Genomic DNA, 72,089 nt, shown 5'->3' with positions numbered 1-72,089 from the left:
TTTATCTCCTTCAACCATTGCCTCCCTTCAACGCGCTGTGCTTTTGCTCAGGGGCGAGCTCTATTCTTCTCGAGGCACCAATACACCTGCAGATGAACAAAATGTCCCTGGGCACAGCTCCAACCCTTGTTGTGCCAGAATTGATGCTTCTGTTCAAGTTCCATCTACTGCTGAGAAGGCCTGTCAGACTGACGTCGCTACGAGGTAATGTTGAGCACAACCATAAGAATTCTGCTCATTATCATAAGTGGAGAGTTTCTGTCCACTGTGATAAGACAAGGAATCACCTGCAGATGGAAACATTTTTTATGACACACATTTTATGACACACATATTTGAAATTAAACCTCATCCACAATTATTTGCACACAAACATGTGCCCGTTAGCATGTAACCGTTCTCTTCGCTGCTCACAAAGAAAACTGTGTAGAGAGCAAATGCTTTAACTCCATCATGGTCCTCCAGATCCACTTTCAGCTCATACAGCTTGTTGTGGGTCATTGTGTAGAGGTTCTCCAAACCTGCAGATATGAGTACACAGGGCTATGTACAAATGTAAAAGCCAGTTCACTTTGGAAGAGATGAGTCACAAGTCATGTTAAGCCCTAATTTAATCGAATCTTGCACTGGATGTTTCTGTTGACCTCAACAATCTAACCAAGTAGCTCTCAAACTAGAAAAACTAGGCTTATTCCATTAATTATTAAGAGAAAAAAAGTAAGCATCTCTATTAAAACACATCCAGTGTGGACTAACACAACACTGTTTCACAAATACAAGTGAACCACAGTGCAATAAACACAGGTAAGTACACATAGCAGCAGGAGCAACATCAGGAGGAACTAGACTGTAGAAGTGAACAAAGATAAGCCATAAAAATAGATCTCACCCAGCCAGTATTCTCCACTCTCATTCCCAAAGCCATTCTTGTACTGATCCCAGCATCTATAGAAATTCACACTTCCATCCATTCTGCTCTGAATCACCTGAGAGAGAGAGAGAGAGAGAGAGAGAGAGAGAGAGTCATCCCATGATGATGGATGGATAACTGTGCTGTCAATTAAATGTTCTGATTGTTTGGTTTTTATGTGAGTAGCCAATCCACATATGACTCGAGAGTGATTGATAGATGTATAGGTGTTTTGAGCACTCTAATATTAACTGAACTCGTCCTCTTTTGCTTCATCCCACATACATCATGTTTCATTCAGGGCTTTCATGTTCAATCAGTGAACAGTTAAAAACTCATTCTCTATCAGAATCTATCACATATAGCATCCTGTAAACCAAAGTATAGCTGAAAGAAAATAGTAACATTTCATTTGAAAGTATTTAAATGTGTATTTTGCTTTCTTTACTCTTTAGTCAGTGAGTTCAAGTATTAAATTGATCAGTCTCCTACTGTCCATCCTTGGGATGAATCCTCAGAGCAGCCCATGTCACAGTACACATTTACAGGGGTGGAGACTGAGGGGTAGATGGTGTAAATTCCGTTACGCTGAACACCACTCCTGTAGATTTCATGACAGTCCTGAAGTAGGAGATGAACATACGCAGAAGCAGCAGGAACACCAGCAACAAGAACAGCGAGAGAGAGAGCTAACAAGCAAGATGTCTGAGAGAGAGAGAGAGAATGAGTGAGAGAGAGATTTAAGATAATATACACATTTATGCCATCATAAAATATCCTCTATCCTCTATCCCCCCCCCAGGATTTATTCATTCCTTTGTTCCTTGAATTGAATTGAATTGAACTGAGAGAGAGAGAGAGAGAAAATGACAGAGTGGGGGGGAGGTGTTACGCTCCTTTATCAGAATCATCTTTATTAAGTTTACTTTATATTTACTTTATAAATATTGACAGTTTCACGAAAGGAATTTATCTTGGTGTACAGGTGACTTACTGAACTATTGATGTCATTATTTTGATTATTCTGTTAATGCACTTCTATCCTGCTGCCAAATTACATTTTATGTGTTCTTAATTAAGTCATTAATGTAAAAACATTCTTAATGTAATAATAAAACAAAGAAAAGAACTGATCAGAAAGATTACAGTACAAAACTTCTCACCATTATAGTCAAGGCCCTCATTTCTTTTCACTGCAAAATCAAATGCAGCAATAATCAAAAGGATTTCACAGATTTCTTAAGTCTTTTGTCAAAGCAAGGAGTTTTTTTTTAATGAAAATTAAATATAAATTATTCTGCTGATGTGGAGTTGATGCTTTGCTTCTCTGTGGATGTGTGTGTATGTGTGTCTGTGTCTTTTATACAGTAGCTATTGTCCTGAAGTTCTTCTATGTAAGATCATAACTATACAGAAAACCAGAATGCATACAAGGTATTGTGTCTAAAATATGCAAGTTTGCATTTATTCTATAATTAACATATTTACAAGAAATGTGAACATGTTGCTCATCTACATTCCACTTCATATCAGAAACATCACAAGTATTCTTTTGATTTTAAATGGCAGTACATTTAATTCTATTCACCCATAAATCTGATAGTAGATAGACAAAAGGGACAAGAAGTACCACTTTAACACAGCATATTGTGGTTATCAGCATACTGTCAAATCCTTCTAGAACAAATTCTTTGAATTCTGAAGAAATAAAAAAAAGGACATTGTAAATACTTCTATCTTGTCTGTATTTAAATTGTCACTATATGTTTTGGGGATTTTGTTCGATGTAATTCTGATTATTTGCTTTTAAACATGATCTTGATGACTACGGATGTCCTCTACTTTGGTGTTAAACCAGTTAACCTACTGCCACTGTGTTTTCCCATAACTCACTCTATGAGAGGGTGGAATCAATCAGCATATGAACAAAAGATTCTATATCTGCAATTTACATGTATATGGTCTACTTAAATTTAATTATGTTTACAGTCCTCTCCAAAAGTACTGGAATAACATGAGCAGTTTTTTTATTTGCTGCACACCCAGCCTCCAAAGTTGAGATAGGCAAAGAAAATTTTTTACTGTGCTGTAATGTATATGTGACAGTAATAAAGTCTTCTTCTTCTTCTTCTTCTTCTTCTTCTACTTCTTCTTCTCCTAAAGCCAGAAAAAGTGAGATATATCAGAGTTTTAGCTATAATTTCCCGATATTCACATCTAGATGCCTTGAGCAACTTAGAACATGCCACCTTTTGGAGGCAGTCAACTAATCTTTAAGTGACCAAAAGAAAATAGTCTTAAAATAAATAGCACCTAATATTTGGTTGCATTTCTCTTGCTTGCAATAACTGCATCAAGCCTGTGACCCACAGACTCCAGCAAACTGTTGCATTCTTCTTCTGTGATGTTTTTCCAGGTTTGTAGCACAGCTTCTTTTCAGTTGTTGTTTGTTTTCAGCAAGTTTTTCCCTTCAGTTTCCTTTTCAAGATTCAAATACTCAATGTAACAGCACACATCTGGGCAACAAGAAATGCCTGTCAGTCACATCTTCAAATACTTTTGGATATTTAATAATTTATTAAATTGGACATTTAATATTTAAATATCATGTAACATTTACATTTAATATTTATACTGAAATATAAAGCTATTATTTGATGCCAATCTAAATATACTGTATCAGAATGGCCTCAAATGTCAGAGTCATTTTTTTTTTCATTTGGTGTGCCATTATTATTTTCTAAGTAGTTTTTTGTTACATACTTTTAATTATGACACAGTGCTTTTTATTAAACTAGAGCACAGTTTCCTCTGTGTATTTTACACCTCTTTATTTCAGTTGGGATGAAAGAGACAGACCGAGAGAGAGAGAGAGAGAGAGAGAGAGAATATCAGTGGGGGAGGGGGGTAGCCTTGTAAGCTCCAGGTATGTTGGTATAAACATGGTCCATTGTTTTATTTCCTCTGGTGTGGAAGGAAACGTGCTGGTGAAATCTAGGGAGCATTGTTTTTAAGCTGGAGTGGTTAAAGTCACCAGCAACAATAAAAGCAGCATCTGGATGAGTTGACTGTTGTGTGCTAATGGCTGCATGCAGTTCTTTCATTGAAAGCTTGGCATTAGCATCTGGTAGAATGTACACAGCAGTAACAATGGTTGATGTGAATTCTCTGGGCAGATAAAAGGGTCTACACTTAACCATAATAAATTCCAGGTTAGGTGAGCAGTGTCTCCTAGTGATAACAGAGTCTGTACACCAAGCTTTGTTTATATAAATGCACAGTCCTCCACCTCTGGTCTTACCAGTGTCCTCTGCCATCCTGTCTGCCCAGAAAACGTAGCATTTGGCTAGCTCAATAGCGCTATCATATATAATGCATAATAGCACAGCAACATGGCATCAAAAATATTGTGGACACAACATTCATTTTAATAAATTAACATTTATTTAGAGTGAGACTACTGCCAATGTCCATTTTCAAAACAAACCTCTACCAAAAGTCTTGCGTCATTTCCGGATCCACCTGTCACGTGTGTTTTCTTGACAAAACGTGGTTTGGGGATGGCGTCGAGGCGTTGAGTGACAAGAGTTGTTGTCAGATGGTGTGGTGTGCGACGCCCTCTTGTGGATCATTTACGAAGCGTCGCATACTGTGAATACCACAAGGACAAAAAGACATACAGTGAAGTCATGTAGTCTGAACAGCAAAGCGATCTGCCGATGGTTATAGTCTTGTAGTGTGGGTAAAGAGAGCCGATGCGGCATAAGCTTTAGCTTAGCCCTTAGCCCGCCGCACTTCCGCCACCTTTGTTTATGGTCTTGACGCCACCTGTGAGCACTTCCGCCTGGCCGGGCAGCCTCCAGTGCTCTGGAGATCTCTGGGATGAGTCGAAGATCGGTGATAGAAGTAACAGAATGGCGTAATCCAATGTCTAAAAGATCTTGCTTGTTGTAGGATGTTAAAGCAAGGCTGTTATTAGTGAACAAACTGGCAAGGAATACGGGCCTCGTGTTGTGCACGCCCCACCATCTTGGTCATATGGACACCAGATACAATGGTGTTCATGTGTACGACCTCCAGACACTTCTAAGATATGGAAATCATGCTTGCTGCGGAGGCCAGGCCCCAGTTCTCTGTGTTGCCCGATGCCGGTGGCCGGGAGAGGAGTCGATGGAAGCAGTGTGCAAGAAAGTGGAAGAGCAACAAAAGGGTGGGTGTCCATGCTAGGCTAAAAACAAACCCTAACTGGCTGGCACTCCCCTCCATACTTTTACCCAACATCTGCTCCCTGGACAATAAACTGGACTACACAGCATGAGTACAGAGACTGCTGTGTTTTTGTTTTTATGGAGATGCCATTCAGCTAGCCGGGCTAACGTGCTAACAGAAATGCAGCTCTGTGCGGTAAGACTCGCGGTGGCGGCGTGTGTTTCCAACACGGAACGGTGCAAGGACTCTCTGCTTGTTTCTAGTTACTGTTCATCGCTAGTGGAATTTGTGACTGTTAGATGCAGACTAGGGGTCCCACAATACTCAATATAACATTGAACTGTTTGGTACGACCTCCACGACCTCCATTTTTTCGGTTTTTCATTGAAATAATAATAACAATGCGGTTTATTACTCTCTGAACTGCCTGTTTTTGTTTGCCTGTACTGTATGGCTATGCACTGAGACAGACACGCCTCTCTGCGAGTAAATATCCAATCAGTTGGTGCTAAAGTTAGGGAAGCTTAAACATGCTTGCAATACTGGTGTCAGATTTCACAGTCTAATCCTAGCGAGCGGTGAAGCGAGACAGAAATACAAGAAAGCAGTGCCATCTTTCAGATCTGTGGTGCGGGGATATTTCAGATTTGTTGTTGACTATGATGCCAATGAAAGAAAAACGGTAAACAAAAAAATTACTGTGTTTAAGCACTGTTACACATGAGTTACCTACTCAAATGGAAATACTTTCAACGGGCACTGCACATCTGCAGTGCCATCATCCTGTGATATCACTCTCTGGAAGCAGGATGGCAGAGCAGGTAACACAGGCATCCAAAAAGCAACAGTCCCCTACCTGATTCCTTCCAGCATTCATACCCAATTGGTTCCAAGAGAAAGATTTGCAGCCGTTTTTGGTGATTGGTGATGTGGGTTTTCGACACCTTATAAAAGCGCTTGACCCACGTTACACACTATCATCACGTCCTCTTTTTTTTTAGCACCAAGGTAATTCCCAACCTCTACAAAAAGTAGCGTAAAACCTCGGGGGCAACAGAGAGTTATCTCATGGTGACTGTTCATTACATAGCGGATTGAAAATAAAGAGCACTGTACTCCAAACCTGTCCCCTGTGTGAAAGTCATACAAGTGCTAATTCAGCAGAAGAGTTGATAAATGCAGTGAATATTGTGCATGCAGTTCATGAAGCTGACGTGCTGTGAGCTGCCAGTGTTAATTTTTTATATATCTTTATTTTTTATATTTCACTATTTTCAGTACTCTATGAATGTGTACAAGTTGATTTTTGCTTTTGAGGCTTCTGGTTGGATCATGTGGTGATGGTCTTGGAGACAGTCACGTCATCTCTGGTGATAATAAACAGACCATCAGGGTGAACTTTCTGCAGATCGCTAATAGCCCCATAGAGTTCTCATAGAGCCTCCTCAGAATTAGTGTTAGGGGGAATGTACACTCCAAAAATGAAAGTGGTGGTGAATTCACGTGGTAAATAAAATGGAATAAAACTCCACAAGCGATGAACAGTAACTACACTGAACAAAATTATAAATGCAACACTTTTGTTTTTGCCCCCATTTTTCATGAGCTGAACTCAAAGATCTAAGACTTTTTCTATGTACACAAAAGGCCTATTTCTCTCAAATATTGTTCACAAATCTGTCTAAATCTGTTAGTGAGCACTTTTCCTTTGCCGAGGTAATCCACCTCACAGGTGTGGCATATCAAGATGCTGATTAGACAGCATGATTATTGCACAGGTGTGCCTTAGGCTGGCCACAATAAAAGGCCACTCTAAAATGTGCAGTTTTATCACACAGCACAATGCCACAGATGTCGCAAGTTTTGAGGGAGCATGCAATTGGCATGATGACTGCAGGAATGTCCACCAGAGCTGTTGCCTGTGAATTTCTCTAACATAAGCCGTCTCCAAAGGCGTTTCAGAGAATTTGGCAGTACATCCAACCAGCCTCACAACCGCAGACCACGTGTAACCACACCAGCCCAGGACCTCCACATCCAGCATCTTCACCTCCAAGGTCAACTGAGACCAGCCACCCGGAAAGCTGCTGCAACAATTGTTTTGCATAAGTAAAGATTTTCTGTCAGAAACCATCTCAGGGAAGCTCATCTGCAGGCTCATCATCCTCATCGGGGTTTCGACCTGACTGAAGTTTGTCATCGTAACCGACTTGAGTGGGCAAATGCTCACATTCGATGGTGTCTGGCACTTTGGAGAGGTGTTCTCTTCACGGATGAATCCCGGTTTACACTGTACAGGGCAGATGGCAGACAGCGTGTTTGGCGTCATGTGGGTGAGCGGTTTGCTGATGTCAACGTTGTGGATAGAGTGGCCCATGGTGGCAGTGGGGTTATGGTATGGGCAGGCGTATGTTATGAACAACGAACACAGGTGTATTTTATTGATGGCATTTTGAATGCACAGAGATACCATGATGAGATCCTGAGGCCCATTGTTGTGCCATTCATCCACGACCATCACCTCATGTTGCAGCAAGATAATGCACGGCCCCATGTTGCAAGGATCTGTACACAATTCCTGGAAGCTGAAAACTCAGCTGTACTCACCGGACATGTCACCCATTGAGCATGTTTGGGATGCTCTAGATCGGCGTATACGACAGTGTGTTCCAGTTCCTGCCAATATCCAGCAACTTCGCACAGCCATTGAAAAGGAGTGGACCAACATTCCACAGGCCACAATCAACAACCTGATCAACTCTACGCGAAGGAGATGTGTTGCACTGCGTGAGGCAAATGGTGGTCACACCAGATACTGACTAGTTTTCTACTAACCCCCAGATACTGAGACCATACAGTAATACAGTAAAACTGCACATTTTAGAGTGGCCTTTTATTGTGGCCAGCCTAAGGCACACCTGTGCAATGCTGTCTAATCAGCATCTTGATATGCCACACCTGTGAGGTGGATGAATTATCTCAGCAAAGGAGAAATGCTCACTAACACAGATTTAGACAGATTTGTGAACAATATTTGAGAGAAATAGGCCTTTTGTGTACATAGAAAAAGTCTTAGATCTTTGAGTTCAGGTCATGAAAAATGGGGGAAAAACAAAAGTGTTGCATTTATAATTTTGTTCAGTGTAGAAATAAGCACTGAGTTCTTGTGCCATTCCTTGATGTCAACACACACACTGCCACCGCAAGTCTTACCATCCAGAGCTGCACTTCTGTCGGCACGAAACGTGATGAGCCCGGCTAGCTAAATGGCATGTGCCATGTGTTTTGCTGGAGTTGGATGTAGATTGTTTTAGCCTAGCATGGACACCCACCCCTTTTCGCTTCCGCTTACTCAAGCACTGCTTGTGACTTCCTCTCTCCTGGCCACCGGCATCAGGCAATGCCGAGGAGTGAAGGCCTGGTCTTCACAGCAAGCAGAGGTCGCAAAGTTTTCTAAGTACTTCATCACGTAGGTTGGTAATTGCATGATTTCTGTACTTTATTAGCATCTGGTGGTTGTATACATGAACACCACTGTCTTCGGTGTCCATGCACTTTGATAATTTGTAGTAAAACACACAATAGCACCATTTTGGATCCAGAGTGGTGTTAAGTACAGGAGATGTGTACTTTGCCCACCACTGCTGTTTTCATAGTTTGTGTGAACATTCCCCCATCGCAAATGCTAAGGAGGCACTTTGTAAGAACAGCTGGGGCCATACAGTCCAAGGAAAAGTGGCAACACATAGCACATGTGGCAGGGCATCCTTGAGATAACTAACAACAAGACATTACCTGCCTGTGACAGTGATGCCTCCCTTCCAGATGCAATGAAATACTTCTATGCTCAGTGTGAGGCACAGAACAATGAGGAGTCAAGGAAAACCATCCCTCCTCCCAATGACCAGGTTCTTTGCGTTCGGTACATGGGTATAGAGTGTTTGGTGAACTGGAATGTTTGGATGGTGACCCCATACCACTGTCTCATGTTCAGTCAAGTTTGCAGACTTTGGAGTGGTTGGATGCTTTATGTCCCAGGAAGCCCATATATATGGCTGCTCAGTTTTAGTTTATATACAGTAGTCTTTTCTTCCTACATTTCTACACAAGGAATTACTATTACTAGGATTTGCTATTACTCCACTATATTCTGTGTGTGTAAAGGAGCGACACTGATGTGCTCCAAGACCAAACTCAATGATGAATTCAAACACATTCAATCCTACATAAAAAATGAAATGTCCACCTACTGGCCCACTAAATTCACCATGACTTCTGCCAAATGGAGGACAAGGATGTCACACAAAGTCTGGAGAAAAGTCTGGATCAAAGTCTGGAGAAATCCACCACTCACGATCTGGAGTTATACCACACCTGGCAACCAGTGAACAAACAACAAGAAGCAACAAAACAATAAAACAGAATAAATGTAAAGAAGATACGAGAAGGGTGGGGGACTGCGTCCAATTTTAGACCTGCATGCTCTGAACCATACACTAAAGTCATACAGATTCAAGATGCTAATGCTCAAGCTTATTGTGTCTCGGATCAGATCCGAAAACTGGTTTGTGATGATAGATCTGAAGGACATGTATTTTTACATAAACATCCAGCCAGAACACAGCAGATTTCTGAGGTTTGCTTCTGAGGGCAAAGCGTACCAATATTGCATTCTCCCTTTTGGCCTAGATTTGTCTCCATACACTTTAATGAAGTGCATGGATGCTGCTCTGGCTACACTGCATCTCCAGGGCATCTGTGTACAATTCTTCCGGGCCCTTCCCCCAGAGGGGTGGAAGGCTGTGAGGCTCCTTACCTCTCCCCAGGGGTTCCTGAATATGTTGGTGAGCTCCATGGAAATGGAGATTGGCCGACAGGTCAGGAGACAATTTGTCCACTGCCCTGCTGTCCCTAGTCCCAACAGCAGCCCAAGGGAGAGTGGAAAGCGGAAAGCTGGAAACACTGTACCTACTGTGAAACATGGAGAAGGCGCTGTTATGTTCTGGGGCTGCTTTGCTGCATCTGGAACAAAGTGGCCTTCTATAAACCCTGATATAAATCCTACTGAACATCTGTGGAAAGAGCTGAAAATATCCAGTCTGGAGAAGGCACCCTTCAAACCTGAGACAGCTGGAGCAGTTTGCTATGAGGAGTGGGCCAAAATACCTGTCAACAGGTGCAGAAGTCTCAGTGAGTTACAGAAATTGCTTCATTGCAGTGATTGCCTCAAAAGGATGTGCAACAAAATATTAAGTTAAGGGTATCATCATTTTTGTCTAGGCTACTTTCATTAGTTTGCTTTTTTATGGTTCTGTTGAACCACAATTTAAAAGCAATGTCTGATTTGTGTCTAATATTGACATATTATGCCATTGGTAATGTGTGATTGAGGACTTAAGATCATTGCTATCAAATCAGACCAGGGTCTTAAACCTTATATCATCCTAAAACAGCAGGGTCTGCTCTTATTTTCTAGTTTACCAAAGTGGTTCTGTTGGAACCAATTATGTAATTCCATCCTTTATATATGTTATCTAGTATTTTTATAATATTAACCGACATATCAGGGAAAAGGGAAATAGAAAAAGGTGCCACAGAGCTGATCTCTAGCTGATTTTTTTTGTTGGTTTTTCATTGCAAACTTACTGAATATTAAAATTCAGTTTTAATTTAAATACAGTTGTTTGTGTGTGTACATCTTCGTATGCCTTCTGATCAGCAAAAAGATGGAGTTGGGTGGAATATACACTATGCCTCAGGCTGAGAGAGTTTGAGAGATTTTTGTCAAACACCATAATTTTTAAGAACAGCCATTATTAACCTGTAATTGATGTACATGTATTTGTCTGGAGTTTAACATACATGTAAGCTGTGCTAAATGTTACATGGGGTTACTGGCTTGTCCATCAACAAGAAAACATAATACACATGACACTTAGTTCAGCTCAAGGTCAATATAAACTCATCCAAATTTGAGGGTGTCATGAATTCCCCCTCTCATTTCCCCAGTGCAGAAAACACTGAAGTTCCTATTATTGATGGTCTTCTGTTTTGGTTCCTGGTTCTGTCTTTGCCACGGTCCGTTTCTTTGCCTGGATAATGGACACTATATTGCTTACATTAAAGATAGAATGTAGTGATATTTAAAAAATGTAAATAAAGACAAACAAAAAATACTGAAGTAAGCTTGCTGTATAATACCTATATACACTCACACTGTTATCTGATCATCCAATCATGTGGCAGGCGCCCAATACATTCTTGCACACCACAGTTTTAAGAGTGTTTGTGTTACTATATCCTTCCTGGAAGCTCAAGCCAATCTGACAATTTTCCTTTGATCTCTCTAGTTAAGGTGTTTCTATCCACAGCATCTTTGCTTAATGTTTTTGTTTGTTTGTTTCACACACTTTCTGTAAAAACATCTAGTGTGAAAATGCCAGCAGGAAATCAACAGTGGTTTTACTCAACATAAACATTATTGCATTCTGTATAGCTGGAATTAAAAAAAAAATTAAAGCAGAACATGGACAATAAAATACAATACCAAGTGTAACAGACATTGACTGAAAAAAAATTTGGGTACTTATTCAACAGAAAAAGGGAAACGTATGTATAGAAATGAATACACATTCAAGCACAAATATAACCTTGCAGACATTGCAGAAGTGGCAAAAGAAAAAAAAATGTTCCAGCATATCAATGCAATCATGTGTGATCAGCACAAAGCACTGGTTCATGCGGGCAAAGATAAAGAGCCCAACCCAGTGACCCACCAAACACCAGAAAGGGGACGGGTAATTCTGTAGACACACACAGCATGAACCAAAAAAGCCCAAAAATTCCATTTTTTGTCAAGAAGTTGACACAGTGGTCACATATATATATACACTACACACAAAAAGTTAAGGATATTTAGCTTTTGGGTGAAATTTATGGAAAATGTAAAAAGTTCACACTACAGTGATATTATATCATGAAAGTAGGGCATTTAAGTAGAAGCTGCAATGGTGATTTCCTCATCTCAAACAATTTATTGAAACAAAAGTCAACAAAAAATGTCAATGTCTCAGTAATTTGTCATGTGTCCTTGACCATCAGTTACAGCTTGACCACGACATCTCATGCTGTTCACGAGTCGACTTATTGTCTGCTGAGGCATGGCATTCCACTCTTCTTGAAGGGCGGCCCTCAGGTCATTGAGGTTCTGGGGTGCAGGGTTACGAGCCTCTACACGGCCACTCGGCTGATCCCACAGGTTTTCTATGGGATTCGGGTCTGGAGAAAGTGCAGGCCACTCCATTTGAGGTACCCCAGCCTCCAGCAGCCGTTCCCTAATGATGCTCCTCGATGAGCTGGAGCATTGTCGTCCATGAAGATGAAATTAGGCCTGTGTTGTTCATGCAGGGGCACAATGACTGGATTAATGATGTTATTCAGGTAGTATTGGCTTGTCACTGTACCATTCACAAGATGTAGGGCAGTTCTGTATTGATTGGACACACCTGCCCAGACTGTAACACCACCACAACAGTGGCTGATGCATAGCGCTCTCCTTGACGTCTCCAACATCGTTGGCGGCCATCATTTCTGCTCAACGTGAATCGACTTTCATCAGAGAACAGCACTGAGGCCCACCGGTCCCTCGTCCAGCATAAATGCTCCCTGGCCCGACGCCTGTGCCTGGGGGTGTGGTCAGGTACCCTTGCAGGTCGTCTAGCACGCAGACCACGCTGATGTAAACAGTTTCGAATGGTCTGACGTGACACTTGGGTTCCTCTCACCTCCCTTAAATGTGCCTGGATTTGAGTGGCATTCATCATCCGGTTCTGCAGGGCACTGTTCACAATGAAGCAGTCATCAATGTGGTATGTGTCCACTTCTATGCCTTTCTGTGACTCTTCCAGTCTCTCTGTATCTCTGTTACAACCTGCTGATGACACTCTGTGACACTCTAAGCTCAGTGGACACTTCCCTCTGAGAACATCCTGTTTGAAGCCTCACAATGGTGAGGTTCTGTTGATCAGTTGTTAGGTGTGGTCTTGGTCTCATGATGTCAAAATGTGAACAGCATGATGAAGAGGACTGTTTAAATACCAATTCTAATGGAACCAGAAAATTTATTGGTGGATTCATGGATCAAACACCAGTTGTGAATTTTGCCGTTAAGCACCTTGTTAGAGAACAGCAAGTTCTGCAGAAAGTACTGAAACACTGAACAGTTGGACATGTGCATTCAAAAGTGTAGAGAAGGTCAAATTAAGTTCCCCTGGAAAGGTTATAGTGCATTTTAGGTGCATCCTGAAATTTCACCCGAAAGACGAATATCCTTAACTTTTTGTGAGTAGTGTATGTATATGTATATATATATACACATACACTACCAGTCAAAAGTGGACACACCTTTTAATTCAATGTTTTTGTTTAGAGATTTATTTTCTACATTCTAGAACAATCCTGGAGATTTCAAAACTATGAAATAACACACATGGACTTCAGTAATCCATATGTAATGACAACAAAAACCAGTCAGTTGCTATTTTAAGACACGAAGGTCAGGTGTTCTGGAATAGTTCTTCCAAGAACAGTATTGTCAAGTGCATTTGCAAAACCCATCAAGCACCATGATGAAACTGTCTCACATGAAGACCATCCCAGTAAAGCAAGACCAAAACTGACCTCTGCTGCAGAGGAGAAGTTCATTTAGAGTTACCAGTCTCAGAAATCACCAATTAACATCACCTCAGATTAGAGGCGTTATGAAGGCTTTACAGAGCATCAGTAGCAGACATATCTCAATATCAACTGTTCAAAGGACATTATTGTGGATTTTGGCCGCCTTCAGCATTGTTTTACGATGTAGAAAGAAATAAACATCAGGAAACACCATGGAATTAGAAGGTGTGTCCAAACTTTTGACTGGTAGTGTATACATATATATATATATAAATATTTAACATCTACAAAGATTTGTACAACAATTTTATCTGAGTTGAGATGAGTAATCTATGTGTGTGGTAAAAAGTGTAAATGATTCATTTGAATTGTTTGATCTTGAAATATGTGTGGTTAGAGAGATAAGGAGTGGGTTTCTGTATTTAACTAGGAGAGAATCAGCTTCTGTAGTATATACCAAGCTGACAGAGTGATGTAATAGGGGATTCTACAGCTCAAAATAATAGATAGTTTCTCTTTCACTGCAATCAAAAGTGAATAAACTGATTGGCAAGCTGAAATGGAGTGATTGTAATCATCAGTGCTGCTTAAGATGCATAGTGAACAGGTTTTAATATCTGTTCAACACATTTTTAATGATTTGCTTTAAATAATATGAGTCCGGTGAATGATTTTGTACTGTGTAATTTGCACATTTGTATTATTAATTTGCGAGTGGTGTGCAAGAGCTTTGAAGTCTCTATCAATGAACACATTAACTCTGGTTCACTAGATCACAGACTTAGTATACCATCAGCCTAAAACTGTGTTGAGAGGATTTTTTTGTTTTTTTAAAAAAAAAACATACATACAACATTTATTAATACATAAAACAAACAGGGAAAATAAGAGCAGGTTTAAGTGTTTTAGGAAGAGGTAGATCTTCATCCGGCGTTTGAAGACAGTCAGTGACTCGGCTGTACAGACATCTAGGGGAAATTCCACCACCTCGGTGCCAGAACAGAGAAGAGTCTAGATGTATACCTACCTCTTAACCTGAGAAATGGTGGACCAGTTGAGCAGTGCTAGTGGATCTGAGGGAGTGAGGTGCAGTGTGAGAAGTAATAAGAGCTTTGAAGAAAGAGGGAGCTGCTCCGTTCATGGCTTTGTAGGGCAAGCATCAGGGTTTTGAATCTGATGCAGCTACCGGACGCCAGTGGAGGGGCAGCAGTGGGGTGGTGTGTGAGAACACAGGCAGGTTGAAAAGCTGCCTAAAAGTTGAAAGTTGCAGAGCTTCATTTAGAATCATTTGCCGAGGATGCACTGCATTCAGAGGTAGATCTGCCAGTAGAGAGCTGCAAAAGTCAAGTCTCAAAATGACCAGAGACTGAACAAGCACATGAGTAGCTTGTGTGGATAGAAATGGCTGAATCCTTCTGATGTTGTATAGAAGAAACTGACATGAGCATGTAACATTAGTAAAATAAGAGGACAACGACAGTTGATTGTCCATGGTTACCCCAGGATTGTGAGCAGTGGCCAAATGGGAGATCAGAGAGTTGTTCAGATGTATCACAAGATTTAGTTTTGCTGGGATTGAGTTTCATCTGTCATTCATGATGATATGTACGCCAGACACCCTCAAATTCAAGCAGAAGCCGTGGTACATGAGGGAGGGAAGTCCTTATGGTTTATGGTTATTTGTTACATATATGTTACAGCACCGTGAAATTCTTTCTTACCTTTCCCACCTTTGAAAGTTGTGGCCAGAGCACAGGGTCAGCCATGATACAGTGCCTCTAGAGCAGGTTAAGGGCCTTTTTCAAGGGCAGTGCTGGGGCTTGAACTCTGATCAACAGCCCAGAGCGTCCCCTAGATGAGACAGCTGAGATGCCTTCAAACAATTGGTGAAGACCTACCTCGTTCTGAAGTACTTAAACTTTGTCTTATTTTCCATGTTTGTTTCATGTAATTAAAAAACTGCTTGTGCCTAATTTACAGCCAGCACAGTTTTTAGGTTGATGGTATCTTAAGTCTGTAACCTAGTAAATCAGTATTGATGTATTTATTGATAGACACTTCAAAGCACTTTTCTACGTCACTATGGATTAGAGTGTCTGCCGAATGCCAGAAATGCAGATGTAAATAATATAAATATTCCATATTTTTGACAGTTAATTGCATCCATCATAAATCACTTTTCATGAACATTTTTAGTTGGTGTCTTTAATAGTGCACTAAACATGAATTGTTCTCCTTTTGCTTAAATAGCAGAGATAAAACAAAACAACACATTAGCACCTGCTGGCCATGTGTTTTCTTCATGGTACACCTGAATCTGATAACAAGCATCTGAAAAACTGACATAATGACAGATTAAGCAGTTTGTTCACATTTTGTTTTGTTCTGAGAGAAAATACTCTCATTCTCTCTCTGTCTCTCTTGCTCTCTCTCACTGAAATAAAGAAGTGTAAAATGGACAGAGAAACTGTGCTCTAGTTTAATGAAAACTGTCATAATTAAAAGTATGAAACAATCAACTACTTAGAAAATATTAATGGCACACCAAATGTAAAAAAAAATTGACTGTTACATTTGAGGCCATTCTGATACATTTAGATTGACGTCAAATAATAGTTTTATGTTTCAGTGTAAATATTAAATGTAAATGTTAAATGTCCAAAAGTATTTGAAGATGTGATTGACAGGTGTGTCTTGTTGCCCAGATGTGTCCTGTTAGATTGAAGGTTTAAATGAATAAAAACATCACAGAAGAAGAATGCAAGAGTTTTCAGTGTGCAGCAAATAAAAAAAGTCTGCCCTTGCTGTTCCAATACTTTTTGGAGGGGACTGTAAATGTAATTAAATTTAATTAGAACATATAAATGATCATATGCTGAATGATTCCACCCTCTCAGTGTGTGAGTTACGGAAAACCCAGTGCCAGTAGGTTAAATGGTTTGACAACATACTATGGTCATTTTGGAATGTCCGTAGTAATCAAGATTTTGTTCAAAAGCAAATAATCAGAATTAAATCAAACAAAATCCCCAAAACATACACTATATTGCCAAAAGTATTCGCTCACCCATCCAAATAATCAGAATCAGGTGTTCCAATCACTTCCATGGCCACAGGTGTATAAAATCAAGCACCTAGGCATGCAGACTGTTTTTACAAACAGTTGTGAAAGAATGGGTCGCTCTCAGGAGCTCAGTGAATTCCAGCGTGGAACTGTGATAGGATGCCACCTGTGCAACAAATCCAGTCGTGAAATTTCCTCGCTCCTAAATATTCCACAGTCAACTGTCAGCTGTATTATAAGAACGTGGAAGTGTTTGGGAACGACAGCAACTCAGCCACGAAGTGGTAGGCCACGTAAACTGACGGAGCGGGGTCAGCGGATGCTGAGGCGCATAGTGCGAAGAGGTCACCAACTTTCTGCAGAGTCAATCGCTACAGACCTCCAAACTTCATGTGGCCTTCAGATTAGCTCAAGAACAGTGCGCAGAGAGCTTCATGGAATGGGTTTCCATGGCCGAGCAGCTGCATCCAAGCCATACATCACCAAGTGCAATGCAAAGCGTCGGATGCAGTGGTGTAAAGCACGCCGCCACTGGACTCTAGAGCAGTGGAGACGCGTTCTCTGGAGTGACGAATCGCGCTTCTCCATCTGGCAATCTGATGGACGAGTCTGGGTTTGGTGGTTGCCAGGAGAACGGTACTTGTCTGACTGCATTGTGCCAAGTGTAAAGTTTGGTGGAGGGGGGATTATGGTGTGGGGTTGTTTTTCAGGAGCTGGGCTCGGCCCCTTAGTTCCAGTGAAAGGAACTCTGAATGCTTCAGCATACCAAGACATTTTGGACAATTCCATGCTCCCAACTTTGTGGGAACAGTTTGGAGCTGGCCCCTTCCTCTTCCAACATGACTGTGCACCAGTGACCAAAGCAAGGTCCATAAAGACATGGATGACAGAGTCTGGTGTGGATGAACTTGACTGGCCTGCACAGAGTCCTGACCTCAACCCGATAGAACACCTTTGGGATGAATTAGAGCGGAGACTGAGAGCCAGGCCTTCTCGTCCAACATCAGTGTGTGACCTCACAAATGTGCTTCTGGAAGAATGGTCAAAATTTCCCATAAACACACTCCTAAACCTTGTGGACAGCCTTCCCAGAAGAGTTGAAGCTGTTATAGCTGCAAAGGGTGGACCGACATCATATTGAACCCTATGGATTAGGAATGGGATGTCACTTAAGTTCATATGCGAGTCAAGGCAGGTGAGCGAATACTTTTGGCAATATAGTGTATTTTGAAATTTGCTGACAAGATAGAACTATTTACAATTTACAATATTTGCTTGCTTTTTTGGAAAGGATTTGAAAGTGTGCTGAAATCACAATATGTGGTATTTCTTACCCCTTTTGTCTATCTTCTGTCATGGGTAAATAGAATTAAATGTATATCATTTTGTTTGAATTTTCGGGTTCACTTAGAGAAAAATCCTGAGTCTGCCATCACTGCCTCCAAGGCTGAATTCAAGAAAAAGATGCTAAAGAACCATGCAGAGATGTGGTTAAAACATGCATTGATTGAATATATAGATAAACAAAAGATCATCAGAAACAGACCTGGTGGTTGACGTGTTCACTGGCAGTTTTGTGAGTTTATTACGAAGTGTCTTATCTAAGATATGAAAGATGGGACTGTCACTGGGTGTCTGTTCAGCACATTTTCAAAACAGGACAGAAGGAATTTCTAGGACAAAACAAAGAATATCATGGTAATAAGTTAAGTCAAGTTAAGTTGTCTTTATTTGTCACATATACATTAATGCACAGTAAAATTCCTTCTTCGCATATCCCATCCTTGGGGGTTGGGGTCAGAATGCATGGTCAGGCATGATGCAGTGCCCCTGGAGCAGGGTGGGTTGGGCGCCTTGCTCAAGGGCTTCTTTGAAATCAAAGAATACTTGTGATGTTTGTGATGTGAAGTGGAATGTAGACGAGCAACGTGTTCACGTTTCTTGTAAATATGTTAATTATAGAATAAATGTAAACCTGCATACATTAGCTACAGTATAAAAGACACACAGATATACACCGAGAAAGAAAGCATCAACTCCTCATCAGCAGAATCAGATACAGACAGACTCCTGCACAGGAAAGTTACTGTCTGAGAATAATTTATATTTAATTTTCATGAATAAAACATCCTTGCTTTGACAAATGACTTAAGAAATCTGACAAATCCTTTTGATTATTGCTGCATTTTATTTTGCAGAGAAAAGAAATGAGGGCCTTGACTGTAATGGTGAGAAGTTTTGTATTATATTCTTTCTTTTTTTAATTACAGTTAGAATGTTTTTAAATTAACAACTTAATTAATAAAATCTAAAATGTACTTTGCCAGCAGTATAGAAGTGCATTAAGAGAATAATCAAAATAATGACATCAATAGTTCAGTAAGTCACCTGTACACCAAGACAAATTCCTTTTGCATGCAAAACCCACAGTTTTTATAAAGTAAGTATAAAGTAATAAAAGTGATTTTGATTCTGATAAAGGTTAAGCTCTCTCTCTCTCTCTCTCTCTCTCTTAATTCAACATTTAATTCAATTCAAGGAACGAAGACCTGAGAACAAATTTACTTTTACTTTAACAACACTGGCCAGACACACTTTTCCATGCTTTTGCAGGTTTTGGGTGGTGGTTTAGAGGATATTTTATGATGGCATAAAATATGTGAACATAGTATATATTATCTTAAATCTCTCTCTCTCTCTCTCTCAGACATATTGCTTGTTAGCTCCCTCTCTCGCTGTTCTTGTTGCTGGTGTTCCTGCTGCTTCTGCGTATGTTCATCTCCTGCCTCAGCACTGTCATGAATTCTACAGGAGTGGTGTTCAGCGTAGCGGAATTTACACCATCTACCCCTCAGTCTCCACCCCTGTAAATGTGTCCTGTGACATGGGCTGCTCTGAGGATTCATCCCGAGGATGGACGGTAGGAGACTGATCAGTTATGACTTGATGAAGTAACTGACCATCACAGGAAAGTAAAGAAAACAAATGTGTTTTTAAATACTTTCTAATTAAATGTTGCTATTTTCTTGCAGCTAAAAACAAAAATACCATTTTTTAATACTTTGGATTACAGGATGCTATATGTGATAGATTCTGATAGAGAATGTGTTTTTAACTGTTAGCTACGTGAAGATGAGAGCCCTGAATGAAACATGATGTATGTGGTATGAAGCAAAAGGGGGCGTGGTCAAAACACCAATCCATCAATCCTATGTTGACTGGGTCATCTGGTGTTTTTAATGGGGGAAAAGTAGTAAACTGCTCTTTTGGGTTATTTCTGAGTGAACTAAGCAGCATACTCTGGTAATGTGGAACTGATGCACCTGAGAGGAGTGTACCATCAGTTTGTGGTTTAAAATGTCAGTAGAATTTGTCTAGTTTATGTCAGTAGCAAATGTCTACTGATATAAAAACCAAACTTTCAAAACATTTGATTGACAGCACAGGATAACATCCATCATCATGAGATGACACTCTCTCTCTCTCTCTCTCTCTCTCTTTCCTTCTCTCTCAGGTGATTCAGAGGAGAATGGATGGCAGTGTGAGTTTCTACAGGCCTTGGGTGTAGTACAAGAATGGCTTTGGGAATGAGAGTGGAGAATACTGGCTGGGTGAGATCTATTTTTATGGCTTATCTTTGTTCACTTCTACAGTCTAGTTCCTCCTGATGTTGCTCCTGCTGCTCTGTGTACTTACCTGTGTTTATTGCACTGTGGTTCACTTGTATTTGTGAAACAGTGTTGTGTTAGTCCACACTGGATGTGTTTTAATAGAGATGCTGACTTTTTTTCTCTTAATAATTAATGGAATAAGCCTAGTTTTTCTAGTTTGAGAGCTGCTTGGTTAGATTGTTGAGGTCAACAGAAACCTTCACTGCAAGATTAAATTAGGTCAACATGACTCGTAACTCAGCTCTTCCAAAGTGAACTGGCTTTTACACTTCTACATAGCCCTGTGTACTCATTTCTGCAGGTTTGGGGAACCTCTACACGATGACCCACAGCAAGTTGTATGAGCCTAAAGTGGACACGGAGGACCGTGATGGAAATAAAGCATCTGCTACCTACACAGTTTTCTCTGTGAGCAATGAAGAGAATGGCTACATGCTAGAAGTCGGAGGCTTTATAGATGGTGGAGCAGGTGAGAGATCTGATGATGGTCAATGTTTGTGTGCAAATAATTGTGGATTAGGTTTTATTTCAAATATGTGTATAATGTATGAAGTAAAAAAATGTTTTTTTCTGCAGGTGATTCCCTGTCTGGTCACAGTGGACTGAAATTCTCCACTTATGATAATGAGCAGAATCCTAATGGCTGTGCTAGACAACACCTCGGGGCATTTTGGTACTACGCATGCTATGGTACAAACCCCAACGGTATATACCTGGGAGGACAAGATGGCACACATTATGGCATTGGTAATGTGTGGACCACTTGGAGAGGACTAGATTATGGCCTTAAGACCGTTACTAGGAAAATCAGACCTCGGCCTTAAACATGACAAGAAAATTAGGATTAAGTTAGAAACAAAAATACTTATATTATAATTCAATCCTATATAAAGCTGGACATATGGGTACTTAACTTTAGATCTTGAATTTTCTGTCTTTATTCACTTCATCCAGAAAAATATATATTTTTTTCATTTCATTGTCTGTACTGCTTATCTGATCTATCCTCAGGTCACGGGGGGCCTGTGCCTATCTCAGGATACAACGCAGGGCACACACACACACACACACACACTAATTCACTCACGCAATCACACACTACAGGCAGTTTAGAGACTTAGAGATTTAGAGAGCGGGAGCGAGACCCAAACCCAAGAAGCTAGAGGTGTGAGGTGTGAGGACTCCAATCAGCCTAGCAGCATGTCTTTGGACTGTGGGAGGTAGTAGTAATTTTGTAGTAATCTCATGGAATTTTTCAGACTCATCACTGAAAGAGATAGAAAACAACTCATATTTTTAAACAACTCATCAATTTTCTGTTAGTTTATTCTAGCAAACATTCATGTAAAATCAAATCAAATTCAAATTTTATCACATACAAAATCATACACCATACGACATGCAGTGAAATGCTTTTTTATGACTGTCCTTTATTTTGAGAGAATGAAGAATAGAGTAAATATAAAGTGTATAGGCATAAAAAAGGGATACAGATAAAATATTTGGAGAAAATAGGAATATACAAACTAACATAACTAACAAAATAACATAGTATAGAAATATTAAAAATATGATAAATTACTAAAATCCAATAAGATATCAGAGTTATATATATATATATGGAATATATATCAGAATAATGGAACAAGACTTTCTTAAAAATTTATGGGAGCTGGCGACGTAACCACGAAACGCTGTAGGTCAAGGACGTCGTAAACCGAGGACCCCCTGTATATCCGGTTATAACAGGAATGTCATTAATATTAAATGTCATAAATATTAACATAAAGTTTTAGTTTATGTGCAATCATTTTTTTCCCTCCTACATTCCTCCACAAGGGGGAGCTACTACTTCAGTATATTCTGGGTGAGTTAAGGAGGGACATTATTTTCACAAACACAATTTTAACTAGAATGTTGCATTTCCAGAAGAAAATGCGTGTGATTGCAAAAAGCAAAGTGCTATGTTGCTTAAACTATTGCAATACATTGTCAAATAATATATCCAAGCTAAAGTCACAGTTTAAAATTTTTAAGGTAGTTTATGTGGTTGTAGAGTAAGAATTCAAGCTGTAGGAACAGTTTAAAGCTTAAGGTTTCAATATGATGTTTAAACTATTGCATGAAATTCTCAAATAATATATATATACAACTCCGAGTGAGTCTTGAACCTAGGTCTCCAACATGGGAGGCAGGCATGCTAACAAACTACCACACTGCAAGCCATCAACATCACTCGCAAGTTATGCAAGCTATACATGCTTAAACGACTGCAAGACATTCTCAAATAATAAATACAAACTAAATTCACAGTTAAAATATGATGTCTAAACAAACTAGTGTGTGCGCTCTGCTTAAATGTCCGTACGAAAACCAGGAAGTGAACGTGAAGTGAAAGTTTAAGGTGGTATGTAGCTGTACAGTTAGAATTCAATTCAAGCACTAGTAGTGCAGAGGGCCCTCTTGTTCTTCTAAGGATTAGTCAGCCAAAAAATGTATATACACTTCAGGAAAAGAAAAATGCTATGATGTATATTATATTAGTATAATATTAATAATATTATCATAATATCATATATATATGTACACATGTATATATGATATATATACACCCAAACTGTCACTTTTGTCTTTTTGGTATTTCCACGTTATATGCATGTACCCACTGTGCCCACTGTATCTGGTGCACCTGGGTGGTGATGGTGCCGTTGCTTGGGCCCAATCATCATTGCTTGCAAATATTTTTTTTTTTTCTGATGCTTATGAGCAGTTTTTTAGATGTATCTGATTGTTAAATATGTTATGTCCAGAGCTGCTGTCTGACAGTTTGGTGTAATCACAACATGCCATCCTGAAATGTATGTTCAGAATGTGATTTATTGGTATACCTATTTTAATAGGCAAACTATAAAAAACAAAGGAAAAGAATAAAATATTTTGGACAGATCAGAGTGTATTGTATCTCAATTTAATTTCAAAATCAATACACATTCTATAATTTTGTCTAATTTGGGGGTTTTGTGTTTGTGTGCATAATTGAGTATGTATTTAAGTATGTGTGTGTGTTTGAAATCATTCTGGTGTGGGTGTTTGAATATGTGTGTGTTTGTGTATGTATCAGTGTGTGTGTCTTGATGTGGGTGCAAGTGTGTAGGTTTGAATCCAGTCAAACCAGTCTGACATAAAAGCAGCACAATCCACAGAGACTGCCTTTTTCAGTATGTCATCCAAACTGTCATCAGGCCTTATCCTCCTCGACTTTCAGCAGTGTTTGGCACAGTCAACCATGAGACTCGGAGACATGTCCACCCAGAATCATTTGCTCCTCGTAAACTTTCCACTGGTGTCCCACAAGGCTCAGTATACAGTCCTCTTCTATTTTATACTTGTACTCTTAGCGAAGTATTCTTACATGTCGTTTCATACCACCACTATGCTGATGACACTCAACTCATCAACCCATGGACAAACAACTGTCCTTTTTCTTGCATGTTGCTAAATTGACATACTCCTCTCTGTATGTCCTTTACAATATCAAAAGGATTTGGTCATTTTTATCCACACAGCTTCCTCAAAGCACTTATCACATCTCGCACTGCATCACACTACTCCAGATCCTCCAGCACTGCTCAACTGATACCCCAATATTTCAGGGTACAAGGAAGTTATGCATCAAGACTTGACTATTCTGGCATCTAGGTTTTGAAATGAACTTCCCCTAGATGCCTGAATGGCCCAGTCAATTCAATTTAATTCAATTCAATTCAACAAATTTTATTTGCCCCCGAGGGGCAATTAAAGGCATGTGAGCAGCATGAAGGGCATAATAATAATAATAGAAATAATAAAAATACAGTTAAAAAATATAGAAAATATAAACAAGAACAGTACTAGTAATAAAAGGAAATTGAAGCCACAGTAGTGATAAAGTACAGAATAAACTGTATAACTGTGTTATACAGATATGCCATTGACCCTAATGACCCATGCCATTGACCCTCAGTATGCCATTGACCATACTGAGAATGGTTCAGAAAGATGTAAACATGTGGCTGGGATACAGTGCAGACAGGTTATTAAAAAGCAATTAAGTATTTTTCAGTGATTTAAAAAGGTTGATATTTACAAAATATTGCACTGGTTATTTACAGAAAAACAGTGAGAAGAGTGATGATGTAATATGTAGGGGAAAATATACAAATAGTTGTCTTGGTAATATACAGGTATAATAATTTAGTTGCAGTAAATCACAAGTTATTGCACTGATGAGCAATAAATAAATAATATAAACAAGTAACTGGTCCTGCTGGGTGCTAGAATGTGCAGTGTGAGAGAGTCCTTAAGGTGCATAATATCTGAGGAGAAAATCCCCAGCTGGATACCTGAGTCCCTGTGTGCATTTGTGTGTAGGGGAGAGAAAGATTGGGAGGCATTAGAGATTGGAGTTCAGAAGCAGATTTTGGGACAAAGGTGGCTCTCCTCCTCTGGGTTCTGAAGGCGGTGCAGTGGAGCCACCGTCTGGATGGGAGCCACTCGAATGCAGGGTGAAGAACATGTGAGGGGTCATCAATGATCTTGCCTGCTAGTCCGAGTGCCTGCTGGTCGTGAATGTACGAGAGTGATCTGACAGGCCGGCCGATGATCTTGGAGCACACTGAGATGGTGCTCTGTAACCGGTTCCTGTTCTATAGGCTGGTGGAATAGAACCAACAGGTTATGGAGAACATGATGATGCTCTCTATGAAGGTGTAGTAAAAAGTCAGCAAAATGTCGCTGCTGACTCCAAAGGAGCTGAGTTTTCTAAGGAGGTACTGCCGTTGGTGACACTTCTTGAGAATCTACTCAGTGTTGGAAGAGAATTGCAGCAGGTGGTCAAAGATGGTTCCCAGATATCTGTATTCCTCAACCAGCTCCACTGGTTTCCCATAGATAGTGGTAGTGACAGCGGCAGCTAGATCCCTCTGCTTCCTGGCAAAAGTCACCACCATCTCTTTAGTTTTACTGATAGTTTAGTTTTAGTTCAGTTCCAGGTGAGAGCTGTCATACGACTCCACAAACTCCTGCAGAACTGGTCCATGGTGCTGTGAAGGGCCCGACAGTGGATCTACTCAAGGGCTGAGTAGATCCACAGTCATCTGTGTACAGAATGAAGAGCAGCAGTAAAAGCACACAGCCTTGTGGGGAACCAGTTGAGGTGTACTGGAGGCCAGAGAAGATGTTGTTTATCAGAACTCTCTGACCTGTTGGTTAGAAAGTCCATTATCCACAGAATTAGCTGGTCGTCCATATAAAAGCGGGAGGAGAGTTTGGTAGCCAGTATATGGGGCTGCAGGGTGTTGAATGCTGAGGAGAAATCAGCAAACAGGAGTCTGGCAGAAGAGTCGGGGTGTTCCAGATGTTTGTGTACGGTGTCTATGATGAAAGTTTTTGCATCATTTATGCCTCTGCCTGCCCGATATGCAAACTGAAGTGGATCCATCAGTGAGTCACTCACTAGCAGTCTTCAAATGATGTGTAAAGACCTACCTCTTCCTGAAACACTTAAACTAGCACTTGTGTGCAAAAAGTCTGTGTGTTCTACATGTTGTATTTTATCCCAAGACATGTCATGATATTATTTGTCTGTGACCTATTGAATAATATACAATATCAGTATATTCAGTGATAGTCATTGGTAAGACTCTCTGGATAAAGACATCAATGCCATAAACGTGAAAGTGATGGTAATGCTGGTGAGCTTGTACCTCTCCCTTATCAAGACTGCTTCTTTTGAGGATTTCTTCAAGGCCATTTTTGTTTTTTTGACAGTATGGATATAACCAAATATAAATCTTTAATTGGTTATTGATCAGATATGTTCTAAATAAATACACATACAGATACAAATAGGAGGCACATTATTTTCTCTTTTTTTGTCAGTGATGTCTTCAGGTTGATGGTTGTGCTTTATAGGCTCATGGTGTAAGGTTTCAAACACACCTCTTAGACAGAGTCTGTGAATTCTTGTAACTTTTAAATGCTTTGAAAACATCACACAACACACACTCAAGGTGGCTCAAAGTCTCGAGAAATCCACCACTCAAAATCTGCAGTGGAAAAACAACCAGAAACAACAAAATAATAAAACAGAAAACAACATCAAACATAGAAAACATATGGACATTTGAACAAGAAAACAGAAAGAAAAGAAAACACACCACTGGAAGCAGCAGATAAAACATGCACTCTCAAACAGAAAGGGAAATCCAGGCACACCTCTCAGCTATCCTTTGGCCACATCAGACTGTATATTTACACATCCACCTGTTTGCCTTGGGTACGTATACATTATTGTCAAAATCTTTAACAAATGCCTTCTGCTTGTGATTCTGAAGTGATTTCTCTATATTGAGCTAAAGAAGATGTTTGCTTTAACACAATAAAAGCACAGCAGTTCCTTCAATCAAAGTCAATGTTACATCTAAAAATAAACCGGCTCTACTGGTTCTCTTCTATAGCTCATGTTTAAATAGGTAATATATTAATAATTGTTTGAACATGAGTTTCAGTTGCCATTCCTTATGTTTCTGATCTATATACAGTGGATACTCTCATTTTATCAAAAAATGTTTTTGGTGTTCTTAATGACAGTTAAATTTTCTTTTAATATTTGCATGTAATATAACACAACAATATTTTTGGTTAATAAATTCATGATATACATGATTTGTTAAAATTATTTATTTAAGTAGTATGTATTTTAGAAATGTTTAGGTTTAACACACTTTTATTGTGCGCTTATTTTGTCTTGTCCATGTGGTGATGCTGTCATTTTTTCATGTGCCCTTCACATACCTTTAAGTCCACGACAAACTTCCACCCATACTCACAAGATCTCAGTATACTCCACCTGGGTCAAGGTTTCTTTAAGGGTGCATCTCACTCTTCTCCGAAAGAGAACCATCGCATCAGACCAAACAAAACAGTGTGAAATCACCACATTAGGTGTTGTACATACTTTAACATGAACACTGAAAGGAAATGAAAATGTTAAAATATGTGTGGAATATTACAGCATTTATGTAAGTTTACCTTATTATGTGTGTCCTAATATGAGTTCATCATAAGGATATTTTAAAGGGGAGAACTGAGTTATATTCCTGTTAAAAGTAATAATTACAGTAATGTTTTTGGGAATTTGATTTAGACCAGATTGGAGAGCTCATATTCTATGACATGGAGTCAGTGCCACTCTGTATAATGTAGTATACTGCACATGTAACTCTATTAACAACAGGATAGCTCATGTTCTGATTATGATACATAAAACTCCAAAGCCAGTGTTTAAGTTACTGAGACCAACAATGCACAATGCAGGGTAAGACAGGAATGCAGATGAACCAGAATCTCAGCTGAGGTGTAGTTGTCTATTGTAAAATGACATTTAAATATTTTGTTGTTATTTTGTTGTGTCAAAGCACTCTGGGGGAGGAAATAATTATGCAAATTTTATCAGTATATCTATATTAATGTGATTCTTACAGATTATCTCACAATTCCACCTGTTCAGCCTCTTTGAATTTATGCCAAGCTGGTAAGGGAGCATTCTAAAAGAGACACAAATGTTCCCTGTGTGTCCATTTGCATTTGACTGCATTTGACTAGAACTAGCACAGGTGAGTGTCATAATGCAAAGAGTTATTACTGCTAACAGATAACTGTAATGAATAATTAATTAAAATTTAAGATCTTTTTTTTTACTTTCATTTTTTTGCATTTTCACAGATATAGTGAACTTTTGTCATGTCTTACCTTTTTTTCCCTAATCATTTATTTAAATGTGTTAAGGATTTAATTATTATAATAATTGGTTAGGATGAGAACATGGAAAACAGAAAACAGAAGCTAAGGTCTAAACATCAAACAAGCTATGGTTATGGCTTAGCAAGAACAATGAACAGGAAACACATGTGGCACTGAACTGCTCCCAGTTCCCATGTGCTGCACGCTCAGCACCAAAACATGAGGGAAAGATTTGTGACAGACATTTTCTCCTTCTACTTCTTCTTCTTCTTCTTCAGAATCAAGTCATGCTGCTCTTCCTGATATTAGCGTTGTCCTCACTGGTGGACTCGGCTCCTCTCATTAACAAGTCCCTTCCGCTGGACTGTGAAGACATTTATGAGATAAGGGTAATGAAGAACGCCCAGTGGAGTGGAGTACACCATTGACCCAGCAGGGTCTAAACGTGTAAAGGTGTACTGTGATATGGGTTACATGGACAGCAATGACCACCATGATGGGAAGTGGACAGTGAGTGTGAACATAAATCTGTTAAAGGCTGAGTGAGAACACAGTAATGGTAAATAAAGGTTTGCCTCAGGTTCCCTTTCGATGCTGAGTCATAACTGATGCTATGGGAACACTCTGTTGAGGAAGTGTGTCTGAAGCTCTGTGTGTACACATGCCAATTCATTGGCTCGGATAGGACACGTGACAGAGGAATATGCGCCAGAATGTCCATATAAGGGCATCTACGTCACATCCATTCAGCTTTTTTGTCTTCAGGAAGCACTCACAGTTGTATGTGTGTCAATTATCTGTCCGCAGGTATGGCGTTTGAGAATTTTAAGAGGTGTGTGCATCTGTGTCCGCATTTTATTGCAGAGGATGACCCACACTCTTTGCGTGGTTTGTTTTGGGGAGAAGCATGCCCAGTCGCCTATCGAGTGAGCCGGCTGAGTGTATTGTGGGAGATTTCCTCCTCGCAAACTCCAATCCCATTTACCGGCCACGTTTCTGCACTTCACAGATGGAGTTCTGTCATCTCGGCCAGAAGGGCCATGAAGGAATCCTGACGTCTAAGGGCTAGGGTTCCTGGGAGCATCCTCCTTAGTGAGGCTTTCCCTACCTTCTTCCCCACGGCATTTTGGGGGTCGGTAGGGCTCCCGTTTTCCCCTCGTAAATCTATTCCCCCCGGTCTGTGTCTGCCAGTTTCGGGATGCCGGGGTGGACAACACGAGGTTGACACCTCTTTCAGACAGCCTGGCAGTGTGGAAACTTCTGCCAGGTGTCTCTCAGTGGGTCCTAGATACCGTAGGGGAAGGGTACAGGATCCAGTTCTCCACCTGTCGTCTTCCATTTCAGGCAGTGTTGCCCACAATCGTCGGCACACACCAAACTACGTTCCACCAAGAGGAACTTGTGCATGGATGCTACCCTGCCGCTGTTGCATCTCCAGGACATCCATGTACTTAATTTCCTGTACGACTGGCTCGTCCTGGCCCAGTTGTAAGCCATGGCAGCCTCAGGCTGTACCCCGAGTAGTGTGTACTTTCTCCTTCTCAGAGAACCACCTTCTTGGGGGTAATTTTGAATTCCACCACAGTGCAGGAATGTCTATCTCCTGCTCGGGTGGCTTCCATACTGTTAGCACTGGATGCTATTTGGCTAGCACACTTTTACAAAGTGCATGGATGCTACCCTGGCACCCTGCATCTCCAGGTCATCTGTTTACTGAATTTCCTGTATGACTGGCTCATCCTGGCCCAGTCGTAGGCCATGGCATCTAGTCATTGGGATGCTGTGCTTGCCTATATGAAGCTCTAGGCCTCAGGTTGAACCCAGAAAAGTGTGTACTTTCTCCTTCCCAGAGAACCACCTTCTTGGGGGTAATTTTGGATTCCACTGTGGTGCAGGCATGTCTGTCTCCTGCTCGCGTGGCTTCCATACTATTAGCAGTGAATGCTATTTGGTTTCATGGTGACAGCAGCCAACATTCAACGGCCAAAGCCATTGGCCATCCAGTTGCTGAAGCCCGGGGAGTGGTGGCTCCACCCTCAGGAGGTGGAGACCGTTTAGCAGATTTATGGCCGAGTGGATGTGGATCTGTTTGCCTCCGAGGAGTCAACACACTGTCCGCTGTGGTACTCCCTCTCTCATCCAGCCCCTCTGGGCCTGGAGGCTCTGATACAGACCTGGCCGAGGCTGCGTGTGTACGCCTTTCCCCTGGTAGCTCTGCTCCCAGATGTCCTAGCCAGAGTGCTCCACGATGGGGTCCACCTTCTTCCAGTGGCTCCCTGCTGGCCCACTCCACTTTGCTTCGCGGACCTTTGTCTAGACGGTGCTCCTTGTGAGATTCCTGTAAGGAAAGATGTCCTCTCTCAGGCACTAGGGGAGATTTTCCACCCCTGCCTGGAGATGTGGAAGCTCTGGGTCTGGCCCCTGAGGGGGACCAGTTCCTAGAGGCAGGCCTCTCATCAGAGATTGTGAAGAGGGCTCCCTCAACTAGGAAGCTGTATGCTCTAAAGTGGAGGCTTTTTAGGGTCTGGGGCGCTCAGCGCGAGCAGGTCCCAGTGCACTGCCCGATCGGTGCTGGGATTCCTACAGTCTTGCCTTTCTTGGGGCTTGTCCCCCTCTACTTTAAAGGTGTATGTGGCTGTCATTGCTGCAAACCACACCCTTGTCCTCAGTGCCTCCCTAGATAGGCACTCTCTGGTTTCTTGCTTTCTGCACGGTGCCAGGTGGCTGAGGCTTTCCTGCAGACTGCGCCTCCCCTCCTGGGACCTCTCGGTGGTTCTGGACACGTTGCTGGAAGCCCCCTTTGAGCCCATGGAGTCAGCCTCAGAGAAGTTTCTGACCCTTAAGATGGCTCTACTTTTAGCCTTGGCCTCCCTTAGATGGGTAGGGAATCTGCAGGCTCCCCTGCAGTTTGCCTCTGGCATGTCCATAGCTATATTGGACCACAGGGCTGGATATGTGCCAAAGGTGCCCAGGATGGCCGGTTGTCCGGTCATCCTGCAGGCCTTCTGTCTTCCACTGCATGACTCTGAGGAACAGGAGAGGCTGCACTTGCTCTGTCTAGTCAGAGTCCTTAAGACTTATGTCCACTGCTCCAGCTCGTGGCGTAAGTCCCACTCCTTATTCATCTGCTTTGGGAGCCAGAACAAGAGTATTCTGGTCTCCAAGCAGTGCTTTGCACAGTGTGGTAGAGGCCATTACCCAGGCCTACAAGATGCGTGGTTTTGCTCATGGTATCGCCTCTAGGGGTCAGAGCTCACTCCACTAGGGGTGTCAACTCATCCAGTGCCCTGGCTAGGGGTGTTCCTCTCCAGGAGATTTGTGCTGTGTCAGGCTGGTCCTCTCCACACACTTTTATCAGGTTTTATAACCTGGACCTGGACCCCACTCCTGGGTCTCAGGTCCTTCAGGGCTAATGGGTGTTCTGTTCCTGGTCCGCTCATGCTCTCTCACAGCCCCTGGGACAGACATCGACCAGTGTGTGGCAGCGTGGGCATTGACATTCCCATAGTGTCAGTCATGATGCAGCGTCGAGTTCCCTCGAAAGGGAACTACAACAGGTTACTTATGCAACCTGGTTCCTAGAGAAGGGAACGAGATGCTGCATCGCTGGCCACACCCTGAGCGTCCTCTCGTGCTCCCTTCAGACAAAAGGCAAGCTGAAATGGGTGTGACATAGATGCCCTTATATGGACATTCTGGCATGTATTCCTCTGTCACATGTCCTGTCCGGGCCAATGAATTGGCGTGTGTGCACACGGAGCTTCAGACACTGGGGCACCATTGAGAGCATTCTCACCAACTGCATCACTGTGTGGTATGGCGGATCCACTGCCTCCTGTCGAAAGACTCTGCAACGCATAGTGAAAGCAGCCGGCAAGATCATTGGTGCAGCAGATGGTTCACTCCCATCAAACCTCTACTTCAGCCTCCTGCCTTCAGAGAGAAGGTACCGGAGCCTCCAGGCTCACTCCACAAGACTTTCAAACAGCTTCATCCAACAGGCTGTCAGGATGCTGAACTCTGTCCATCATGTATCTCCTCCCATACCTACTCCTGAACTCTGAAACTACAGCTCACCCACGCTTCATTGCACATTAGACACTTTATACTGTCGACAAAATTCTATACACACTGAACTGTTTACAAACACTTGTTCAAACATTACGTTTCAGCATTACATGCACAAACTATTTCGATCCGACAATGTTTTGCACTTTACACCTTACAATATTTATTGCACTACTCATACTGCTGCTATTGTACATATTGTACATACTGTTTTGCATCTAACTGTTTGAATGTTTACATTTATCTTCATGTTTATGTTCATCTTTACATCTATCTTCAGCTTATTTGTACCTTAGAATATATTTGTATATTTAATAGAATTCACTGTTTACACTTACTCAGACATATATTTATTCAGATGTTCAATTTATTTTTCACTGGTTTATTTATATCTATATATTACAAGTATACTGCTGGTACCGTCACAAAAATCTGTTCTCTGTTGCACTGACTGAAATTACAATGTTAATACTGACAAGAGAAGAGAAACGGTATTTTGGTTCCTCGGTATGTCTGCACATATGGTGGTATTGACAATAAAGAACCTTGAACCTTGAACTAACCTGTTGTAGTTTTCTACAATCTACTAATTTTTACAAAAAAAAAATTCACATGAACATCATGCCGTATAATCCACCAAACTCAGCGGAGAATCAATGGCAAATCAGAGACAAGTTTTCCAACAGCATCTAGAGCAACAAACAAACAAGCAAACAAATTAATCTAATCTAAAACGAGACTTGTATAGTGCCAAAATACATTGTTATTATTAGTACTATAATGGATAATTTTATGAATAATCCAAGCTGTAGTCATCAAATTTATTACTCTTTATATACTAATTATTCTGCAGCTTATAAAAGAACACTTGATGAAACATAACATTGAGGAGGATGTTGACTGCACTACTGACTACATCAACTTCTGTATGGACATTGTTGTTCCAGTAAGAACTGTATGATGCTATAAAAACAACAATCCCTGGATCACAAGTGACATCAAGGGACTTCTGAACCAGAAAAAGAGGGCCTTTAGGGATGGTGATCAGCAGGAGCTTAAGCGTGTGAAGAAGGAACTAAACGTCCAGCTCAGGGAGGTGAAGGAGTAGTACAGGAGGAAGCTGGAGCAAATGTTACAGCATCATCTCCAGACAGAGGAGCAGCTTCAGTGACAGGTTGCTGTCACTGCCCTGCTCCACTGACAGACTGAGGAGGTCGATCCTCCCCCATGCCATGCGACTCTTTACTGTAATTCCACTCGGAGTGGGAAAAGTCAGTGCTGACACTAATCTCTGTCCTGGACTGTACAACAAACTACACACTACGCAAAATACACTCTGGTTTGCACAGAACTCTTCAATACACTGAGATTTGCACAGGACTCAAACACGCAGTTTTTGCACATAAACAGTTTTTGCACATCACCTCAGTAGGTCTGTACCTTTAAACTCTTATTTTTTTGCTAATTATTTATCTTATCTTGTATTCCTTAAAGCTCTGTATTTATTCCTTAAATTGCTGTATTTAGTATTTTTTTTCTATATTTTGTTATATTGTGTTATATTTTGTTATTTGTTATATTTTTTGTTATATTTTTGTACCCTTAAATTTGAGTATTTAGTATTTTTTGTTATATTCCTTCTTATTTTATCTATTACCAGTGTTTGTGGATACTGCTGGAAGCTGTAAATTGAATAAAATATCTATCTATCTATCTATCTATCTATCTATCTATCTATCTATCTATCTATCTATCTATCTATCTATCTATCTATCTATCTATCTATCTATCTATCTATCTACACACATCAATATTCAGACCTCAGGCAGAACTACAGACTTCAGCAGAGTGCATGGAATTAACAGAAACACTGACTTTTTTATGAATTCAACAAATCTAAATAGTAAATAGTTGATTTGTCAGCAAATGGTGTTATAAATTATCTTTAACACATTACCAAATGTTTAATTTGCTTGTCCTTCACACTGTCCTCTGTTGTGTGGTGATTCTTTGTCCTATGTGGAGGATGCTGGTACAGCTACTGGCCGTGCCACAATACCAACCCCAATGGCCTGTACAAATACAGGAATGTGGGCACAGCATACGCAGGGATCATGTGGCAGTCCTGGAAAGGTAACTATTACTCTATGAAGACCATCTTGTTGAAGATCAGATGGACAAATCTGGAAGATATCAGAACCCCTTAGCTTTCCAGACCTAGAAAGGTAGGTGTCACGAGGCCTGAACACCAGAGGGAGCCATCGCCCGAATATTAACTGTTTCTGCTCACTTCCGGTTCAGTGACATATAAAAGCAGCACGCTATCTCAGTCTGATTGCGAAGCATTGTTTCCTTAGTGTTACCTGCCAAGCCTTGATTTATCTATTGTCTAGTTTCCTCGTGTATGACCCTGCTTGTTTTCTTCTGACTTCGTTTTCTGGACTAGCGTTTTGGTTTTGACTGTTTCTTCATAGCTTTCTGGTTTTGACCCTGTTTTTCCGTGACCTCGACCAAGATCTTAGCCTTCGGCCCTTTACATCGTCCGCGAATGGATTCTAATACTCCTACGTCTGACGGGACGTTACAATAGATGAGTAGAATAGAGAGAAAGTGTAACATCTCTGAATGCTACTGGTGATGGATTTTCAGTAAGATTGCAAGATCTACTTATAAATTAATCCTAATCTTTAATATTTCGGTTTATCCTCTGGTACATGCCCAGTAATGTCATCCATTCTCTGCTGTATTTGTGTCCTTAAGTAATGAGATAGGTAGAGGATTCCATATATTTTAGTTTAATTAAAAGATTTTTTTTCTTAACAATGTCTCACCTCCTTTGTACCTCTTATAAGTAATAAAATTCCAATATATCTTGAAGGAAATAAATACTAAGGAAATACAGTCCAGTCTTTCATTCCTAATTTTAGTAACAACACACCTTCCCTATTACTCATTTCATTTACATGAAACTGGAAAAAAGGCTGCAACTTTAAAATGTTAATGAAAATCAAAATCATTTATATGAAAAAATTCATCATTATCATGATGTGCAGATGACACACCTACAGCTAGATGGGCTCCCCTTGTTTTGTGCCAACAGAAATGTAGCTCTGTGTGGTAAGGCTTGTGGTGGTGGCTTGTGTTTCTACATAAGCATGGAATGGGGCAGGAAATGGTGCTTGTTTCCCATTACTGCTTATTACTGGAGGGGTTTATGATTGTTAAATGAAAACCATTTTTTTTACCTTGGGAATTCACCACTGTTTTCTTAGTTTGTGTGTACATTAATCGCAAATGCTAAGGAAAACTCTGCACTATTAGTGAACCAGGGAATCCTCACCATGTTAGTTGTTGCCAGAGATTCCACCATGCAAATCTCAGATCAGTGCTCCCTAAATTCCATCAGTATGTGGACTTTGCAATGAGATGCAAATGTACTGGATTGATTGCACAAACATCTCGACTACTCAGACCACATCTCAATGACCAGGTTCTTTCTTACCACAGTTCATGGGCATAGATTGTTTGGTGAACTGGGATGTTTGGATGCTTTCCCCTTACCACTTTCTCATGTTCATTCAGGTTTGCTGGCTTTGGAGTGATTGGAAGCTTTCCTGTCCCAGGGAAGTCTGCATATCTGTGCCACCTTCTGGCTCTCGCTTTTAGCTATACAGTCACTAATTGCTTTATAGGTCAATAATAGTATTTTATAATCAGTGCAAAATTTGACTGGGAGCCAGTGCAGTGTGGATAAGATTCAATTCAATTCAATTTTATTTGTATAGCACTTTTAACAATGAACATTGTCTCAAAGCAGCTTTAAAGAACATAGGAAACAAAAAAAAACAGTGTAAAAAGTCCTAGATTTTAGACAAAATCATTCCTAGTGTGCAAGCCTGTGGTGACTGTGGCAAGGAAAAACTCACTTAGATAGTATGAGGAAGAAACCTTGAGAGGAACCAGACTCAGAAAGGGAACCCATCCTCATTTGGGTGACACCAGAAAGTGTGATTATGTATTATTCTAAACACTGAAGAGTGTGATATGAACAATGTCCTTTCTGCAGTTATGTACAGTCTACAGTGTGATGTAGAATGTTAATGTGTATTAATTAGGAGATTTTTGTCATCCTAGAAGTCCACTTAGGGTCAGCAGCATTGCTTTGATATACACAAATCCTCACGGTGCAGAATCCAGCTGAAGTTGATCCATCTCCTAGTCTGTGTTCCCGAAGCAGTCTGCTCTGCCTCACGAGACCACTTCCTGAATGAGCATGTGGTTGTGCATAGTCTCTTCACACTTGGTTTATAGTGAGGCTGAAGCAGAATAAGGTTGTGGTCTGCTTCCTCAGCGCAGGCAGTGGGGTGGCCTGTATGCATCCTTTACATTGGCATACAGTAAATCATTAGTCCTCTTTCCCCTGGTGACACATACTAGAAGAAAGCAGGTAATGTTGTGTCCAGAGTAACATGAAAGTCCCCAGAGATTAACATAAGTGCCTTGGGGTGTTGTGTTTGTAATCTAGCAACAGCAGAGTGGATGACATCATATGCTACCTCCGCGTTGTCATGTGGGGGGATGTAAACAATATGAACAATGGTGTGTCCAAACTCTCTGGGCAAGTAATAGGGACGCAAACTTACAGCCAGAAGTTCAATGTCTCTGCACCAGTTGGAGATTTATTTGCTCAGATGCCCCAGGATTACACCACCTCATGTTCACGTGAATGGCGAGTCCTCCTCCTGACTGTGCTAAATCCGGGAAGCTCCATGTTAACATCCAGCATGAGCAAACTGCACTTTCTGTAGATTTTATCATTTTTCATCAGCGCAGCCAGTTCATAGATCTTGTTCGGTAGTGAGTTCACATTTCCCATGATTACAGAAGATACTAAAGGCTTATATCGCAATTTTTTTGCTAGCCACTTAGCCTTTAGCTTAGCGCTGGCTCTGCAGTCATGATGCAGCCTCCTCACCTCGTTAGGTAAATGGCGAACCACTCCGGCAGGGGACTTTTTCCGAGCAAGTACTTGATTTCTCGAATTAACAAGTTTTGGCTTGTGAAAAACCATATTGATAGGATAGATAATCAGATACAACAAACGGACCAGAAGCACAAAAAGCACACACAAAAACAGAAACACCAAAAGCCCAAAAAAGTAAAAGGGACACACGGAGCTGCTGGAAAGGCTGCCACTCATGCCAGACTATATTTTCTATGTTTAGTCTAAATGTTAGAATAAGATACAGAGTGTGACCTCCATTTTGAGTAGGTCCTGAATCTGCTGTTCTCAGAGGATCTTCTAACTTATCAAAATGAATAGAAAATTCTCCTTTAATTAATGCTTAGTCTACAGAAGCAACTAGGTTTGAAGTCAAATCTGCCAATTTACAGAGAATTCAGAATATGGCCGTGGAGTTCTGTAAATAACAACTTATGGAATAGACTCTGTAGACTACATACGATGAGTTAGTGTAAAGGACTTCAAATGTGTTGAATTTATGTCTAGATTTTTGATTGGCCCTAACTAATCATCATGAATAACTATGACACCTTCTCCCCTGCCTGTTAGGCATGGCTGATGAACCTATGATAATAGTAACCTATGATATTAGGTTACTATTAGGTAACCTATGAACCTATGATAGTAATCATTTCATCAACTATAAGTGCATTAGATGCAACCCTCCTGTTGTCTTCAGGTCAATTTGACCCGGTGTAAAAAGTAATCAAAAGTGAGGTATAATTTTATATAAATGAGATTTATAATACCAATTTTTTTTTTTTAAAAAGTGCAAAATATATGTTAAAGTGTTGGAAACAAGCTGACTAAAAAGGTGAAACAAAAACAAAGGTGATCATACATATCTTATCAAAACAGACCGGGTCAATTTGGCAAGTGGAGAGAATAAATGTATAATAAATGGGATGAAAATACAAGTCCTAGCTTCAGATCAAATGTGCTGGCTGTGCATTCACTATGATCTAATTTAATACTAATCAGGTTAATAAAACAAATATTTTGAGTGTTTCTACAACAAACTTGACATAACAGGCCAGCCTTGCCCTCAGAAGAGCTCCAATTACCAATGAAGCCCATTTCATGATTTCGGAGCACCACCTGGACATTCAGCAGGTCAACAATGATAACCTGCTTTAAGCTACATTGCTACACTGCATTGGGATGGGGCCAGAGCATACTATAGCATAGGACATCACCTTTGCTAATTTACACACCTTTACAAAATTACTCTTAGTAACCTCTGACTGACGAAGGCATATATCATTAGCTCCTACATGGAAAAACTGCACCTGGTTACGTATGTAACCCAGTTTCCAGAGAAGGGAAGGAGATACTGCATCATGGATGATGCTATGGGAACGCTTTATTGTGGAAGTTGTGTCTGAAGCACTGTATGAAATCACAAAGATTTACTGGGCTTGATAATGCGTCATGGCTTACACTATGGGAATGCCAATACCAATGCCGCCATTAGCCCATTAGCACTGTAAGACTCAGGACCCATGAGTGGGGTCCTGGACCCTGGTTAAGGGTGTGCAGAGAGGACCAACCTTCCACAGCACAAATATCCTGGAGGGGAACCCTTAGCCAGAGCGCTGGACAAGGCAATACATTTAGTTGAGTGAGTTATAATCCTTAGATGCAAAGCTACACAGCAAACATAGGCCTAAGTGATAGCTATGACAATCCTGCACATGGTGTAGCTTGGAGTCTGGATTGCTTTTGTTGTGGAAGCCAAAGGATCCAAGGGGGGGTACAGAAGGCCTGCAGAAAGGCCAGATGACCGGCTTATAAAAAGCTTATAAACCCTCAGCTGCCAGGCACTATGTAAAACGTGAGAGCCCATTGAACAGGCACATGACTTGCAGCAATGGCTGTCACATATATCGCAATGTAGATGGTGACAGGCCCTCATAGAGGAGTGTCTGCAGGAACTCTAGCACTGTAATAACAGGGCAGTGAATTTTTTTCCGTTTACACCAGAGATTAAAGTTTCACATAGTCTCTACAACCTCGGTTGGGAGACTTGGAGTCTAGGAGTTTCTCCTCAGGGGCCAGACAAAGAGGTTCCAAATCTCAGGGCAGGGGTGGTGCAATCTCCCAAGGAGCACCGTCCTGAAGGGAAAAGAGAAAGCCACAAGGTACAGTGGTTTGACTCCTTGGAGGCAAAAAAAGCCACTTCTGCCTAGCCAAAGATTGAAATATGCATTCCACCACTGATATAAATCACTCTCAGCAAGAGGAATCGGTCTCTACCTAGGTCCAGATCTGGTGCACCAAGCTGAACAAAGGGTGCAAACACAGACTGCCCTAATAATTGGGTAAGGGGACCACCAAAAGTAACCCCTGAGTTTCAGGAGGAAGTGTTTCAGCACTAGAAACACAACCCTCATCTTCATGCAATCTGTGTGCCCTGGGAGACAGAAGCCCTCCCAAATGCCATGAGCGGGGAACAGAGTTTAAATGGTCTCATGTGTAGCTGACCCAAAGGAATAGCTTTGGCCACTATAGTCATAAGCCAAACACCATCTAAGCCTGGACAGCAGAGAGGCATTGGTCTAGTCAGATGTCCTTTACAGCAGAAAGGATGGAATCCCCCCAAGCGAGAGACAGATTTGCCCGCGTCATAGCTGAAGTCCGAATTATCCCCAAGAAGGTGATTCTCAGAAAGGGACAAAGCACCTACTTCACAGGGTTGAGCCTAAGGCCTAGGGACCTCGTGTTGGTAAGCACAGCATCTGAATGCCTGGCTGCCACTTCCCTCGACTGAGCCATGATGAGCCAGTCATCTGGATAATTGAGTACATGAATGCCCCAGGGTGCAATGATGCCATAGCAGCCTCCATGAACTTTGTGAGGGTAAGCAATAATACTAGGCCTAAAGCAAGAACCTGGCACCAGTATGCCTCGCCCAGAAAGCGAACCAGGGGAGTCTTCTGTTCTCTGGCAAGATACCTATGTGAAGATACTTATGTGAGCCAATCCTTGGACCTGATCTGTGACACGAAGACCTTCAGTGTTAACATCTCAAACTTGTATCGTAGGCTCGATCTGTGAGGGGAATACCATTTATGGCCCCTTTCTCAGAAGTTCATACTGGAGGACTGAGGTTCGGTCTATGCCAACAACAGTGTGCAGCACACCCTGAAAGAAGGAGGATGGGAGGCAAACTGGATTCTATAGCCTTTTCCCACAGAACCCACTGTGACACACCCAGCAGATCCTTTCACACTGCCAGGTGGTCTGAGAAAGAAAAAAGACAGTAAGCCCAGCTGCAACCTCATACACATATATAAACTCACTTTTTTGGGTTCAATATTCACAGCTTGTGACCACAGATGAGAACAGGGAGGTAAATGGGGATCATTCGCAGAAAACTGATCTACTACTTCACCTGTTTGTCAATCTTATGCTTTTTTTTCCCCATAATTTCTTAACAAGTCTCAAGATGTTCCTCTACTAGGGGCCAGGTTTCTTCCCTCATTTGAAGGGTACATCCTACTCTTCAGATGTGGAATATTGTGGTGTTTAGATAAGTTTACATTATCACTTATGATCCTAATGTGAGTTCATGGTACGGTTATTTTATAGGGGAGATCTGCATTATAGTCCTGTTAAAAGCCATAATTACAATCCTGTTTTCTGGGACCTGGTTTGGTAGAGTTTGGAGTGCTCTTATTCTGACAGAAAGTCATGTAGCTTGAGGAGCAGGGATGGCCATGTTAGCTGCTCAAATTGGAGTCAGAGTTTTCCCACTCAATCAACTGTGGAAAAGAGTCTGGACAATTAACTCTTGTATTCCCTGATGCCAGATTTTCCTTTGTGGACTACTTGAGGCCAGTGCTAACAAGAAAAAAATGTGCCATGTTTTTTGGTCCACTGAGATGTGGTAGGTTATGTTGTTTTTTGGGATGGACTGAATTTTGATTTCAAGTCAATTTAAGTCCAGAAGCTTTTACTATCATTTCAACTATATATAGCTGATGCAGAACACAGTGAATTGAAACAATGATTCTCCAGGACCGTGGTGCTACATAAAACAACACAAAGCTACATAAATTAACACAGAGCTAAGGTGGCAGGAACAGCTGAACAGTTCACTGCCAGGTCTGGAGGGGGTGCTGGCAGGTGATTCTGTGAAGCCTGATTTGTGTGTATTTTGTGCCACTCCTTTCCTACTGTTCTCATTCCTGCCATGTCACCTGTTCCCCATTAGTCCTAATGTTGTGCCCTATAAATAGTGATCCTTTTGCAGCTGCTTTTGTCTATCATTGTTCTATGTTTGTTGTTTGTAAGTCAGGTTTCTGGTTTTGTTATCATGTCTTAGTTATTAGGTTAGTCTTCCCCATGTCAGAGGTCTGGGTTCACGCCCGCACATTACACTTGATTGTCATTTGTTAAACTAATGTTATGTACTTAAGTTTGTATTTCAAAAAAACCGGATGTGACGTTTTGTAACGGATCTCTGAAAGACGGTGTGAAGGAGGTGACGTAAAAAAGAAGCACCAGGTAATAAATCTTAAGTATTTTTTTTTCTTTATTCCGTTTTGAACTTTTTGCTCTGTTGTAGCACTTTTATATTGCAGTCGAGTATTGTGTGGTATTGATTTCATGCGGTTGAAGGAGGTGTGTTTTATTTATCCTTTTCATCATGTTTGGTCTGTATTGAACTTGATCTGTTTTGGGGTGATTTTAGTGTTTTATATAGTAGTGAAGTATTTGTATGTTTAAAATGTAATGGATTATTCATGCATTTGAACGAGGTGCGATATATTTGGCTTTTGTGTTAAGTCACGTGCTGTTTTTTGGGTGGTGATATGATTCATATTGATCAAAAGTAAGTATCCAGATATACTGGAAGTCCATATTGCTAAGATTGTCTCTAGCAAGGGTTTGAAATTCAGATGATCCTGGCACATGAAACAAGTGGCCTCCCTGACTTTGGAGAAATTGTCCAAATTTGTATAGTTCAAAAGACATTGTGCTTCATAATGAGACGATTGTGTGGTTGGTACAGGGAACACTTTAGGGCATTTGAGCTTACTGCATCACCAACAAGAGAGATGTTCTTTGTAGAACATGGTGATTTAGCTGATTATCCTTTGACTGACTATATGGTTGGTCCTTTGTGTTTGGTGACCTTGAAAAGAAAAGTGCATGCATAAAGCATAAAAATTCAAATTCAAATTTTATTTGTCACATACGAAATCATACATAATACAACATGTAGTGAAATGCTTTTTATGACTGTCTTACATAAAAGAGGAAAGAATAGAAAGAAAACATGTAAAAGAAAGTGTAACAGATATAAAAGTGTAAAAATATAAAAATATAAAAACAAACCCAAAAAAAAAAAAAAAAAATATATATATATATATATATATATATATATATATATATATATATATATATATATATATATATGTATATATAGTACAATATAGTATATGTATAGTATATGTGAAAAATAAAACAATATAAAATAAATATATGTGTAGACTCTATATGTACAGAAGATACAGTGTATGAATATGAATATATGTAGGTAAAAGGTCTGCTAAAGTCAACATTGAAATGGTGATGCAAAAGAGTGTAGTATGTACAGTGTGCATATGTAAGATAAATATATAAATATATATGTAAATGTTTATATAAGGCAAATATAAATGTCTAATTGAACAGGGAGTAAAGTGACAGTGCAGTGCACACACAAAGATGTACAGAGAAGATGTACAGTGAGTGTTATTGTGTGTACAGAGTAGTGCAATATTAGCATGTGCAACAATCAGCTGAGGTAGAATGTTATGTTATGTTGTGTGGGGGTAAGACCAGAGAGTCCAGATCCTAGGTGTTCTGGTTGAGGGCCCGAATGGCCTGCAGGAAGAAGCTCCTCCTCATTCTCTTTGTGTTTGCCTTCAAGGAACGGAAACATTTCCCTGACCTCAACAGAGAGAAGAGTCCATTGTTGGGATGGAAAGAACTTCAATACTAACTCTTTTATTTTAATTTAAACTAATGCTTTTTTAAAATTTATCATTACCATAATCTTATTTTCACAAACTAATTGTATCCCCCCCCTCCCCCCGATTTTACCAAAATGACTTCTCCAATCAAGACTAAGAATTATTATTGGAGAGCACAATTCGCAGAAGGTGATCCTCCAGAATGGCATGCCAACTTCTGTTGATCTCTCAAAGGAAATTGAAAAGGAGATTTTAGATTGCAATTCATGGACCCTGAATTTGACAATGAATTCATGAATCTCATGTCCACATCTAAAATTCCACTGAAAGCGGTATTTGACATCAAATGTCCTTGAGACTACCTCACCCTTGCCACATTTGGATACCTCTCAAAGTGGAAGTACCTGCTCCTCACCATCTGTCACTTTCATCCTGTGACATGGTTGTCATGTCATCAACTTCAGCAAGCTCTGTTGCAAGTCTGTCTCCTGATCCATCTTCAATTTTATCAGTAATTATATTTAGTTAATCTGAATATCGTTTAAATGTCATTTAAGTGCAATAAATGGTGCTTTAAAAAGAGCTGGTGTCTGACAAGTTTTTAACAAATAATTACAAAGCAAAGCATTTTTGTGTTTGATGTAACTTGAAATAAAAAAAAAACTTGTGTTCATGTAACTTGAGCTATTTGGATGGAACCACTGCCCATAATCTAGATGAGCTGTTTGAATGAAATGTTGGTTTAGTGAAACATATATGAAGAGTTTTTAAAAGATGTAAACATGTTCAAACAACTTAACCATTTAAAGTTACAGGAATGTAATTATACTTATTTGATTAAGCACAAATTCACGTTAATTTTTCATCATTCAGTTTTGTCAAAATGCAAGAGTTTGACATAGATTAAACAAAAATCTTAAATGTTAATAATTTAAGTATAAGTTACAGTGCAATTATTGTTACTGGTAACTGCTGTACATCTGATATAGATATGTAACAATGTGAGTCAGTGGTGGGCCTTCATGGTCAGCAAGGCCTTCTCTGCTGGCCTAAACAGCAGTGATCTGAATCACTGACTTTTTAATATATTTTTCCATGAATGTGTATTAAATTATTCTCAATAGTCTATTCTCTACATTTCGTAGATTTTCTCTTGGTTGCGCTGCTTCCAGTAGTGTATATTTATGATCAGAGTATTTATCCAATCAGATTTCAGCCACTGGCTGACGTGTCGCCAGAGTAAAAATCTGCCTTAAGGCCTTCAGAATCAATAGTGCAGGTGCCCGTAGCTTAAAATAAGCAGTAATGAAATTGTTACCTTAACCAATCAGATTTCTAGTTGGTGTCACTGGGGCCATCTAGCAGGCATATGATTACGTCAGCAATTTCCCGTCCTCTGATTGGATAGTTGGAGTAGTCAGAGTCAGTGAACCGCACATGTACATTGTTTCTATATTCACTGCGTCTCATTTCGGATGCTGCGTCCTCCGGAGATTGCAGTTTGCTGCATACAGCATTGAGAATGTCTTTTTTGAGAAAAGTAACCGTAATAAAATGGACTGTTCCTTGTGAGGTGTGAAATACTGTAGAATAATTTCTTTTTTACTGTTATTTAACGATTGATTAGTATCTATTGCCGTGGCATCCAGGGGCGATTTTCATTTAAGGGGGGGCTCAGCCCCTAATGAGGGTATAATAGTAAAAAAATAAATAAAATAAATAAAATAAATTAAATAAAGGTGTGACTAACAGGGTAGGATGGTAAACTTGCAGCATTCCACTGTATTGCATAGATGTGTATAACATTTGAGTACTGAACAAGCCAAATACAAGTCTTCCTGATCTCACACACAAACCACACACACACACACACACTTGTCCTCTGATCCTTGCGGTCTGCGGATTGAAGAACGTGCTGAAAGACGGGGAGGAGCCGAAGAGCCGCCGTGTTCACATGAAATTTAAAGGGAACTGAGGCGATTACCAATCTGTGTACAGTTTATGGAGAATCGCAGAATTTTAGGAGGGCTGAGTAGAAAATGGCCTAGCCACGCCCATGCTGGCTTCATAATGATGGTATAGAGGTAAATTAATTCAGGAAGGACACCAGTGAAGGCCTAGGTGTGAAATGCACGGCCCACCACTGGTGTGAGTACATGTCAGATATTTATTTGGCATGGTGCCAAACAAACAGTCAAACACAGTCTCAGTGTTTAGGTCTAGGCTAAAAATATAATTGTGCAGTTAAGGTAAAGGTGCAGGGTTCGTGGACAGAGTTTTCTGGTGAACTGGGATGTTTGGATGTTGTTGCACCCCAAGTCTCAGGTTTGTTGATGGTGGTGTGGCTGATCACCTAATGTCCCAGGATGTCCACATATTTCTCACATTCTGGCTCTCCTTTTCATTTATCTTGTCTAGGTAGATTTGATAATATCAACAAACCAGACAAAACTGACCATGAAAACCATTACCAGGAGTGGAGATAATACACACCCTTGAGAATCAAATGTTCTGTGTTACTCAATTTTGAATGAATGTGAAATGGAATCAGTGCCACTCAGGATGCAAGATGCTCAGGATTAACAACAGGATTCCTCATTTTCTAATTGTTAGACAAATGTTTCACAGCTTAGTGTGAAAACTTTGTGATTAAAACGACAAACAAAAGAAAAGCACAATGCAGGGCAAGACAGGAATGCAGATGAACCAGAATCTCAGCTGACGTATAGACATTTATTCGAACTCGCATAGCTGTAGAAACATGCAATTCTTTTTGTGTTTGAAGAAATAAAAGCAACATTAAAATAAACACTGTTTCAAAGCACTGGAGGAGCAGACCACTGCATGGACATGTTAGGTTACATTCTGATGAAGTACCACAAATTAATTCTGCTAATCTTATCATTATCTCCTTCTTAAAGGTAATTCTTACAAGTGTTGTCAAACCCTCATCATTCTCCAGCTCAGAATCTTACTGATAAACTGTTGGATTTGGGCCAATCTGGTACAGGACCAATATAAAAAGAGATGCAAACAGTGCTGGAGCATAACTTTGTATCTGACTAATAGAATTATATTCTGTACACTCGAACCAGCACAGGTGAATATCATTACTACTAACAGAGAACTATAATGAATAATTCATTTAACTTTAACAGCTATACTTATAACTTTAATTATATAGAGAAATTTATTCATGCAATGCAAACATGTATTACTGTTGTTATTATTATTATTATTATTATTATTATTATTATTATTATTATTATGTGAATAATTAGTTAATTAAATCAAACTAATTAAAGTTACTTAAAACAAGTCATTTCAAAATCCTTGAAAACTATTGACCGGCATTTAATTATTTAGAAAAAATTGTGGACTGTTTTATTATATATTTAATTTATAATGCTTGAAATGCTTTTAGTATTATTATTATTGTTATTATTATTATTATTGTTATTATTATTATTATTATTATTATTATTATTATTGTTATTACAGAATCAAGTCATGCTACTGTTGCTGATGTTAGCATTGTCCTCGCTGGTCCACTCGGCTCCTCTCTTTAACATGTCCCAGCCACTGGACTGTGAAGATGTTTACAATTTCAAGATAAGCGTAATGAAGAACGCCTCTGTTCCCAATGGAGTGTACACCATTTACCCAGCAGGGTCTAATAAACCTGTGAAGGTGTACTGTGATATGGGCTGCCTGGAAAACGGTAGCCAACACAATGAGAAGTGGACAGTGAGTGAGAACATGAATCTGTTTAAGGCTGAGTGAGAACATGAATCTGTTTAAGGCTGAGTGAGAACACTTCAAGTTGCTTCAGGTTTTCTGAAATCTACTAATTTTTCTCATTGTTTTTTCCCCCATGTATACTATGCTGTATAATCCACCAACCAGGTGATTCAGAGGAGAATCAACGGCAATGTGAGTTTCTATCAGCCATGGGCGCAGTATAAGACTGGATTTGGTGATCCCGCTGGTGAATACTGGCTAGGTGAGAGAACACTGTGTAATCATTTTATAATCATAGGAACATACAAAAGCAGACTTGATCACCTGTATGTGGTTAATGCCAGATATTTCTTAAATAGAAATACCAGCATATCCAACAGCATGTAGAGCAGGAAACCCTTTAACTCAAAAATAAATAAATAAAACAGACCTATTATGGATTCTATTATGAATAGTTTTAGCTGTAATTATCACATGAATGACTCTTTATATACTCATTATTCTGCAGCTTATAAAATAGCACTTAATGCAACACTTTCTGTTACAAATTTCATCATTTTAGATGCAGTGAGTGTTAAATAGCAAATGTTAAATATGAAATCTCTTTATATACCCAACTCATGGTTTGGAATTATTTTTTAAATAAAATCCAGGTCTGGAAAACATATTTTTGATGACCAACACGGAGAAGTATCAGTTGAGAGTGGACATGGAGGATTTTGAGAAAGGCAGTGCCTATGCCCAGTACACTACATTCTCTGTCAACCAAGAGTCCACTAACTACATGCTGAATATCGGAGGCTACATCAATGGAGGAGCAGGTGAGCAACTCAGTACACTCCACATCTAATACTGAAATTATACACATCAATATTCAGACCTCAGACAGAACTACAGACTTCAGCAGAATTGGAATTAACAGAAACACTGACTTTATCTTCTGAATTAAACAAATCTAAATAGTAAATTCTACCTGAATGTCACCTGACAGGTTTGATTTGTCACTTTTGGCACTTTACACATCTTGATCTTTAGCACATTAACGAATGTTCAATGTGCTTGTCCTTCACACTGTCCTCTGTTGTGTCTTTTTCAGGTGATTCTTTGTCCTATGTGAATGGAAGAGGTTTCTCAACCTTTGACAAAGATCCAACAGGATATTGTGCAGAGAATTACGCTGGAGGCTTCTGGTACTACTGGGGGTACTGGTCACAATGCCATTACGCCAACCCCAATGGCCTGTACAAATACGGGAATGTGGGCACAGCATACACAGGGATCATGTGGCAGACCTGGAAAGGTAGCTACTACTCTGTGAAGACCATCATGATGAAGATCAGAAGGATGGGTCTGGAAGATCTTACAAACCTTTAGCTTCCCAGACATACAAAGAATGGAAATGGTGACAGATCTCCAGGAAAATGACAAGATCTACTTATCCATTAATCTTAATCTTCAATATTTGGGTCTATTCTGTGGCACATACCCCTGTAATGTCCTTCATTCTCTGTTGTATTAGTTTCATTTCTTAATGGAATAAGTAGAGGTTTATGCATATTTTAGTTTAATTAAATGTTTTCTTCTTAACAATTCACACTTCCTTTGTACCACTAATAATGAATGAAAATCAAATATATTGTGATTGAAATAAAGATTGAGTAAATGAAGTCTGAGTCCAGTCTTACATTCCTCATTTTTGTAACAACACACCTTCCCTATTACTCACTTTATTTACATGAAACTGGAAAATTTTTTTTAAAATGTTATTGGAAATCTTCATCATTATCATGGTGTACAGATAACACACTGTATGACACACACTGTACTATATCCTCATCATGTGCTGACTGGTTCTGTCAGTCTTTTACATTCATGATCATCTCACTTACAGGAAAAAATACTCTCATTTCCTCATACTTGAGGAGTTTGTTTTTGTAGATGTGTCTTTTTGTTTTTTTGTACCATTCCCAAATTTTACTTTTCCATTCATAATCACACAAATTCAATAAAGAACAGTCAAGGTTCCTGTTTATCTCCAACATCTCCAACAATACTTTCCCAAATACCTGTAATATCTGTACTTCTGTGTTTGCATGAAACAACAATCTTTCAAATGACACAGAACAGTTTGTTAAAGTTTATAAACAAAAACATGTATTCAAAATATACACCTATTGTCAAAAATAAAGATAAATTAGAAAGATTGTAAGTATCTTGTAACTTTTGTACAATGCTTGCACATTTAATAAATAAACAATAAGGACAGCCGATGAGTGCAAAGTTCAGTATAATCTGAATATCTTGTTACACACCCAGTACTGAACACACCCTTCACACATTGCTTATTAAGCTTACCTCCTGAGTTACACCTATTTATATTTTTACCCTGTTTATATTTAATATTTAATGTTCTGTGTCTGATGTTCTACATTGACTGAATCACATTAACACACACAGTGTTAACATTCAAACTTGCCACAATATATTTTTAAAAAGTGGCTGTGGGTTTTATTTTTGCAAACCAGTCTTATAATCTTCACAAACACATAGAGAAGGAAAGAAATTCACAGTTCACTGATGTCAACATTAAAATCTGTTAAACACCTTTTAATACAAAAAATGTGCATTGTATTTATGGTGGACTTATTATAGTGATATTATAGATTATATTATAGTGAATACACTATGATTGGTCCATTAAGAGTTTAGTGCCTATAGTGCAGATAAATGTAAGTTTAAGAATAAACCTGATGGGAAATATGACACAATTGCACGTGCGCAACAGAAAAGACAATAAAGTCATGCTTGAGTAAAAAATGCTGCCACACTGCATTCTAGGGACAGAAAGTTTGTCCTAGGTACATAAAGTGCAACGTGTGCAACCAGGTGTAAACAGTGAAAGACAAAAAGTGCAGAAACAGAAAAACAGCGCCGAAAAAAACGTGCAACAAAATAGAATGTACAAACTAGTGAAACTGTAAAACCAGTGGTATTTTATAACATATATCTGTGTAAACATACCTGAAAAAAGCTAATTCAATGTGTACAAATAATTGTTCCAAGGAGTAGCATATATACGGAGAAAAGCAGTGGGCCTAAAACAGAACCTTGTGGAATACTGAAAATAACCTTGGTATGCATAGAGAAGTCACCAGATAGTTAAGATCTATACGGTGACAATGATCAGTCAGATAAGACCTGAGCCAGGAGAGGGCTGTTCCCTTAACACCAACATGTTCTAGCTTATCAAGTAGAATATTGTGGTCAGTGGTGTCAAAAGCTGCACTAAAATCCAGTAACACCAGTAAGGAGACATAACCCTAATCAGAGGATGAGTATATAACTATAACTGGGCGGACAAACGTCATTTAATGCTTTATACTCGTTTGGTTTAATTAATGTTTCTGTTAAGCATAGAACACTAAATTTCTGATCAGTAATTTCATTTCATTAACAATAAGCACTTAAGATGCAAGAGATCTTATATTTAACAGTCCTAGCATCAAATCAAAAGTGCTGGCTGTGCATTCACTATGACCTTATTTTATACTAATGAGGTTACTAAAACAAATTTCCTGATTGTTAAAATATGTTTATTTAGCTCAGGGAACAGACACGTTACATACACAGTACTGAACACACCCTTCACACATTGATCATTAAGTTGGCACATTATACATATTTACCTCCTGAGTCACACCTATTTATATTTTTACTCTGTTTATATTTAATGTTCTGTGTCTTTCTCCAGCACTATTAAAATTCCATTGTACGCACACACATACAGTGTTAACATTCAAACTTTCCACAATATATTTTGAAAAGTGGCTGTGGGTTTTATTTTTGCAAACCAGTGTTTAATCCTCACAAACACATTAAGATAGAAAGAAATTCACGTTTTACTGATGCCAACATTAAAATCCTGTCAAACACCCATAATCCACGTGAGAGAGGATTTAAAAAAGTCATGAAACATATTAAAAAAAAAACAAAAAAAAACTAAAGACTAAAAATGTACATTGTTTAATGGTGGACTTTAGATTATATTATAGTGAATACACTATGATTGGTCCATTGATAATTTAGTGCCTGCAGTGCAGATGAATGTAAATAAGAATAAATGTTAACTTCTTCCTTATGGGAAATAGTACTTACAATACCGAAAGTACTATGCATCATAAGAATGATCAAACTATGTCACAATTGCACATGCACAACAGAAAAGACAATAAAGTCATGCTTGACTACCAAATGCTGCTACACTGCATTCTTCTATTTCTTCTGTTTTCTTGAGAGACTAGTTATTTTATCCTGGAACTTTGCCAAAATCACAAGGTGATATAAAAGTTAATATTGGGATTTTACCCCTGCTTTAATATAAAACTAACAGCCAAATAAACATAAAAAGTCCATTTTTAACCCAACGTCCAGGTGATCCAGGTGAGATTTGATAGCAGTGTGAACTTCTACAGGCCATGGCTGGAGTATAGGAATGGCTTTGTGAATGCAGATGGAGAAAACTGGCTGGATGTGAGATAAAACTGTGCATGCTGATTTATATTAACACACAATGCTTTTATTATTCAACACAGAAGCTGCATTTCAGACAAGACGATGAAGTTTTATAATTAATTTTATAGATGTTTTATCCAAAAACCCTTCAAACATACAGTGTTTATATACTTCAATAAATTTGCAAGTTACGTCTTATTATAAGTTATATTATTATATATTATTATAGTGTTATAAATAACTTCACCACAACATTGTCAGTCAACTCATTGTTTAACATGGAGTTTATATCTGTATGTAGAAAGAAACATAAAAACATTCCTCTTGGGAAACCTTAATAACTCTTCTGAACAAGCACATGCTCAGCTTTTTCTCTCTGTCTTCTCTCACTTTACATATAAAATCAGGACATTTTCAATAGCTTTCAAATTGAAGCTTTCAATAACTCCATTTACAGAAGGGTAATACACCAATGTGCGATTTGTGCTCTCTTTCAGTGACGCAGCAAACTCTGGTAAAAGGAACTGAGGCCCATTGTCACGTACTAGAGTGGTCAGGTTGCCACACCTACTGAAGACAAAGAAAATGCAGTCATTGCTTTTGTTTCAACACACGCAGTAAAGGCTACTTCAAACAATTTAGTATAATGTCCACAGAAAGGCATATCTAACAGGTGGTCATTTTTTCTGCATGAAAAATAGTGTGTCCATTGTGTTTTTTTTTCTTGTTGTTGATTTTATTTCGTCCTTCCAATTTCCTGATGGCCCTCACGTGCAACGCGGACCAATGACTCAGTTCTCTAGGTATCACCAGCCGAGAACCTCTGAACACAAAATCAGCTTGCGCATGGAACTCATGCATTAGTTTGGTTACTCAGAACACTGGGAGCTCAGGAGTGGGATGTATATTTCGTCAGAGAAGGACCGAAAGAGAAAAGAGAGAAAACAAATATTAGGTATGCTTGTGATCATGTGATGTTTAAAGACAATGTAGGTTATGTGTAAAGTGCCAGCAGGGACTCCAGCACGAATAGCTTTGACAGCATAACTAAAGGGGAGAGCCAGAAGGTGACAGACATGAAGGCTTCCCGGGACATAAAGCGTCCAACCACTTCGGTCAGCAAACCTGAATGACTTGCAAGGCTGCTAAGGCAAAGCATCCAAAAGATCACTCAGGTACTGTGGTGCCAGACTATTTAGTGCTTTATAGGTCATTAACAGAATTTTATAATCAATGCGAAATTTGACTGGGAGCCAATGCAGTGTTGCAGTGATGTGTTCATATCTTCTGGTTCTGGTTAGGACTCTAGTTGCTGCATTCTGGACTAACTGGAACTTGTTTATTCTCCTACTGAAACAGACAGTAAGGCATTACAATAATCCAACCTAGAGGTAACAAAAGCATGAACTGTTTTTTCTGCATCATGTAGCGATATTTCTCATCTTAGCAATATTTCTGTGATGAAAGAAGGCTACCCTAGAGATATTATTTACATGAGCTTCAAATGAAAGACCAGAGTCAACAATCATACCAAGGTCTTTTAATGCTGAACATAATAAAACAGAAAGACCATTCAGAGGTACTCTGTAATAAGTCTTGTCTAATTTCTGTCTTGTCAGATTTAAGCAGGAAGAAGTTAGTGAGCATCCACTGTCTAATGTCCTTTACACATTCTTCAATCTTAATAAGCTGGAGTCTCTCATCTGACAGCTAAAACATATAGCTGTGTTTTATTGGCATAGCAATGGAAGCTAATCCAGAGTTTACAAATACAAATACTTTCTCCAAGGGGTAGCCGGAGAAAAGCAGTGGGCCTAAGACAGAACCTTGTGGCACACCGAACATAACCTTGGTATGCACAGAGAAGTCACCATTTAGATCTCCTGTCAGGGTAGGCAGATGAGGACCCAAATGTAGAACACAGGAGAGCAAGGCAGGCTGAAGAGACCATCTGGCGAGGAGCATGTGCAGCCCACTGGCCTATATAGGACTGATGAGCATAAAATGGTGGAAACCTGAAGTGAGAATTCCGGAACCGGAAGTTTAAACAGGAGATTAATGGAGGCTCCTAGCCCCTTTCCCCATGTGCCATGCAAAGCCAGCCTTGCTTGAGTTTTGGGTCTCCATGGGGGCCTCATCCAGGCTGAGGCCTCCATCACTGCAGAGAACCCTGGCCAGTCGCCAGTCACATACTAATAGCAGGGAGGCAGGGAGATCCTAAACTGAGTGGACTGAACTGATACAGAGGATATCGTCCATCTGTGCTTGGGGGTTGGGCTCGGGCCCTGGGCGCACTGACTAGAGACCTGCCACAATGGGTGAGGATTTCTGTTTTCACTCGGTCAAAGTCACGGCCTCCTCGATCTCCAGGGCATAGAAGGCCATTAATCCTAATCTTTAATATTTGGGTCCATCCTGTGGTACATACCCCTGTAATGTCCCTCATTCTCCTCTGTATTAGTTTCCTTAAGTAATGAAATAGGTAGAGTATTCCATATATTTTAGTTTAATTAAATGTTCTTTGTTCTTAACAATGTCTCACTTCCTTTGAGCAAATATAGTCTGAGTCCAGTCTTACATTCCTCATTTTAATAACACACCGTCCCTATTATTCACTTTATTTATATGGAACTGGAAAAAAGACTGCAGCTTTAAGGTGTTAATGAAAATCAAAATCATTATTATAAAAAACAAATTCACCATTATCATGATATTCCACCATGCAAATATCAGATCAGTAGCCAAACAGTCCCAGGTCATGAGAAAGGCAAAGCTTTCACACACTCAGAGAATCCACAGCCACCTCCTGAAAAAGTAGCGACACTCTGTGCATGTGGCAGGACATTCAGGCAAACACTAAATACAAGACAACTTCATCTGCCTGTGACAGTGATGCCTTGATACCAGATGACATGAATTACTTCTATGCTCAAGTTGAGGCACAGAACAATGAGTAGGCAAGGAAAACCATGCCTCCTCCCAATGACCAGGTTGTTTCTTGACACAGTTCATGGGCATAGATTGTTTGGTGAACTGGGATGTTTGGATGCTGTCCCCTTTACCACTTTCTCATGTTCACTCAGCTTTTCTGACTTAGGAGTGATTGGATGCTTTATGTCTCAGGAAGTCCACATATATGTGTCACCTTTTGGCTCTCTCTCTTTTAGCTATGTTGTCGCTAAGTGCTTTATAGGTCAGTAAGAGTATTTTATAATCAGTGCGAAAGTTGACTGGGAGCCAATGCAGTGTGGGTCAAATAGGAGAGATTCAGTGTGGATATGATGTGATGTGTTCATATCTTCTGTTTCTAGTTAGGACTCTAGCTGCTGAATTCTGGACTACCTGGGGCTTGTTTATTTTATGCTCCTACTGAGAAATCCAGACAGTAAAGCATTACAATAATCTAACCTAGAGATAACAAAAAAGCTGAAGCTCAACACTGCATCATGACTGACATATGTAATCTGGTGTAATTCCCTTTCAAGGGAACTCAGTGCTGTGTCATGACTGACTGATGCAGCATCTCGTTCCCTTCTCAGGGAAATGGGTTACATATGTAACCTGGTGTAGTTCTCTTTCGAGGGAACTCAATGTTGCGTCATGACTGGGAACACTTCATTGAGGAAGTTGTGTCTGAAGCTCTGCGTGCACACAGCAATATATAGGCTCAGACAGGACACGTGACAAAGGGAATACTCGGCAATAAGTCCATATAAGGACATCTATGTCACTCCTGCTTCTTTGTCTTCAGGAAGTGCTCTGTGTACGTGTGTCGATTGTTTGTCCTGTGTGTCTAGACTAGGGAAAAAGAAGATATTTAATAGACTAGGAGAAAAAACAAGAATTTTAAGAGGTGTGTGCATCCATGCAAACAGCATTTCACTGCTATGTACCTGTACTTTACAATGACAATAAAGTTGTATCTATCTATCTATAAAGACATATCTCTTTAGCCTGGCATACACATAATTCATCCCATTACCTTGTACTCCAGGACATCTGATTAAATGCACATTATCATCTAGTGCTGCTAATATCATGAATGGCAGCTACACTAATTCCTTTCCACCTGTTCCTTTTTTTCTACCAATCCTGAGGCATATGGAGATTGTGCCAGCTCCAGTAGACAGAGGCCAACCCTGTGAAGATCCTGAGGCATCCAGAGATGGACCAACTTCAGCTGGGTTCTGCTTCGTGAGGATTTGTGTATATCAAAGCAACACTGCTGACCCTATGTGGACTTCGAGGACGATGACAACCTCCTAATTAATACACACACTAACATTCTACATATGCTTTATGTGCATCACACTGAACACTGTACATAACTGCAGAAAGGACATTGTTCATAATCACACTCTCCGGTGTTTAGAATAATTTATAATCACTCTCTGGTGTTTAGAATAATTTATAATCACTCTCTGGTGTTTAGAATGATTTATAATCACTCTCTGGTGTTTAGAATGATTTATAATCACTCTCTGGTGTTTAGAATGATTTATAATCACACTCTCCGGTGTTTAGAATGATTTATAATCACTCTCCGGTGTTTAGAATAATTTATAATCACTCTCTGGTGTTTAGAATAATTTATAATCACTCTCTGGTGTTTAGAATAATTTATAATCACTCTCTGGTGTTTAGAATAATTTATAATCACTCTCTGGTGTTTAGAATGATTTATAATCACTCTCTGGTGTTTAGAATGATTTATAATCACTCTCTCCGGTGTTTAGAATGATTTATAATCACTCTCTGGTGTTTAGAATGATTTATAATCACTCTCTCCGGTGTTTAGAATGATTTATAATCACTCTCTGGTGTTTAGAATGATTTATAATCACTCTCCGGTGTTTAGAATGATTTATAATCACACTCTCTGGTGTTTAGAATGATTTATAATCACACTCTCTGGTGTTTAGAATGATTTATAATCACTCTCTGGTGTTTAGAATGATTTATAATCACTCTCTGGTGTTTAGAATGATTTATAATCACACTCTCTGGTGTTTAGAATGATTTATAATCACACTCTCTGGTGTCACAAAAATGAGGATGGGTTTTGAGTCTGGTTCCTCTCAAGGTTTCTTCCTCATACCATCTAATGGAGTTTTTCCTTGCCACAGTCACCACAGGCTTGGTCACAAGGGATGATTTTGTCTAACATCTAGGACTTTTTACAGTATGTTTTTTGTTCTTATGTTCTGTAAAGCTGCTTTGAGACAATGTTCATTGTTAAAAGCGCTATACAAATTGAATTGAATTGAACATACATTTACACAACCTCTTACACAAATAAAAGGTTCCTTTACACAAGCATAACATACACATTCGATTTATTATAACATTTAGAAAGGCTACAAATTATCATATTTACTACATATTCTGTCCAATGGAAAAAACTGTTAATATATTTCAAGAAACTGAATAAAAATATATTTTATGAACTCAGCAGAGAATAAAAATAAACTCAAGAGATAAAATAGAGGTCATAAAATGTCGCTACACAAAGATCACAGAATATTCATTTCTCTTGATAGAATAGAAAAAAATCTAAACTTTTTATATATGTTTATATGAAAAAACAAACAACAATATTTACAGTTTATTTAAGTTTTTAGAGACATTTTATTAAGGAGCTAATCATAAAAAATAAAGAAAAGTTCAAAATATTACCTGTGTATATTTGGTCATGTGACTAAATCACAACTAAGGCTAGTGGTAACAGAGGGGATTGTGGGTAACTGTGCAGTGGTGTACACAGTATTTAGGGGGTCAGAGGGGATTGTGGGTAATTGTGCAGTGGTGTACACAGTGTTTGGGGGGTCAGAGGGGATTGTGGGTAACTGTGCAGTGGTGTACACAGTGTTTGGGGGGTCAGAGGGGATTGTGGGTAACTGTGCAGTGGTGTACACAGTGTTTGGGAGGTCAGAGGGGATTGTGGGTAACTGTGCAGTGGTGTACACAGTGTTTGGGAGGTCAGAGGGGATTGTGGGTAACTGTGCAGTGGTGTACACAGTGTTTAGGGGGTCAGAGGGGATTGTGGGTAACTGTGCAGTGGTGTACACAGTGTTTAGGGGGTCAGAGGGGATTGTGGGTAACTGTGCAGTGGTGTACACAGTGTTTGGGGGGTCAGAGGGGATTGTGGGTAATTGTGCAGTGGTGTACACAGTCTTTGGGGGGTCAGAGGGGATTGTGGGTAACTGTGCAGTGGTGTACACAGTGTTTGGGGGGTCAGAGGGGATTGTGGGTAACTGTGCAGTGGTGTACACAGTGTTTAGGGGGTCAGAGGGGATTGTGGGTAACTGTGCAGTGGTGTACACAGTGTTTAGGGGGTCAGAGGGGATTATGGGTAACTGTGCAGTGGTGTACACAGTGTTTGGGGGGTCAGAGGGGATTGTGGGTAACTGTGCAGTGGTGTACACAGTGTTTAGGGGGTCAGAGGGGATTGTGGGTAACTGTGCAGTGGTGTTCACAGTGTTTGAGGGGTCAGAGGGGATTGTGGGTAACTGTGCAGTGGTGTACACAGTGTTTGGGGGGTCAGAGGGGATTGTGGGTAACTGTGCAGTGGTGTACACAGTGTTTAGGGGGTCAGAGGGGATTATGGGTAACTGTGCAGTGGTGTACACAGTGTTTGGGGGGTGAGAGGGGATTGTGGGTAACTGTGCAGTGGTGTACACAGTGTTTAGGGGGTCAGAGGGGATTGTGGGTAACTGTGCAGTGGTGTACACAGTGTTTAGGGGGTCAGAGGGGATTGTGGGTAACTGTGCAGTGGTGTACACAGTGTTTGGGGGGTCAGAGGGGATTGTGGGTAACTGTGCAGTGGTGTACACAGTGTTTGGGGGGTCAGAGGGGATTGTGGGTAACTGTGCAGTGGTGTACACAGTGTTTAGGGGGTCAGAGGGGATTGTGGGTAACTGTGCAGTGGTGTACACAGTGTTTAGGGGGTCAGAGGGGATTGTGGGTAACTGTGCAGTGGTGTACACAGTGTTTAGGGGGTCAGAGGGGATTGTGGGTAACTGTGCAGTGGTGTACACAGTGTTTAGGGGGTCAGAGGGGATTGTGGGTAACTGTGCAGTGGTGTACACAGTGTTTAGGGGGTCAGAGGGGATTGTGGGTAACTGTGCAGTGGTGTACACAGTGTTTAGGGGGTCAGAGGGGATTGTGGGTAACTGTGCAGTGGTGTACACAGTGTTTAGGGGGTCAGAGGGGATTGTGGGTAACTGTGCAGTGGTGTACACAGTGTTTAGGGGGTCAGAGGGGATTGTGGGTAACTGTGCAGTGGTGTACACAGTGTTTAGGGGGTCAGAGGGGATTGTGGGTAACTGTGCAGTGGTGTACACAGTGTTTAGGGGGTCAGAGGGGATTGTGGGTAACTGTGCAGTGGTGTACACAGTGTTTAGGGGGTCAGAGGGGATTGTGGGTAACTGTGCAGTGGTGTACACAGTGTTTGGGGGGTCAGAGGGGATTGTGGGTAACTGTGCAGTGGTGTACACAGTGTTTAGGGGGTCAGAGGGGATTGTGGGTAACTGTGCAGTGGTGTACACAGTGTTTAGGGGGTCAGAGGGGATTGTGGGTAACTGTGCAGTGGTGTACACAGTGTTTAGGGGGTCAGAGGGGATTGTGGGTAACTGTGCAGTGGTGTACACAGTGTTTAGGGGGTCAGAGGGGATTGTGGGTAACTGTGCAGTGGTGTACACAGTGTTTAGGGGGTCAGAGGGGATTGTGGGTAACTGTGCAGTGGTGTACACAGTGTTTGGGAGGTCACAGGGGATTGTGGGTAACTGTGCAGTGGTGTACACAGTGTTTAGGGGGTCAGAGGGGATTGTGGGTAACTGTGCAGTGGTGTACACAGTGTTTAGGGGGTCAGAGGGGATTGTGGGTAACTGTGCAGTGGTGTACACAGTGTTTAGGGGGTCAGAGGGGATTGTGGGTAAATGTGCAGTGGTGTACACAGTGTTTGGGGGGTCAGAGGGGATTGTGGGTAACTGTGCAGTGGTGTACACAGTGTTTAGGAGGTCAGAGGGGATTGTGGGTAACTGTGCAGTGGTGTACACAGTGTTTGGGGGGTCAGAGGAGATTATGGGTAACTGTGCAGTGGTGTACACAGTGTTTAGGGGGTCAGAGGGGATTGTGGGTAACTGTGCAGTGGCGTACACAGTGTTTAGGGGGTCAGAGGGGATTGTGGGTAACTGTGCAGTGGTGTACACAGTGTTTAGGGGGTCAGAGGGGATTGTGGGTAACTGTGCAGTGGTGTACACAGTGTTTGGGGGGTCAGAGGGGATTGTGGGTAACTGTGCAGTGGTGTACACAGTGTTTAGGGGGTCAGAGGGGATTGTGGGTAACTGTGCAGTGGTGTACACAGTGTTTGGGGGGTCAGAGGGGATTGTGGGTAACTGTGCAGTGGTGTACACAGTGTTTGGGGGGTCAGAGGGGATTGTGGGTAACTGTGCAGTGGTGTACACAGTGTTTGGGGGGTCAGAGGGGATTGTGGGCAATTGTGCAGTGGTGTACACAGTGTTTAGGGGGTCAGAGGGGATTGTGGGTAACTGTGCAGTGGTGTACACAGTCTTTGGGGGGTCAGAGGGGATTGTGGGTAACTGTGCAGTGGTGTACACAGTGTTTGGGGGGTCAGAGGGGATTGTGGGTAACTGTGCAGTGGTGTACACAGTGTTTGGGGGGTCAGAGGGGATTGTGGGTAACTGTGCAGTGGTGTACACAGTGTTTGGGGGGTCAGAGGGGATTATGGGTAACTGTGCAGTGGTGTACACAGTGTTTAGGGGGTCAGAGGGGATTGTGGGTAATTGTGCAGTGGTGTACACAGTGTTTAGGGGGTCAGAGGGGATTGTGGGTAACTGTGCAGTGGTGTACACAGTGTTTAGGGGGTCAGAGGGGATTGTGGGTAACTGTGCAGTGGTGTACACAGTGTTTAGGGGGTCAGAGGGGATTGTGGGTAACTGTGCAGTGGTGTACACAGTGTTTGGGGGGTCAGAGGGGATTGTGGGTAACTGTGCAGTGGTGTACACATTGTTTCGGGGGTCAGAGGGGATTGTGGGTAACTGTGCAGTGGCGTACACAGTGTTTAGGGGGTCAGAGGGGATTGTGGGTAATTGTGCAGTGGTGTACACAGTGTTTGGGGGGTCAGAGGGGATTATGGGTAACTGTGCAGTGGTGTACACAGTGGTTGGGGGGTCAGAGGGGATTATGGGTAACTGTGCAGTGGTGTACACAGTGTTTGGGGGGTCAGAGGGGATTATGGGTAACTGTGCAGAGGTGTACACAGTGTTTAAGGGGTCAGAGGGGATTATGGGTAACTGTGCAGTGGTGTACACAGTGGTGAGGGGGTCAGAGGGGATTGTGGGTAACTGTGCAGTGGTGTACACAGTGTTTAGGGGGTCAGAGGGGATTATGGGTAACTGTGCAGTGGTGTACACAGTGTTTGGGGGGTCAGAGGGGATTATGGGTAACTGTGCAGTGGTGTACACAGTGTTTAGGGGGTCAGAGGGGATTGTGGGTAACTGTGCAGTGGTGTACACAGTGTTTGGGGGGTCAGAGGGGATTATGGGTAACTGTGCAGTGGTGTACACAGTGTTTGGGGGGTCAGAGGGGATTGTGGGTAACTGTGCAGTGGTGTACACAGTGTTTGGGGGGTCAGAGGGGATTGTGGGTAATTGTGCAGTGGTGTACACAGTGTTTAGGGGGTCAGAGGGGATTGTGGGTAACTGTGCAGTGGTGTACACAGTATTTAGGGGGTCAGAGGGGATTGTGGGTAACTGTGCAGTGGTGTACACAGTGTTTAGGGGGTCAGAGGGGATTGTGGGTAATTGTGCAGTGGTGTACACAGTGTTTGGGGGGTCAGAGGGGATTGTGGGTAATTGTGCAGTGGTGTACACAGTGTTTGGGGGGTCAGAGGGGATTATGGGTAATTGTGCAGTGGCGTACACATTGTTTGGGGGGTCAGAGGGGATTGTGGGTAACTGTGCAGTGGTGTACACAGTGTTTGGGGGGTCAGAGGGGATTGTGGGTAACTGTGCAGTGGTGTACACAGTGTTTAGGGGGTCAGAGGGGATTGTGGGTAATTGTGCAGTGGTGTACACAGTGTTTGGGGGGTCAGAGGGGATTGTGGGTAACTGTGCAGTGGTGTACACAGTGTTTGGGGGGTCAGAGAGGATTGTGGGTAACTGTGAAGTGGTGTACACAGTGTTTAGGGGGTCACAGGGGATTGTGGGTAATTGTGCAGTGGTGTACACAGTCTTTTGGGGGTCAGAGGGGATTGTGGGTAATTGTGCAGTGGTGTACACAGTGTTTGGGAGGTCAGAGGGGATTGTGGGTAACTGTGCAGTGGTGTACACAGTGTTTAGGGGGTCAGAGGGGATTGTGGGTAACTGTGCAGTGGTGTACACAGTGTTTAGGGGGTCAGAGGGGATTGTGGGTAACTTTGCAGTGGTGTACACAGTATTTGGGGGGGTCAGAGAGGATTGTGGGTAACTGTGCAGTGGTGTACACAGTGTTTTGGGGGTCAGAGGGGATTGTGGGTAACTGTTCAGTGGTGTAGACAGTGTTTAGGGGGTCAGAGGGGATTGTGGGTAATTGTGCAGTGGTGTCCACAGTGTTTGGGGGGTCAGAGGGGATTGTGGGTAACTGTGCAGTGGTGTACACAGTGTTTGGGGGGTCAGATGGGATTGTGGGTAACTGTGCAGTGGTGTACACTGTGTTTAGGGGGTCAGAGGGGATTGTGGGTAATTGTGCAGTGGTGTACACAGTGTTCAGGGGGTCAGAGGGGATTGTGGGTAACTGTGCAGTGGTGTACACAGTGTTTAGGGGGTCAGAGGGGATTGTGGGTATCTGTGCAGTGGTGTACACAGTGTTTGGGGGGTCAGAGGGGATTGTGGGTAACTGTGCAGTGGTGTACACTTTGTTTAGGGGGTCAGAGGGGATTGTGGGTAACTGTGCAGTGGTGTACACAGTGTTTGGGGGGTCAGAGGGGATTATGGGTAACTGTGCAGTGGTGTACACAGTGTTTAGGGGGTCAGAGGGGATTGTGGGTAACTCTGCAGTGGCGTACACATTGTTTGGGGGGTCAGAGGGGATTGTGGGTAATTGTGCAGTGGTGTTCACAGTGTTTGGGGGGGTCAGAGGGGATTGTGGGTAATTGTGCAGTGGCGTACACATTGTTTGGGGGGTCAGAGGGGATTGTGGGTAACTGTGCAGTGGTGTACACAGTGTTTGGGGTGTCAGAGGGGATTGTGGGTAACTGTGCAGTGGCGTACACAGTGTTTGGGGGGTCAGAGGGGATTGTGGGTAACTGTGCAGTGGCGTACACAGTGTTTAAGGGGTCAGAGGGGATTGTGGGTAACTGTGCAGTGGTGTACACAGTGTTTAGGGGGTCAGAGGGGATTGTGGGTAACTGTGCAGTGGTGTACACAGTGTTTAGGGGGTCAGAGGGGATTGTGGGTAACTGTGCAGTGGTGTACACAGTGTTTAGGGGGTCAGAGGGGATTGTGGGTAACTGTGCAGTGGTGTACACAGAGTTTAGGGGGTCAGAGGGGATTGTGGGTAATTGTGCAGTGGTGTACACAGTGTTTGGGCGGTCAGAGGGGATTGTGGGTAATTGTGCAGTGGCGTACACATTGTTTGGGGGGTCAGAGGGGATTGTGGGTAACTGTGCAGTGGTGTACACAGTGTTTGGGGGGTCAGAGGGGATTGTGGGTAACTGTGCAGTGGCGTACACAGTGTTTGGGGGGTCAGAGGGGATTGTGGGTAACTGTGCAGTGGCGTACACAGTGATTAAGGGGTCAGAGGGGATTGTGGGTAACTGTGCAGTGGTGTACACAGTGTTTAGGGGGTCAGAGGGGATTGTGGGTAACTGTGCAGTGGCGTACACGGTTTGTGGGGGGGCAGAGGGGATTGTGGGTAACTGTGCAGTGGTGTACACAGTATTTAGGGGGTCAGAGGGGATTGTGGGTAACTGTGCAGTGGTGTACACAGTGTTTGGGGGGTCAGAGGGGATTGTGGGTAATTGTGCAGTGGTGTCCACAGTGTTTGGGGGGGTCAGAGGGGATTGTGGGTAACTGTGCAGTGGTGTACACAGTGTTTGGGGGGTCAGAGGGGATTGTGGGTAACTGTGCAGTGGTGAACACAGTGTTTGGGGGGTCAGAGGGGATTGTGGGTAACTGTGCAGTGGTGTACACAGTCTTTAGGGGGTCAGAGGGTATTGTGGGTAATTGTGCAGTGGTGTACACAGTCTTTGGGGGGTCAGAGGGGATTGTGGGTAATTGTGCAGTGGTGTCCACAGTGTTTGGGGGGTCAGAGGGGATTGTGGGTAACTGTGCAGTGGTGTACACAGTGTTTGGGGGGTCAGAGGGGATTGTGGGTAACTGTGCAGTGGTGTACACAGTCTTTAGGGGGTCAGAGGGGATTGTGGGTAATTGTGCAGTGGTGTACATAGTCTTTGGGGGGTCAGAGGGGATTGTGGGTAATTGTGCAGTGGTGTCCACAGTGTTTGGGGGGTCAGAGGGGATTGTGGTTAACTGTGCAGTGGTGTACACAGTGTTTGGGGGGTCAGAGGGGATTGTGGGTAACTGTGCAGTGGTGTACACAGTGTTTAGGGGGTCAGAGGGGATTGTGGGTAATTGTGCAGTGGTGTACACAGTGTTTGGGGGGTCAGAGGGGATTGTGGGTAATTGTGCAGTGGTGTACACAGTCTTTGGGGGGTCAGAGGGGATTTTGGGTAATTGTGCAGTGGTGTCCACAGTGTTTGGGGGGTCAGAGGGGATTGTGTTTAACTGTGCAGTGGTGTACACAGTGTTTGGGGGGTCAGAGGGGATTGTGGGTAACTGTGCAGTGGTGTACACAGTCTTTAGGGGGTCAGAGGGGATTGTGGGTAATTGTGCAGTGGTGTACACAGTCTTTGGGGGGTCAGAGGGGATTATGGGTAATTGTGCAGTGGTGTCCACAGTGTTTGGGGGGTCAGAGGGGATTGTGGTTAACTGTGCAGTGGTGTACACAGTGTTTGGGGGGTCAGAGGGGATTGTGGGTAACTGTGCAGTGGTGTACACAGTGTTTAGGGGGTCAGAGGGGATTGTGGGTAACTGTGCAGTGGTGTACACAGTGTTTAGGGGGTCAGAGGGGATTGTGGGTAATTGTGCAGTGGTGTACACAGTGTTTGGGGGGTCAGAGGGGATTGTGGGTAACTGTGCAGTGGTGTACACAGTGTTTGGGGGTCAGAGGGGATTGTGGGTAATTGTGCAGTGGCGTACACATTGTTTGGGGGGTCAGAGGGGATTGTGGGTAACTGTGCAGTGGCGCACACATTGTTTGGGGGGTCAGAGGGGATTGTGGGTAATTGTGCAGTGGTGTACACAGTGTTTGGGGGGTCAGAGGGGATTGTGGGTAACTGTGCAGTGGCGTACACATTGTTTGGGGGGTCAGAGGGGATTGTGGGTAACTGTGCAGTGGTGTACACAGTGTTTGGGGGGTCAGAGGGGATTGTGGGTAATTGTGCAGTGGCGTACACATTGTTTGGGGGGTCAGAGGGGATTATGGATAGAGGAATAGTGGAGTAATATGCATTTTCTTCAGTATTTGAATATGGTGTTTGGTCTTTAATCTCATCATAGTGGGGAATCTAGAAAAATAAGAATGAAAGTGTCTTATAAATCCAGAGATAAATAAACTGCACATTCCCACAACTCTCAATCTGAAGTGTCTTTTAAAACAGACAGAACTTCTTATTAAACAGGAAAGTCATGTTCACTCAGATACTCACTTCTGAAAGACTTTCCAGCACATTTCTGTCCAAGAGACCTGTGAAAGAGAAAATCATGTGACTGAAAAACTCTCACTTTTTAAACAGCTGATTGTGTTATTAGTGTCAGTTTAGATTAAAGAAACAAATGATATTTTATTTTGTTTTTCCGAAACAAACACATATCAATGTATTTTCTAGAATCCCAGAGCGCCGTATTCTGATTTAATTCAAAGAGAAATAATGTTCTTATTTGTAATCTTTTAATGAATATTATGCCATGTGGTGCAGATCAAATGTACTATATTCTCTTGTGTTTTCCATTTCGAACAATAGAAGGTTCTAGTGATACAGTTCTGATTTTTACCTTGTGACCTTTTACATCTAAGCTTGTATATCAGCGCTAATCCAACAACTGACAGCAACAGCAGGAGCACAGAGATGACCACAGTGATGGTGGTGGTGATGAAGGAATCTGCTGAAAATATCAGAGGAGAAAGGAGATGTTGATGAAGGTGATTCAACGTTGGTCATTTGTTCACAGGGAAGACTTAAGGGTGCTTATTGGGCTTTCTACCAACTAGGATAGTATAGCAACACCATAGCACCCATCTGAAATATAACAAGCATCTTAGAAGACTTTAGCAACCAACCGGGTAAGCATAGCAACCAGCTAGTAATATCTTAACAATCTCTTGTTGTCAACTAGCAATGTCCCCATGGCAACACACAAACAACCACCTAGTATACCATAGCAACTATGTAACAACACATGAGCAAACACCTGGAACAGCATAGAAACTACCCAGTGACACCCTAGCTATTAACTAGGTTATCAGAGCAAACATCTGTGATAGCATAGCAACCTCCTAACAATACAGAATCAACCATCTGGAATACTACAGAAACTGCCAAGCAACACTCCAGCAACTTGGATAGCACAGCAACCACATAGCAACACCCTAACAACTAACTGGGTTAGACTTTCTACCACATAGCAACACAGTAGCAAACAATTGTGTGCAGAGCAACCACTTAACAACATAGCACCTACCTAGTAACACCCTAGCAACCAGCTGGGTTAGCTTAGCCATGACCTAGAGACAAAGAGAACGGACAATAAATGTGTGTATTGTAAAGTCTTACCAGACTCAGATTTGGTTAATGTGCCGTCTGGACTCTCTGGTGTGTCCTCTGTTACTTCTGTTTACAGAAACCATAAAGTAAAACTGTGTTCATACTTTAATGGACAAAAAAGACAAATAAGTCATAACATTGACTGTGGTTTCCTCTGAACTTTGTGGCTTTAAACTGGTGAAAGAAAAATTCTTTACATGAAGCATTTCTTTAGCTAGATTTCCAAACAGATATCAAGCAGCAGTAAGAGTCATTATACCATTTAGAGGAACTATTTTTAACTGAGTTATTCTTTCAGTAATTCACTGCAATATGATGGTAAAAAAATCTCACCAGTACCTCGGAGCTGAATTACTGTGAAGAGCGAATGATAACTGACTGCAGTCTCTTCATTAATAACTACACAGGAATAAACTCCAACATCATCTTCTCTCACATCAGTGATGTTCACACTGAAAACTTTATTCCTCCTGTCATCAGAAATGGAGAATCTGTCGTCCTGGTGCGGTTGTGTTCCGCTGGTCCGGATCAGTTCAGTACCAGCGATAGTGTCCAGTCTGTAGAAGGACTTGGGGTTTGTTTTAAACTCTACTGGATAGGAGCAGCTGATCATCAGAGTCTGTCCCAAATAACCTGTTATTGTTTTTGTCCCACAACATGGATCTGTCAATCACACACACTGAATTAGTGTAGAATTATTTCTCTCCCAGCTGTCATGAGTTCAGCTTTTACTGAAATCTACATTCATGTGCTTTATGTGTACAAAGGAGAACAACGTCCCTGTGATTCTGCTCTAGAAGCAAAATTAACAGGGTTATGTAATGGGGTGAGAAAATATAATCTCTGAGTTTACTTAAAACAGTAACCCCCCCCATTTAAATGTGTATGGGGCTTTTTTTTTTCTAGATAATGTAAACATCTTTGTGGCATTACACCGCCACGCCAATAGATGGCAGACATCCTGAGTCAATGTCAGATTTATTATTGTTTCCCAGTGTTTTAAAATTAGTGTAAAAAGTAGTTTTAAAAAGTGTATGTTGTCTATTGGGTTCAGCCTCCATTTTGAGTATTCAGTATGTGCACTAGTACTTTTTTCCTTCTGGTCTTTAAGACTTTGTGGTATCATGATAGATGTTATTTTGTATTTTTGAGACACTCTGTTTGCACTCATTAGAAAGTATCTGATATATATGATCTACATTATTATAGATCTATGTTAGGCTTAAATATATCTGTGTACCTGCATATAAATTACATTTATATTTACATTTAACAGTTACATCTGAAGAGTGTTACACTTCACTTGACTTAATATTTCTGATTTTCAGGCAAAATCTCTACATGTAAATCAAAATAGAATGATTTTCTAGTTATATTTAGATCAGCTGAAGCTGCTGGGTTTATCATGGATTATATTTAAAAATTATAATGACTGAATGTATCAAATGTCAAAGATCTAAAACGTTCTCACCACTTTTCACTGTCAGCTTAATGTCTTGATTCCACGTCTGAATATCTCCAATCTGATACATTCCAGTATCCTGTAAACTCAGGTTTCTGAATATCAGTGAAATGATTCCTTCAGAGTAAAACAGAGAAAATCTGTCCTTATGAACCACTGTCTGTAAATCTGAGACCTGAGCTGTTATTAAATCTTTACACTCTGTTTGTGTTTTTATTTTGCAAAAATACACAGATGACCTGATACTGATTGGGTTTTTGATGTCAATTACAACACGACCTCCAGGGTAACTGATCACATCAATGCAGTTCACTGAACCTGTCAATCAAAATGAAAGGATTTCAGTCATCTTTCTGATAATAAACACCTCCAAATTCTCTCAGTACTACAGTTCAGCATTAAACTAACTGCAGCACAAATTCATAATGATTCATCAACTCTGGAGTTTGTTATTTAATGTATAATAACTGACCTGAGATCAGGTAGAAGGTGATGATGAGGAAGAGCTTCTTCATTCTGAATTGAATTAAAGCTTCACTGATGTTCACAAAATCCTCTCTAATCCACTAAGGAGAAATGAAATGAAAATATGAAAACTGCATTTAATCATTCCTACATGTCTCTGCCTCCACTTCTCTTGGGTTTGGTCATTTCCTCTTTCTGTAGCGTGTGTCTGCACAGTCCTCCTATTGATAATGTTGAAACATCATCCATCAGCTGATCAATTTAAAAAAAAAAAAAAAAAGAAGCCCAAAAAAACCATCAAAACCTAAAAAGATACTTAAGCTGCCCCAAAAGCCCCCCAAACACCCCAGTCACCAGTCTTTGCCCTCCCACCTCTCTCTCTCTCTCTCTCTCTCTCTTTCTCTTTCTTTCTCTCTCTCTCTCTCTCTCTCTCTCTCTCTCTGTGTTTCTTTTTGTGGTAGGATTAAAATAGCTTTCGTGGTCTTTGACTGGTGAACACACACACACTTCTATTTGGTTATTTCCTTTTTCCTGTATGATGGCTGTGTGTTTGCTATTTGTGTCTAAGTTTTTACCATCAGCACTAATGTCCAGATAATTCCAGAATCAGGACAGTATGTTAGTAGACTGCAGGTCAGATATGTCTGGAATTATGTCACCCTGATATCTGATATTTTACTGCCACTGCAGCCAAAGTTACAGTAGAACAAACAGATTTTGGTTCAAATCAACTTGATGCTAGTGGACTGGGACAGAGCAGTTTCTCCAAAACAGCAGATTGTGGAGGGCCCCAAGGACCGAGTTGCGTGCAGGCACCCCCTAATCCTCAATACCAGCAGCCTCAACAACCACTAGAGTGCTGGGGCTGCGGAGGGAGTGGACACATGAGGAGAGACTGCCCACATATGTATCAGCCCCAGATAGGCCCGGGACTGGGGCCCGCACCAAATTGGAGTTGAAGCGGCCCTGAGAAGCCAGAGGGGGAGAATATGCAGTATGCCACTACACTGCATCCGCAACAGGAACCAACTGTCATGGTAACACTCAATAATGAGCGTCCTTTTCCATTCATGATCGACACAGGTGCCACATATTCGTGCATAGGACGCGAAGGCTCGAATCTCCCTCTCGCTTGGAAGACCATCAAAACAACAGGCTTCTCAGGGGTCTCACAGATCTTACATTTCACAGAGCCTCAGATACTAACATTAGAAGACACCACCATTGTGGCACCGCTTTTGTACTCACCCTCTACACCAGTCAATTTATTGGGATGAGATCTTTTGTGTAAATTTAAGGCCAGAATTCAGTGCAGTCCTACAGGTCTCTGGGTGACATTCCCAGACAGAACCACAGCAGAACAATATCTCATGTTTGAGACGCAGGCAGACACAGAGTGTAGCACAGCGTATTGGCTACAGAATGACAATCCTACATTATCAGAGTTGCAGGCCAGCTATTCACAGTGGAAACCATGGATACAGGCCATGCGGCCGGATTACACCGAACCTAAGAGCCCACTACACTGTACCGTGTGCTTTGACCCAGACAGTACCAATGAAGAATATGCAACACTGTGGTCAGACATGTTGGAAGGAAAACTGTTTGATGTAGTGACAACAGACATCTTCGTAGGCCCTCAAGGGGTGGCAGTGCCAGTTCAGCTACCCAGCAACTTAAAGAGCTGGTTCCAGGTTACAAACTCAATACCCCATATCACACTGATGGTAGCAGGAGGCCACGAATCGAAAGACCTGGGACCAATGCTCAAAGAAACTAGCCAGGTGCTGGAATGGAAACCAACCATCAATCAGTACATGCACACCTCACCGGATGGAAAGTTTATGCGCATTTCTCAAAAAGGCACAGACACTTTAAGAGCCACACAAACTTTGATAGAAAAGAAAATGTCACCTATCTATCAGTTACCACTTTCAGATGACAAAGGCATCACAACAGATAAACAGTCGGATACAGAAACTGAAGAGCTGTTAGCCACAATCCCCAGTGTGCTCTGGACTCAGCACTCAACAGACATAGGGCTCATTAAATCAGCAGGACAGGTTTTGATAAAACTTAAACCTAATGTCAGGTACCCGTATCAGAAACAATATCCACTAACACCACAGGCCCAGGCAGGGATAGGGCCCACACTCAAAGGATTACTAGAGGCAGGAGTTTTAATACCAACACATAGCCGCTGCAACACTCCAATATTCCCGGTCAGAAAACCTAATTCAGATAAATGGCGACTTGTGCATGATTTACGTGCTATTAACCATATAGTTGAGGCAGAAGCGCCAGTAGTCCCAGATCCACATACGTTACTCTCCAACATTCCAGGCGATACTAAGTGGTACACGGTCATTGATTTGTGTTCAGCATTTTTCAGTATTCCACTGCATCCAGATTCACAACATTTGTTTGCGTTCACGTATAACGGCCAACAGTACACATACACGAGATTGCCCCAGGGCTATTGTGAAAGCCCATCGATCTTTAATCGAATAGTGGCTAGGGATCTAGCTTCATTGGATATTGACAGTCTTCTCCTGACATATGTTGATGACATCTTGATTTGTAGCCCAACCAAGGAGCAGTGTCGGGCAGACTCCCTAAAAGTATTGAGACTTCTGGCAGAAAACGGACACAAGGTGAGCAAGGAAAAATTGCAGTTCTGCAAACAGGAAGTAGAATATCTAGGAAGAGTTTTGCATGGCACCAGTCATAAGCTGTCGCCTACACATTTAGAGGCGGTCCGTAAAGCTCCTAAACCGCAAACGGTTGGTCAGATGTTGTCATTCCTGGGTATGGTCGGTTATAGCAGACAGTGGACAGTAGATTTTGCATTGAAGGTAGCTCCACTCCGTGCATTGATAAAAGCAGCTGATCAGAAAGCTGCACTGGTTTGGACGATGGAGGCCGTTGCAGCTTTCGAAATGCTGAAAGAGGATCTTTGTACAGCACCAGCGCTAGCGAGTCCTGATTACGGTAAGCCTTTCTTTCTGTACATATCAGAAAAACAAGGCTTCGCTAATGTCGTGCTAACTCAACAACAGGGGCCAGGCAAGCAGCCTGTTGCTTACTTTAGCTGCAGATTAGACAACATTGAGAGTGGAATGCCACCATGTTATCGTGGAGTAGCAGCAGCAGCCTTTGCGTATCAAAAGGCGTCAACCATTACAATGGGCCATCCTACTATGCTGTACACTACACACACATTACACGCATTGTTAACCAGTCCCACGTTTGTTATAACTCATGCGCGGAAAACGGGTTATGATGTAATTCTTTCCTCACCAGAATTGACCATTCAAAGATGCCAGACAGTTAATCCAGCTGATAGAATGATGACCCCATTGGATGGTGAACTGCACGATTGTCAGCTAACATCAGCCACGTACTCAAAAGCGCGTCAAGACCTTGAAAATCAGCCTTTACCACATTCGGATGTAACCTTTTTTGTTGATGGCTCGTGCTTCAGAGGCCCGGACTTAACCTCCTTAGCCGCAGCGCAAAATTCGGCCTCAGTGTACGAAATATCTAAGTGGATAAAAAGGGGGGCGGTTAAGAATGCACGAACGGGTGTATGGCGTGGTCCTCAGGGACATTTTGTAGCTCCTCTCTCAGTTCTCACATCGTTGATTAATGATGCGCAT

The 72,089-nt window shown here is 41.3% G+C and overlaps 2 protein-coding genes and 1 pseudogene across 3 annotated transcripts; 2 read left to right on the top strand and 1 right to left on the bottom strand.

The window, feature by feature from the left end:
* Positions 1–10: 10 nt before the first annotated feature.
* On the bottom strand, positions 11–5,132 carry LOC131346709 (microfibril-associated glycoprotein 4-like). The gene is made up of 6 exons (XM_058380284.1): positions 4,899–5,132; positions 1,403–1,531; positions 890–986; positions 375–521; positions 194–287; positions 11–86 (listed from the first exon to the last, which is right to left on the bottom strand). Exons 1-6 carry the CDS (start codon positions 5,130–5,132, stop codon positions 11–13), a joined length of 777 nt encoding a protein of 258 aa, XP_058236267.1.
* Positions 5,133–19,066: 13,934 nt separating this feature from the next.
* On the top strand, positions 19,067–21,431 carry LOC131347172 (microfibril-associated glycoprotein 4-like; annotated as a pseudogene).
* A 20,338-nt stretch (positions 21,432–41,769) lies between these two features.
* On the top strand, positions 41,770–48,774 carry LOC131347160 (microfibril-associated glycoprotein 4-like). Of its 2 annotated transcripts, XM_058381090.1 has the most exons (6): positions 41,770–41,912; positions 46,288–46,466; positions 46,868–47,113; positions 47,273–47,369; positions 47,761–47,928; positions 48,204–48,774. In XM_058381090.1, the coding sequence occupies exons 3-6, from the start codon at positions 46,877–46,879 to the stop codon at positions 48,479–48,481; spliced, it is 780 nt and encodes a 259-aa protein (XP_058237073.1). In that variant the 5' UTR covers positions 41,770–41,912; positions 46,288–46,466; positions 46,868–46,876; the 3' UTR covers positions 48,482–48,774. The 2 variants fall into 2 exon arrangements, with proteins under 2 accessions (XP_058237073.1, XP_058237074.1); XM_058381091.1 differs by lacking the exon at positions 41,770–41,912 and having other exon boundaries at positions 46,262–46,466.
* The last annotated feature ends 23,315 nt before the right edge of the window (positions 48,775–72,089 follow it).

This window comes from Hemibagrus wyckioides, linkage group LG26 (genome assembly GCF_019097595.1).
Source record: "Hemibagrus wyckioides isolate EC202008001 linkage group LG26, SWU_Hwy_1.0, whole genome shotgun sequence".
Classification (NCBI taxonomy): Eukaryota; Metazoa; Chordata; class Actinopteri; order Siluriformes; family Bagridae; genus Hemibagrus; species Hemibagrus wyckioides.
The sequence above is the reverse complement of the archived record's forward strand: the minus strand, read 5'-3'. Positions and strand labels throughout refer to the sequence as shown.

Bases quoted from the DNA above. Each gene is read 5' to 3' on its own strand.
- LOC131346709 (XM_058380284.1), bottom strand. From the start codon at position 5,132: ATGGACACCCACCCTTTTGTTGCTCTTCCACTTTCTTGCACACTGCTT. The intron at 987-1,402 runs GTAGGAGACTGA...TCTCTCTCTCAG, and splicing joins ATTCATCCCAAGGATGGACA to GTGATTCAGAGCAGAATGGA. The intron at 522-889 runs GTGAGATCTATT...TCATATCTGCAG, and splicing joins GAGTGGAGAATACTGGCTGG to GTTTGGAGAACCTCTACACA.
- LOC131347160 (XM_058381090.1), top strand. From the start codon at position 46,877: ATGCTACTGTTGCTGATGTTAGCATTGTCCTCGCTGGTCCACTCGGCT. The intron at 47,370-47,760 runs GTGAGAGAACAC...AATAAAATCCAG, and splicing joins CGCTGGTGAATACTGGCTAG to GTCTGGAAAACATATTTTTG. The intron at 47,929-48,203 runs GTGAGCAACTCA...TGTCTTTTTCAG, and splicing joins CTACATCAATGGAGGAGCAG to GTGATTCTTTGTCCTATGTG.